The sequence below is a fragment of the Sus scrofa genome, chromosome 8 (genome assembly GCF_054392235.1).
Source record: "Sus scrofa isolate SSC_HxYL_T2T_F1_AM1 chromosome 8, Sscrofa_HxYL_maternal_Yorkshire_Landrace_v2.0, whole genome shotgun sequence".
Taxonomy (NCBI): Eukaryota; Metazoa; Chordata; class Mammalia; order Artiodactyla; family Suidae; genus Sus; species Sus scrofa.
In genome coordinates, this window is record NC_139390.1 from 73,991,589 (window position 1) to 74,050,738 (window position 59,150).

General features: G+C 40.6%; 1 protein-coding gene and 1 long non-coding RNA gene across 9 annotated transcripts; one reads left to right on the forward strand and one right to left on the reverse strand.

Annotated features, from left to right (window-relative positions):
• Positions 1 to 768: 768 nt before the first annotated feature.
• Positions 769 to 21,151, reverse strand: GRSF1 (G-rich RNA sequence binding factor 1). 8 transcript variants are annotated; one of them, XR_014812654.1, is made up of 11 exons: positions 20,728 to 21,151; positions 17,840 to 17,996; positions 15,322 to 15,477; positions 14,813 to 14,956; positions 14,037 to 14,172; positions 10,628 to 10,812; positions 9,211 to 9,332; positions 7,574 to 7,709; positions 6,937 to 7,012; positions 1,965 to 5,948; positions 769 to 1,525 (listed from the first exon to the last, which is right to left on the reverse strand). XR_014812654.1 is itself a non-coding variant. In XM_003129072.5 (10 exons), the coding sequence occupies exons 1-9, from the start codon at positions 21,079 to 21,081 to the stop codon at positions 6,963 to 6,965; spliced, it is 1,440 nt and encodes a 479-aa protein (XP_003129120.2). In that variant the 5' UTR covers positions 21,082 to 21,151; the 3' UTR covers positions 769 to 5,948; positions 6,937 to 6,962. The 8 variants fall into 8 exon arrangements, 2 of the variants coding, with proteins under 2 accessions (XP_003129120.2, XP_005656575.2); XR_014812653.1 differs by having other exon boundaries at positions 769 to 1,528; XR_014812652.1 differs by having other exon boundaries at positions 769 to 1,528; positions 1,957 to 5,948.
• Positions 21,152 to 23,014: 1,863 nt separating this feature from the next.
• On the forward strand, positions 23,015 to 26,533 carry LOC146400858 (uncharacterized). The gene is made up of 2 exons (XR_014812660.1): positions 23,015 to 23,181; positions 26,439 to 26,533. It is a non-coding gene; the product is annotated as an uncharacterized LOC146400858 (long non-coding RNA).
• Positions 26,534 to 59,150: the final 32,617 nt, after the last annotated feature.

Consider the following 59,150-nt stretch of genomic DNA (forward strand, 5'->3'; position numbering starts at 1 on the left):
GCCATGATATGCAAACAAGGTGACAAAGCAGGTGAGCTATTTAAAGCTAGCTTATCACAGGAGTTCCTGTTGTGGTGCAGCAGAAACAAATCATATTAGTATCCATGAGGATGCAGGTTCAATCCCTGGCCTTGCTCGGTGGGTTTAGGATCCTATGTTGCCATGAGCTGTGGTGGTTTGCAGACACCACTTGGATCTGGTGGTGTTCTGAGTGTGGTGCAGGCTGGCAGCTCTAGCTCCAATTTAACCCATAGCTTGGAACCCTCCATATGCTGCGGGTGCAGCCCTAAAAAGCAAAAAATAAAAAATAAAAAAATAAAGCTAGCTTATTGCAAGAAGGGCCCCTGCCAGTTAACTAAGAACTAGACCAAACACAATAGAAAATTGTGGTCAATTAACAACATTGGAAGGCCATCAGTGAAGTTAAGACTGAAACCCTCTCAAGGGTTTGATTTAAAAAAAAAAAAAAGACTGAAACCCTCTAAAGATTAAGCACATTTCTTCAACAAATAAGAAGGAAAAAGAAATGGAAGGGGAAACATAGATTAAAAGAAGAAACAACCACTTTAGTTTCACTGAATGTATTTGTACAGATAAATTACAGGCTGAAAATATCAAATGGTGAGGATGTGGACCAACTGGAACGCTAACCACCTTGGAAAAGGGTATGTCAGTTTCTGTAAAATTTAAAATATACTAACTCTGCCACTCAGGATTTTCTACCAAGTACTTGCCCAAAAGAAATTAAAAGTAGGTCCACAACAAGCCTTGCACAAGAGTCATAGCAACTTTATTCATAATAGCCAAAAACTGGAACAGCCCAGTGCCCATCAGTTGTTCACCCAACAAGTGAAAGAGTAAACTGTGGCCTACCGACACAATGGAGTACTACTCAGCAATGAAAAGGAACAAAGAGCTTAAACACGTAGATGAATCTCAATACATGCCGAGTACAAATTTATACAAGAACACATACTGATTCCATTTATACGAAGTTCTAGAATAGGCCAAGCTAACCTATGGTGAAAACAAAATCCTAACAAGAAGGGATGGGAGAGGTGCAAGAATTACTAAAGAAATCTTCTGATGTGTCAAATGTTCCATAGCTTGGGTTACACAGCTGGATATCAAAATTCATCAAGTGGTACACTTTACATTTGTTCACTTTCACTGTACATTTTACTTCAAGAACAAGGAGTCTGCTTAATAATACGGATGCTAAAAGCTTAAGAATCAAGTACAGATGTCTATGACTTTAACATAAAGAAATATAGACTGATGGCTGCACAGATACATGATGAAGAAAATATGGCAAAATGTTACTTGTAAAATCAATGTGGTAGATATAGGCATGTTTTTAATTCAATGTTTTCAAATACTTGAGTTTTTTTATTAAAATATTGCAGGGGAAAAAAGAGACATAATAACCATTGCAATGAGTGGACTGTTGTTCAGATCCTGCTTCAAGAATATAAACTTTGGGGGGTTTCCGGTGGCTCAGCAGGTTAAGCAGTGGGCATTGTCACTGCTGTGGCATGGGCTTAGTCCCTGGCCAGGAAACTTCCACATGACCCAGATGGCAAAAAAAACAAAAACAACAAAAAAACACTGACATTTCATATAGATATTTGGTAAGAAAGTATTTTTAAAGTCCTTTTTAAAAAAGATGTATACTGAAATACATCCAGATAAAATGATACTGTCTTGAATTTGCTTTAAAATTAATGAGGATAAATAGATGGAGATTGTAAGAAAAAAAATGGAGAGAGGATATGAAAACAAATTCATAGAAAATGAAATTCAAAAGCTCTTACTTAATGTGAAGAAATGCTACATTACAAGAGAATAACATACCACTGCGCATTTGGTTTTTGGCCATGCCCACAGCATGCAGAAGTTCTGGGCCAAGGATCAAACCCACACCACAGCAGTGACAATGATGGATCCTTACCCCACTATGCCACTAGGAAACTCCCGGTTTTTTTTAACCTTGGCAGATTGGCAAAGAAAAGATTGCTAAAAAACTGTGCTGGGAGGCTACAGGAAATAGGCATTTGCATTGCAGGTGCAAACTAAGAAAAAATAAATTATGGATATAAATTTAATTTTAGATATAAATTACAGCTGCACATACTTTGACCATGTATCCTACAGAGAAGTTTATGTATGTACAAAACGACAAATTTATAGAAGGTAATTCATTTCAGCATTACATAACAAAAGATTGGAAATAATGTACATGTTCATTAGTAATGACAGGTTAAATTATGTACATCCATACTGTAAAATTGTTTTAAAAATGTGAGAAAGGATTTTATATACTTATATTTAGGATGTACTAAATGGGAAAAAAGGTACAGAAGAGGATGCATAGTACACTACAATTTATATTTTTAAAATAAATGAAAATGCCCACTAATATTTGCTATCCCTACAGTAAAATCACTGGAAGTTTACATTAGAAACTGATGATAAGGTTGCTTAAGAAGGGGAAATGTGCTGAAGTATAGGATGATAAGAAGACTGTTCACTGTACACTCCTTCTTATCCCTTGAATTTTATTTCCTTCAAAAAATATAAACAAAAAATTATCCTATTTATTTTCATATCATCAAGGCTTAAGAACCAAATTAAACCCTCCTATATCCCCTTCCTAAAATTCAATAGAAAACAACTAAAAACCTGGGCAAAAGACCTGAAGAGACACCTCACCAAAGAAACTATGCAGATGCAAATAAACATACAAAAAGATATCAACATCTTATGTAATCATGGAACTGCAAATTAAAACTAGATTATCACCACACACCTATTGGAATAGCTAAAAGTAAAAAACACTGATGAGACCAAATGCTAGCAAGGATGAGTTAAGACAGGAACTCTCCTTCATTGCTGTTAGAAATGCAAAATGGTACAGCCACGTTGGAAGACAGTCTGGCACGTTCTTACAAAACTAAACATAGTCTCACCATATGATCCAGCAAGCACACTTCTTGGTTATTTACCCAAATGAGCTGAAATCTTATGTATACACAAAAACCTACACACAACATTTATAGCAGCTTTATTCTCTTCATACAAACTCCAGAGATTTATTTTCTAATCTGCTAAATCCAGGCAGGAAAAATGTCTCCATACAACATTTACAGCAATTTCTCCCCCCAAACCTCTAGAACTTAGGCACTTTACTCCTGAGATACACCTTTCTACTCTCTAATACAGGTCCTACCAATTGAATGTGAATGCTTTCACAGAATTTGGGGGACACTCTGAAAATAATGCAATGTTTTAAAGTATAAAATGAATAGGATGTCACTCAGAGAAAAATCGCCAAATGAGAATCTGCTAAAGGACTGCTAAGGGCAGAAGATGCCAAGAAGGCAAGTTAACTAATAATGAGCAGGGTTGCTGCCTCAAAAAACGTCACTGAGATGGAAGTGGTTTCCTCTGGCTTGTTTCTCCATACTTCAGGAGTTGTGAGAAGGATTTAGAGCCTCCTGCTCCATAGCAGACTCGGTCTCCCTTCCCACCTGGCAGAAGCCTCATTCATGCAAGAAGAGACGGACAAACAAAAATGGTTCTGCTTCCCTCTCTGGTATCAGTGAGAATAACAGATTAGGTCACGACCTTCAGCCAATTTTCTTAGTGTCTACATGCTCCTTAGGAATGTCCTCTCCTGCAATTCTTTCAAGCTAGCCAAAGCAGGATATGAGTGACTGTTCTTGATAGCTCTACCACAAAGGGGCTTATAAAGACATAAAGGACCCAAACAGAAGAGCAAAATTTCACTGTCATTATTTCTTTCAATAGCAAATGATGATGCACAACTCAGTTCTGTCAAATTGCGAGAGAGAGAAGTATTTCTTTTGATTGGATAGAAATAAAAGATTACTTTTAGTCTTTTATGTGCTTTTCTTTCCAGTTAGTACATTTGCCTTGTCGGCAATTATTCATTTACTAGCCTAAATTATGAGCAATATTCCAAATTAAAGGGGATATAGGAAAGTATATGAATTCATTAGATGCCTTTCCAAAAAGCCCACCTACTGTACTGAGAACTCAGCCATGGTGTGACAAAAAGATACTCTTCAAACTTACCCACCACACATCTTAATGCATTTGTTCTCATGCATTTCCAGATGTACAAGTGAAACTCATTAGCTTTAAAATAACTATTAAAAAAGTAATAATAATAAAATAGAGTTAACTGCAAATGAATTAATTCCTCACTAACCCCAATCCCAAAGGACCCTGCAGATTTTTTTCCACAGCAAATTAGAAACCTAGTGCTAAGGAGAGAGAAAGAAAAGATCGCATTCTAATAGCTCATACAGCTATAGACACCAGTTCTCAATGCTCAGTACACTCAACTACCTTTGAAAATACATTTTTATCTAGGGAGCAATATGGAAGATGACAAGCTGATTGATTAAATCATGTCCTTACAGGATGATAAAAACAAACTCAACTAAAAATTAACCATTTCTTCTTATACTATTATACCAGGACTTAATACAAAAAAACCACATTAGGTTGATTCAAAATAAATACTCTTAGGTAATCTTCAGCCCATCTTCATTTATTGACTACTTATGGTACGGTGATTTCGTATCTTAGTTGGTAATCAAAGATGGTTATGCATTAAGTGAGAGAAGACATAATCTCTCCTCCAGATATCACCTCTCAGATATCTGGGCTAATTCAATTTTAAGAACTAGAATTGCATCTCCTGGTAACCACATGACAATTGTCACCTTGAGAACAGGAAGAAGGCAAAGAAAGTATACAGGACTTTGATTCTTCTACACAGGTGCACATAAAATTAGTTTATTAAGGACTACATTTTGAAGCCAGCCATTTTGATCCAATGTTTAAATAACAAGCTGTTTAATATTAAAGCAGAAGGTACTGCCACAATGTGACAGAAATACAGCTTTTCCATAAACCCTTCACACGATTATACATTAAATGCTATTTTATTTAAGCAAGGCACCCCTACTTGTTCTAAAATATGGGATGTGCTACCCCACTGAAAAAGCAGATGAGGAGACTTAGATTCTTTCCTATCGAGAGCTGGTTTAAATTCAAGTGAAGCCATTAATATCCCTACTGGTCAAGGCTGTCACGACCTGTCACTTCACAGTTTGGAGACTAAGCACGCACCTTAAGGTTTACCTAAAAATCAGAAAAAGGTGATGGGGGAGGGTGTTCAGACAACTTTTAAGTTGAGACTATATATAATTCCCTCCTTAATTATACAGGCACTAATGTTAAATGCCTTTAGCACAAGGCTTAGAAAGGCAAAACATCTCTAAAGACATAAAACTGCCAAACTGTTGTCATTTGCACTCACTAACTTGTGGTATTTATTTTTGATTGTTTTTTTAAAATTCCTACCTCTATCTAAATAATGGAATACACCTAAAATTAAAACTACTCTACCAAACCATAATGGTTCAAAGGTCTGAAATCTTTCCTTGCTTTGGTGAGTATTTGGTTAAAATAAATCAGAATTTTTATTCCATGAGAGGTTTTACATCAGAGCTCTTAATTCACAGGCAAAACACAAAATCTCAAACAGATCATTTTTAAAATGGGAGAAAGATTTTAAAGGACAGTGCTGAATAAAAATATGCAGTCTTTACACTGGGTCACATATGCTCTATGAAAACAAACTGTTTAATCATATAAAATAAAGACTAGATTTTTTTTTAATCAGATCCTGGACAGTTTATAAACAAAAAAATTATATTTGTGGTTTATTTCATAATCCCAAACTGAATCTTTTCTTTTGCTTTCTAAACAGTCCACTATGGAATTTTTCTTATAAGCAATTAACTCAAAACCCCCAAATCGTTTCTCTAGCAGTTGCTGCTGAAAAACCAGAACTTTATAATAATATCCCATGTCCAAGATAGATGTGCAAATGAAATGCTTCTTGCTTCATCCTGAAAACAAAACAAAAAATGTCACAGATTTATTCAAAATGAAAAAATGTTGTACATGTTCCCATACCAGTTAAAATGACATATTCAATAATTTTCTTTCTGATTTAGTACAAGTTATCTGATGAACCAATCAAGTTAAGGTGAAGAAAATTAATTAATTAGGAGTTAGTGTTTGCAGCTTGGTATAAAGATAGCAGATTTTCAGAGTTGAGGACAGAATATATTTTACATAGATTTTAGCTAATGTAAATGTTTAACATCACAAGATTGTGGGACTTTATATCCCAATATAGCCCCTGACATCTACAGTTAGAAAATGCCCCATGTGTTTTCAAGAATCGTTATTAGTTAAGTGTCTCAAAGGAATGCACCACTCCATGTAGAAAAATTATTAAATACATTAAAAGATTTTATGGGGGAAAAAGACACCATATAGCATTGAGTCAGGGAAGGGTCATCAAGACCTATTTAGCTGCTTTGTCACAGCTAAGGTAACTCTGAACTCTATGTGCTTCCTAGGAAGTACATTTTCATGATATCACCTCAGGAAAAGAAGCAGTAGTGCTTTAAAATATATATATCCCTGATTTCAAATGCATCACTTCAAACATCTTAACAATACTAGCACCGAGGAGACGTGTGCAAACGTCACAGGAAGACAACCCAATACAAGGTGCAGCTTCCATGTGTTATGATACACAGCTACTAGAAGTGAAAAGTTCTTTTTGGGCACACAGCATGACAAATGCTGCAAATGATGCAAAAAGATTCTAATGGGAAAATACTCAAAGTCATTGTTCAAACATAATGAATTCTATTTCCCAGGAGAATTTCATTCCTTATTGTGATGCTTCAATCATCATGATTACTCTGATCTTTATTAAAGAGAATGGGTTCAACCATATTACAAATCAGTGAGTTAATGATTAATTTATCGACTCAATTATTAATTATTAATTTATTCCACAATTACTCCTCTTAAATTTACCTTATTATCTGGAATCCCTGTAAGTCTTATTTTCCTTTTGGACATGAATTCAGGAACAATTCAATATACCTATGGTCTGAGAATGACAAAAAAGGATGCATTTTAAAAAGTTAAAAAGGTAGGAGTTCCTGTTGTGGCTCAGCAGTTAGCAAACCACGCAGGTTCGATCACTGGCCTCACTCAGTGGGTTAAGGATCCAGCGTTGCTGTGGCTTTGGTGTAGGCCAGCAGCTACAGCTTCAATTGGACCCCTAGCCTGGGAACCTCCATATGCTGTGGGTGCAGCCCTAAAAAAAAACCAAAAAAAAAAGAAAAGAAATAATTTAAAAGGTAGAATATTGTAGCCATTTTTCTCATAGTTCAGACAGCAACTCGAACACTTTCCTCTATCTTTTCCCTAATTAAAAATTAAAACAAAACAAAACAAAACCCTCAAAACCCTACCTAAGGATAGAAATATGCAGAATAATAAACAAATAAATGCTTTTCATTATAATATAGTTTACATTTATTTAGTAGGATTAACAGAGTACAATTTCTCCAAGGAATAACTGTAGGCCAACTCTAAAATAGAGAAAGGCATCTGTAAACAAAGACAGACATCAAAACTGACCACGAAAACTATGGGCAGCACTTACGAACATGGGACCGATCCTTGAGCATAGCTGCCACAGCATCCTCATGGGTCTCGAAGTGCACATCAGCTTCTCCAGTGGCCTTCCCACTGGAGCTATATTCCATGGTGATTCTAACAGGCTTCAGTGGAGCAAAAAACTAAACAACAAAGAAAGCCAAAAGGAACACAATGGTACTAGGTTCAATTTCTAGAAGTCTAGTGGCTCCGCATTTTCCTTTCAGACATTGATTCATACCCCTGATAAACTTACTTTTAGGAAATCTCTTTAAGCGACAATATCATCACGCACCTACCATCTCTTCTGGCTTTTCTAATTTTCTTAGAACTCAAAGTTACATTTCAGATTTATTCACAGAGAACTTAAACTATAAAATACAATACTATACAAAGAGTTCTCAAACTTCTTATTCTTACCAATAAGGACCACTTTTACTCTTCTCCCCCCACATATCCTCCCGTTTCTAAAAACTGTTCATCGAACACACTTAATTTCTTAATAATAATTCCTTTTAAAACCTTTTTCAATTAGATATGTACTTGGGTAATGTTTCTTAGCAGCAGCAGCTAAACAGCTACCACACTACGTGGTTAATATTCCAAGCCAAAGCAACAGAAAGCAATTCTTTCATGAGCACTGTACAACCTTCATTTGGGTAAAGATATAATTCCTATTAGACTCTCTGAAATAATGAAGACAATTCTAAGGCCCCCATTAGTAACTAAAGACTCTAGGTCTAGATCTACCTTAAGCAAACGTCAAGTTCAGGAAGTCAATAAGGGCGTTGTTATTTTATCTTTTCATTTCACACAGTATCTAGCATAAAATCAAAATATTTTAAAAATTCATTTCTCAGAAATCAAGGAAACTAGATGGAAGAAGGTTATATGATCTAGTGAAAGCTCCAGGCATTTAGGAATACTAGACCCACATCTAGTATATAACTGCTCTATGACAAATGCTCTCTCAGTCTCATTTTCTTAAATTCAGAAATGAATGGGTGGGAGTTCCCGACTGGCTCAGTGGGTTAAGGAGCCAGCATTGTCACTTCAGTGGCTCTGGGTGCTGCTGTGGTTTGGGGTCAATGCCTGGCTCAGGAGCATCCACAGGCCGTGGGACCAGCCAAAAAAAAAATAGTTGAATTTAGAGAAAAACCAAGCTTTTTAAAATTAAACCTACACCATATTATTTTTCATCTAAAAAGTCCTCAAAAAAAAAAAAAAAAAAAAAAAAACAACACATGAGGACACAGGTTCGATCCCTGGCCTTGCTCAGTGGTTTGGGGATCTGGTGTTGCCTTGGGCGATGGTGTTGGTCACAGATGCAACTCAGATCTGACGTTGCTATGGCTGTGGTGCAGGCCATCAGCTACAGCTCCGACTGGACCCCGAGCCTGGGAACCTCCATATGCCACAGGCACAGCCCTAAAAAGCAAAAAAATAAATAAAATAAAATCCTCTTATCCATTATACACTGACCTTAAAATGTAATAAAACCCGTACTTCTCAGCCATCTTACCGTGCAGAGAGTCTACAAAAGTACTCTATTTTTCTTCTCTCCCTTCCCCAAACTAATAAAGTTCAAAACTTTAGAGCTTTTTGTTCAAAGCTACTGAAACTGGACATCTTACTGCCACACACATTTATAATGTCTTGGGCATTGGCTTGGAAAGGCAATCCTCTCATGTGGACAAAATGTAATGAAGATGTAGTTCCAAAATCAACAGCCTCTGGAAGCTTTTCTGACATCTCCTTAGGCAATTCTGAGAAGTAGAACAAAAAAGCACTGTCAAGAACATAAAAAGCTTCAAGAGTTATTAGCAAATTATAATTAGGTCTGACCGTTATGTCAAAATCCTCAATTAACAGCCAAATTGATCGGAAATTCCTGCCGCCTAACAAATACCACCTGAATACTCAAGGATTTAGTGTCTCAAATTACCAGATTATAAAAGAATGTATCTTTCTGTAACAACAGAGAGAAGGAAAAATGATTTTGAATGAAAAAATAAAGGAAAGAGAAACTTTCCAGGTTACAGTCACTAAAGAAAAAAGAAAGAAAGAAATTTGCTAACTGGTTAACTGTAGGGTACAAACTTAAAAAAGGGCTTTATCAAACTTCAGAGATTTCCAAATGTTGCTTTAGGATTAGGAATCCAAAGAGTAATTAATACAGAGGTTAAAAAAAGGAGTTTCCATCGTGGCTCAGTGGTTAACAAATCCGACTAGGAACCATGAGGTTGTGGGTTCGATTCCTGGCCTTGCTCAGTGGGTTAAGGATCCAGCGTTGCAGACATGGCTCAGATCCCATGCTGCTGTGGCCCTGATGTAGGCCAGTGGCTACAGCTCCAATTTGACCCCTAGCCTGGGAACCTCCATATGCCACAGGAGCGGCCCAAAAAATGGCAAGAAGACAGAAAAAAAAGCTGCTTTGGAGTTACCCCTGTGGCACAATAAGTTAGAAGATCCAGTGTGGTCACAGCTGAAGCATACATTGTGGCTGCAGCTTGGATTCAATCCCTTGGGCAGGGAACTCCCAAACACCATGGATGCGGCCACACACACAAAAAAAGAAAGAACAACTTCTTTTGTCAACATCCCTCTTCCCTACACATCTGAAATCCCACCTTAGGTTTAAATGTTGACATTTTACTTCTTTTTGGTATATATGTGCCACCCAGCTTTTGGACATAGAATCTACAAAAAATTATACTAAAAAGCCTATAAAATAAGTATAAATAATAATTGAGCCCTTCTGCATACACAGTCAACCCTCCGTATCTGTGAACGTGGAACTCATGGATATGGAGGGCTGACTGTGGAACATGGGTATTCATGGATTCTGGAATCCGTGGCAGGTTCTAGAACCAACGCCTTGAGGATACCGAGGGACGACTGTACTCATAGTACATATTACACTCAAAGACAGTAAATATTGAACTCAATCCCTTTGTCCTATAATCTAACAATTTCCTACAACATAGTCATAAAAAATGTTTTTAACAAGTATCGAAGCCAAGGCAGACTCAAGGAGTCTCAATAAGAGGCAAGTCCTTACCTATTTCCTTTTCACTTTCAAAAGCTGTCATGGGTCGGACATCCTCATTTACTTCATTTTCTTCAAAGGCCATTTCTGGCTCAGTTATGTACTTAGCAGTGGGAGAAGAGGCCATTTTCTTTCCCTTATGAGAACCAACATGTGTTCGAACTTCATTCCTTCTGCTTGGAAATATCTCTATATATCTATGTCAAAGCAAGAGTAAACAGGCACAAAGGGACGAAGTAACTTTATACTGAACTCTAAGAGTATATAATATAAATATAATATGCATATATAACATTTCCAACAGCTAACACACACAAGTGTCCAAAGATAACAGGTGGGGCAAAAAGTAAGAATGGATATAGCTACAAGCCCATGAAAAAGTACTCTCAACAGAACAGGGCACCTTTTTTTGTTTGTTTTGTTTCCCTTTTTTGGCCACACCCACAGCATGCATAAATTCCCAGGCCAGGGACTGAACCTGTGCCACACAGCAGTGATGCCAGATTCTAACCCCCTCACTACCAGGGAACTCCCACATCACTGATTAATTCCATCTCAAGATGACAGTTTTCTTCATATAAATTTTAACAATGTTTTCTATCCTATTTTGCTTCACAAGGATAAGTACGTGCAAAGATTAACTGTGTATATGAAAAGAATTAATTTAGTAAGAAAAGTTTTGGTTTTTACAAGTGACTAACAATCTCTTAGAGCCTTACAACTTAATTCTGTGAAAATTAATCATATCTGTTTAAGATATTAAAAGTCACAGCATATGAGGAGCCAACTTCCCCCAGGCCTTCACTAAGAGGCTAATGAGAACTCACTAACTAAATGTCAGTTCTGTCTTGCTACCTGTTTGGCTGTGGAACTATCTATTAAATCTAAGCTTCTGGAACCAGTTTTCATTTTCACTGCCCTTCCAAATTAGACCACTAAGCTTGAACTATAAAAACCACTTGCATTTACATACCATAAAGACTAGATGGGCAACATTTCTTAACTTATTGAAGAGATCTGTACACTGTCTTAATGTTCCCACATAAAAATATAATACTGATGTATTCCAAGTTATAAGAAAATTCTATGAAGAATACTGAAAGAAAATTAAGCTTTCTTTGTATAAGCATTGTATAAGCTTTCTTCTTTAAAAAGATTTTTAATAATGACCTTTGAACCAATTCTGTAAGTACATCCTCAAAGACAACGATTTTGAATGGCTTTAAAAAAAAATTTTTTTCTTTTTTAGGGCAGAACCCGAGAGATACCGAAGTTCCCAGCTGGGGGTCAAATCGGAGCTACAGCTGCCAGCCTGCGCTACAGCCACAGCCACAGCCATGCCAGACCAAAACCACGTTTCTGAACTACACCGCAGCTCACAGCAAACTGGATCTTTAACCCATTGAGTGAGGCCATGGTTCGAACCTTATGGTTATTAGTTGGGTTTGTTACCCGTGAGCCACAATGGGAACTCCTAAAAAATATATATTAAACTGCAAAGAAGTAAAAAGGCCAGAAAGCAGCAAAACAATGAATAAAAACTTGCTACTTTTGAGTATTACTCTAAAGTTAAAAGACAAATTAACCCAACCTGGAGTTCCAGTCGTGGCACACTGGTTAATGAATCCAACTAGGAACCATGAGGCTGGAGTTCCCGTCGTGGCGCAGTGGTTAACGAATCCAACTAGGAACCTTGAGGTTGTGGGTTCGATCCCTGCCCTTGCTCAGTAGGTTAAAGATCTGGCGTTGCCGTGAGCTGTGGTGTAGGTTGCAGATGCAGCTTGGATCCCGAGTTGCTGTGGCTCTGGCGTAGGCCGGCGGCTACAGCTCTGATTGGACCCCTAGCCTGGGAACCTCCATGTGCCGCGGGAAGCAGCCCTAGAAAAGACAACAACAACAACAAAAAAAAAATTAACCCAACCTATCACTACGTGTGTCCTAATGCGATGCGCTGGGCAGTGGACACTATCACCGACAGAGGATCCACATCAAAATGTTAACCCAAATCAATCCAAGACTTTAGCTTAACTTCCTATTTTCAAGAATAGAGACTACAAAGAACCATGAACCCATGATGATGCAAAAGGATAAATGTAAAACTTAAGGCACTGTACAGGACAACTGACTCCATTTCTTCAAAAGCCAATTGCAGTTTATTTTTCTTTTTATGGCCATACCTGCACTGGGTCAAATGGGGGCTGCAGCTGCAGCCTAGGCCACAGCAACACTGGATCCAAGCCACATGACCCATACTGCAGTGTCTTTATTTTTTTATTTTTATGTTTTCTCAAAAGGCAATTGCATTTTTTTTTTTTTTTTGTCTTTTTGCCTTTTCTAGAGCTGCTCCCATGGTATATGAAGGTTCCCAGGCTAGGGGTCGAATAGGAGCCATAGTCGCCGGCCTACACCAGAGCCACAGCAATGCAGGATCCAAGCCGCGTCTGCAACCTACATCACAGCTCACGGCAATGCTGAATCCTTAACCCACTGATGGAGGCCAGGGATTGAACCCACAAGCTCATGGTTTCTAGTAGGATTCGTTAACCACTGCGCCACAACGGAAACTCCCCAATTGCATTTTAAAAGGAGGAAAATATGTCACCGTAGTGGTTTGGGTCGCTGCCGCAGCATGAATTTGATCCCCGGCCCAGGAACTTTTGCATGCCATGGGTGTAGCAAAAAAATTTTTTTAGTAGGCGTTCCCATCATGGCTCAGTGGTTAATGAATCCGACTAGGAACCATGAGGTTGTGGGTTCGATCCCTGGCCTTGCTCAGTGGGTTAAGGCTCCAGCATTGCCGTGAGCTGTAGTGTAGGTGGCAGACGCGGCTCGGATCCCGCGTTGCTGTGGCTCTGGCGTAGGCCAGTGGCCACAGCTCCAATTCAACCCCTAGCCTCCATATGCTGCGGGAGCAAGCCCAAGAAATGGCAAAAAGAAAAAAAAAAAAATTTTTTTAAATAAAAATAATAAAGATAAAGGGGGGGATAAAAGAGGGAGGAGAAATTTTTAAAAATACAGGAAAAGGAGGTTTGCTCTAATTTAAGAGAAGTGGAGGCATAACAATCAAAAGGAGTATGTGCGCCATGTCTATCTTGTGATGTAAAAAAAAAAAGCTACTGGAAAAAAAAATTTCAAGTGTAAAATATGGTTATGGACTGACTGGCATTAGATAATAAATTATTGCTAATCTTGTTAAATGTGATAATACTGGGATCATGTAAAAGTTTTTTAAAGATGCATACTGAAAAAACGGATGCAGCAAATATAACACATGGTAATCTGTTCACCTAAGTGACAGCTATTTGACAGCTCACCACACTACGATCTCTACTTTTTCTGTGTTTAGATACTTTAGTCACGTTCCAGTGCATTCATCAAAGTGATCCAATGTCTGATCTTCCCTCTGATCTGCTTCACTCACCGGTTACCAATTTCTTCCCTGTGTTTCAACAGGGCTTGGTTGGCCATTTCTGGTTCTTCAAACTGCACGTAGGCTTCTCCTGTTTTTCTTCTCCCTCTGTAATCCATGACAAACGTAATGTCTACTATATGCAGCCCTAGGATGTCCGAAAATCGTTACAAATTAGTGCCGCTAATAAGAGCTTTTTTATTCCTAGAATGAACACATTCATTCACACATTAAGAATTTTTAAAATTTTATTAGTAAAATTGTGAAGCTCCTTTGCTAGTCCCAAAGCCGAGTACATGTATAATGGGAAGAAAATTATTATGCAGCCAAAATCTAACAACACCCACAGATTCCCAGAATGTTTAGGGTCCAAGCAATTCATCTAAAACACAGAATTCTTTTTTTTGTCATTAATTGTATGGTAGGGGAAAAAGAGACTTAAACTAACATCACTACCGGCACATATTTTAAAGCTAAGAATTAGATGATAATGCTTCTAAATCATATAAATCACTATTGTCTTAGATCCATAGAGTCACTTGTATAAGAAGACATTTTCTTCAACAGTAAAATAAACCCACATGAAATCATTTTGAAATCTGACCCCCCCCCTCAAAGATGAGCATGATAGGTCAAAACATTCATATAATCTATAAATACTGAAAATCTAAAGTGAAGAGTTCTCCCCTAAACAACCAAGGAAAAGGTTCACCTAAGATAAGAAGGTGACAATGGTGGGGGTGGGGTGTCAGACATGAGGCCCCAAACAAGATGTAACTGCCAAGTACCTGCGAAGAAGTCTACAATATCTTTTTCATTGCAACTATAAGGAAGTCCTCTCAAACGAACCACACCATCATTCACCATAGGTGTAGATTTGACATGCAGGTTCTTCATTAAGGCATCCACATCTTCATTATTTATCTCATATACTAAGAAAAAGACCACACAAGGCATTCAAAACTTACATAACAAAGGAAAAAGCCATTAAAAAAATAATCACACTGGGTGGATTAGAATCGAAAAAGTAGTATTTTTAATCCTTATATACTTATCTAGAGGAAATAATAATGATGATTATCAAATATTCAGGGGTAACATCACAATTTTTTTGGTCAACATCCTCATTTTATGGATAATAAACTGAGATTCTCTCTGTCTGCTTCGTTACGCACCCTGGAAAAGGGTGTATTCATAATAACTACCTTACAATTAATGTCTAACCTAGGAGCAAATTAAACTGCCTTGGAAAGCGTAATGTAATGATCCTTAAAAGCTAGAACATGACTTAACATACCTTCCACATACCGCTGTCCCATGTACATACGGTGTTTTTCTAAGGCTTTTTGCACGTCCTGCTCTGACTCCATTTCAATTAAGGCATCACCTCTTCGTTTCCCATCTCTATTTAAAAGGAAGTGGATTCCATTCTCACCATTTCGAATTCTGCAGTCTGAAAGTATGTGAGTAGAAGCAATCAAAACCAGAAACCAAAGTTTTAGCTCAATTATTCAAGTCACTAGAAGAGCAATCTCCCAACAACAAAACAAAGTAGGATCCAAAATGCCTGTCATTTTCCTTACAAGAACACCCATCTCTGAAGCCATCCAAATGCCAACAAGGTGGTAGTCTTTAAAATGTGGGAGTTCCCTGGTGGGTCAGAGGATTAAGGATCTGGTGTTGTCACTGTAGTGGCACAGTTTTGATGCCTGGCCTAGGAACTTTCACATGCCAAGGGTGTAGCCCAAAAAAAAAATTAAAATCAAATAAAATGTTCCATGTGGAAAAGATAAGCAGCAGCTCCCGTTGTGGCTCAGCAGTAATGAACCCAACTTGTTTCCTCATGGACACAGGTTCAATCTCTGGCCTTGCTCAGAGGATTAAGGATCCAACATTGCTGTGGCTGTGGCGTAGGCAGGAGCTATAGCTCTGATTCGACCCCTTGCCTGGGAATTTCCATATGCTGTGAGTGTGACCCTTAAAAAAAAAAAAAAGAAAAAAGAAAAGATATGCAAACTTGAGCACATAAGCTTATGACTTCTGATCATTAAGTGGCTTATGAGGCCAGGCTCTACACAAATGCAGTATGTCCTCCCAAACACGTCTACAATCAGTCTCAAATTAAAATATGGTTTAGGTTTACACACAAGTGTCTTCTTTGGTTATAATCATAAGCAAAATAACTCCAATACATCTTCTACAAGAATAATCCTGCAACAGAATTTTCTCCCTTTTCATTACCAAAGAAAGACATCCCCACACTGCACACCTCTTAGACGGGGAGCAAGCTCAAGATGTTAAGAGGCTTTATAAACTATTTGATCCACACAATGCACATTAAGGTACTTAATACAGTGTTAACATAGTTTCCTAACACTTAAGGCAGCATGTTCTAAAAGCCTCTTAAGGAACTTCTCATGTGTTAAGGAGCCCACACTGCTGCAGTTATAGCACAGGCTGCAACTGCGTTGAGGATTCTGGCCCAGGAAGTTCCACATGCTGTGGATACAGCCAAAACAAACAAACAAAGCCTCTTAGCAGAGAGGAAAATTAAAAGTTATAGGCAGATATGGAAACTTAAAACTAACCACAGATACACAAACCTTCCAAACATATTACGAAGAGAATGGTATCACTTGCTACTAGGTGATCTAGTATTCTAAAGGTATGCATTACATCAACAGCTATTCAGAAGTTCCACTGTGGCACAACATGACCAATGGTGTCTCTATAGCAGAGGGACGTCGGTTCAATCCCAGCCCAGCACAGCGGGTTAAGGATCTGGCACTGCTGTAGCTATGGTGTCAGTCACAGCTCTGGCTTGGATTTGATCCCTGGCCTGGAAACTCCATATGCCACAGAGCAGCCAAAAAGGGGGGAAAAGGAAAATAAAAATAAAAGCTACTCAAACCTATATCCTAACACATTTCTAAGAGGTTTCTCTTCAGAGAAAACCTGTTTTAAGCCATGTACCTTTAACATTAAAAGCCTGTTTTAAGCCATGTACCTTTAACATTAAACATAAAAAATTTTGGAGTTCCCGTCGTGGCGCAGTGGTTAACGAATCCGACTAGGAACCATGAGGTTGCGGGTTCGGTCCCTGCCCTTGCTCAGTGGGTTAATGATCCGGCGTTGCCGTGAGCTGTGGTGTAGGTTGCAGACACGGCTCGGATCCCACGTTGCTGTGGCTCTGGCGTAGGCCAGTAGCTACAGCTCCGATTAGACCCCTAGCCTGGGAACCTCCATATGCCGCGGGAGCGGCCCAAGAAATAGCAAAAAAGACAAAAAAAAAAAACAAAAAAAAACAAAAAAAAATAAACATAAAAAATTTTAACATTAAAAATTTCGCTATATTTGAGGTCTTTTTTTTTTTTTTTTTTTTTTTTTGCCTTTTTAGGGCCGCACCCTTGGCATATGGAGGTTCCCAGGCTAGGGATCAAATTGGAGCTGTAGCTGCCGGCCTACGCCAGGGCCACAGCAACTCGGGATCCGAGCCTCATCTGTGACCTACACCACAGCTCACGGCAATGCTGGATCCTTAACCCACTGAGCAAGGCCAGGAATCGAACCCGCAACCTCATGGTTCCTAGTCGGATTCGTTTCCGCTTCGCTACGACGGGAACTCCTATATTTGAGGTCTTTAAACCTGGTTTCCAAGACAATTGATATAACGGTGTCAATATGCTTAGGTAACCAGCTAGAATGAGACAATACCCTACTATCAAATAAGATGTCTATACCAACACTTAACTTGGACTGTTTGGGACTACTTTTTACTCAGATGAAATTACATATTTAAAACACATTAAATATACCTGAGAAAAAGCTAAGCACATCTTCCACTGTGCACGACCACGGCAATCCTTGAGCTCGAATGAGATAAACATCATCCACTTCCTCTCCTAACTTGGACGGAGGCAGTTCATACTCAGGGAGAGGTGGCAGGTCTTCCAGGTAGGTAGTTTTGGACTCCTTCCAAGAGAAATGAAGGTAGAAATATTTCTTGAACAACCTATATAGAAAGTGCTTATTTCTACAAACTAATGCTCTGGATGTTATTCGTTGCAGACAGTTAGCATTTCAGAAGCTATTACAATTGAAATTTTACAATTTCAGAAGTAAAATTCACAAATCTAACTCATCCTGTTTGGGCTTTAATTGTATATCCTCAAGTAAAAAGCAGGTATATCCTAAAGGTTTAGCAGTGCATACATTTTATTCCAGGTTTGTTTTCAAATTCATCAGTCCCAAATCACACCTAATAATAGTGTTTCACTTAAGGTAGAACAAGAGGGGGTCTCTTCAATTTTTTTTTTTTTTTTTTTTTTTTTTTGCTTTTTAGGGCTGCACCCATGGCATATGGAGGTTCCCAGGCTAGGGGTCAAATTGGAGCTACAGCTGCTAGCCTACGCCACAGCAACATGGGATCTGAGCCCTGCCTGTGACCTACACCACAGCTCATGCGGGATCCTTAACCCACTAAGCGAGGCCAAGGATCAAACCCACAACCTCAGGGTTCCTAGTCTGATTCGTTTTTACTGCACCACAATAGGAACTCCGGGGTCTTTTCAATATGACAAATATGTGAATACCTCCTAATCTCAGGAGGCCATAATGAGGCCCTCATCTCAAAAAAGCTCACCAGATAGACTAAGACAATCACATAAGGCAAAATACTTTTAAGTGCTATAAGATACAAGACATTATAGAAATTCAAAACAGAGCATTAACAGAAGAATCAAGACATGAGATGAGATGAGCCTTGGAGGAAGGCTAGAATTCTGACAGTGATATACAAAGGACAGGCTTCCCGTTTGAGAAGTGAGAGGAAGAGGCAGTATGAACAGAAGCCCATTTGCAAAACAGCAATAATTCCATTTGGCTACACTGTAGAGTACAATTAGGAGCCAAAGAAGATGAGCTGGCAAAAAAAAAAAAAAAAAGGTACCACATATCAGAAGGACTTGAGTGTTAAGCTCAATGTATGTCCTTAACCCAGCAGGCAAAGGGGAGTTAATAAAAGGCATTTAGGAGTGTGTAAATCAACAAGTCAGCAGGAGGCTTGGAAAGATGAATCTGTCAACTGGTAAATCAGACCAAGTGAATAAGGCAAAGAGCATAAAAAGCAATAGCAACAGTGTGAGCTAACAGGAGCTGGAACCAGATCCAAAGAACTCTATTTCACAAAACTACACAAAAACTGGAATGTACTAAGATTCCAACAAGCACCACAATCATGACCAGGGAAGACAACTCTGATTTGCACTCCACCAGGCTTCATCTACATTAATACTTACATCTAATTTTAAGGAGTCAATGATAAACATAAACCTTTAACAGGGTCTAATACATATTTGATAAGAATGCAACAAGCACTACAATTAATATGGGAAGACAATTTAGGCTTTAACTCAAGTGATTTGGATTCTACTGGGCTAAGGAGAGAGATACTTCACTCCTTTGTATGTTTCCATCATTTCTGTGAAGACACAATTTTATGGAAGCAATAATAAATGTAAACACAGTATAACATTAGTAGAGGCTCAGCAGATATCATTATACTAGTCAAGTTCACAGAAAAGAAAAATCCAGGAGAGAGAATAGCCAGCTCACAAAGGCTTATTAAAGATAGCATGTTTTTTGATAAAGCTAACATTCCCCATTTTCCCAGAATTCCATAAGCATCACAAGCTTCTACAGGAAAGGGCAGCAGAAAGTATTGGGCCAGGATTCAAATCAATTAGCTCAGCCACTGGCAGACAGCAGCCATGCAGATTAGCTTCCCAGTTTCCCTAAATTCAAGGATAAGTACAAAATGGATTAAGAGGAACATGACCCAAGGCATCAGGAACCTTGATAAAGTGTCCTGACATTTCCCAGATGCCACGTAACAAGCAGAAAGCTTCCTACGAGGCACCATAATATTTGCAATCTGAGTAGTTAAACACAACAATGACTTTAAAAAAATACTGTAGACTTACTCCCAGGTCCCCAAACCATGGCCTTTGCCCCAGACGCCGCCTCTCCTCGGTCCCCCTCCCCCATTTTCACAGCCGCCCAAACTGTCCTTCCCAGCGGCGGCGACCCGCGGTCCTAAAGGACCTTCTGTCAAGAGTAAGTGGAGGTGCAACGGTGACCTTCAGTAATTGGGGCAGCCCGCCTTTCCCCGGGGACACGAGCAAGAGGACAGCGCTGGGGACCTGGCTCCTTCCCCACAAACCCAGCCCACGCAAGTATGTGCGTGAACCTAAGCATCAGCGGGCCGAGAGGCTCGCCCAGGCCGCTAGGCCTGGTGCTCGGGCGGCACGCAAAGTCCCAGCCCTCCGCGGGGTCCAGCCTCCCAACTTCACAACCAGCGGGCACACAGCGACAGGGATGCGCGGTGGGGACGTCAGCAGCCTCACAAAACCTACCATGGGCCGGCGGGAAACAAGGCCTCAACATTCACCCCCAGCCACACTTACACTGCCCAACCGACCAGAGACTCGAGAAGAGAACAAAACAAGGAGAACACCCGAGGCCTGGGAGAGCGTCCCTTGTTCTGGGGCCCAATAGGAGGACTGGGCGGGCGGGGGCGGGAGGGGGGTGCGGCGCGTGCCGCGGATCCCCGGGCGCGCACGTGAGGCGCACGCGGGGGGCGCCGGGGCGCGTGCGCGTGGCCGGGGAAGGGTCCCGCGCGCGGCCTCGCTCGGCGTCCACGTACCTGGCAGTAACCCCGCGCCGGACCCGCGGCCGCCGTCAAAGACGGCGATAGCAGAGGGGCGCGCAGGGCCGGGTAGGAGGCGGCAGCCGTCGCGGCGGCGGAGGCGGCCGCGGGGGGAGGCCCCGCCAGCCTCCCGGCAGGGGCAGGCCCGATCTGGAGGCCCCGCGTGTGCGAGGCGGCGGCCGCCGCGGCACCGAGCAGCAGCAGCAGGCGGCGACGGCCCGAGACGCCCGACGGGAAGGAGCCGGCGGTCGAATAAAAGGGCAGGCAGGCGGCGCCGGTGCGCCGGCAGCTGCTGCAGTTGCAGCCGCAGCCCCGGAGCAGCGCCCCGAGCACCCAGCGCGTCCCGGCCATGGACTCTGGAGGCGGCGCAGGGCCTGAAGGCGGCTGCGGCTGCAGCGCGAGCGAAGGGGAAGCGGAATCCAGGGCCGGGGAGGGGTTGCCGGGCACATGCGCCGCGGGTACCGGGGGCAGCGGTGAGTCAGGAGGAGGCGGAGGAGAGCTCGCGGCTCCGCCCGGGCTCCGCCCTCGGGGCGGTGCTGCCCGCGAGCCGGGTGGGGCTGGGGCGCTGCCTCGACCGCCTGGCTGGTGTTTCCCCTGGTGGAAACAGTCCTGAAGGCGACGAACCTTCCCGCTCTGGGCGGCCTGAAACCTGGAACCCGGAGCTACCGACGCCCCGCAATTTACCCCCAGTCCTTTGACGTGGGAGGGGGGCGAAAGGGCTCTTTCTGGAAGGAACTGAGGTACGCCAATTGTAAAAAGAGGTTGGGCTGATAACATCGGCGAAGGTTGAATAACGCCCCCTGCCCCCCCCCCCCCCAGCTTGAGTGCGGTGCTGAAGGCCAACTTTATTTTGCTTTTTGTTTTTTGTTTTTGTCTTTTTGCCATTTCTTGGGCCGCTCCCGCGGCATATGGAGGTTCCCAGGCTAGGGGTCCAAACGGAGCTGTAGCCGCCAGCCTACACCAGAGCGGGATCCGAGCCGCGTCTGCAACCTACACCACAGCTGACGGCAACGCCAGATCCTTAACCCACTGAGCAAGGGCAGGGATCGAACCCGCAACCTCATGGTTCCTAGTCGGATCTGTTAACCACTGAGCCACGATGGAAACTCCCAACTTTGTTTTAAAATGAAATATATAGATACTCATTCTGTGCTAATAAGATCTAAAGGTAGCCTCCCGCTGTTGGGAAGTTCACTCTAGACCACTTCATGAAAAATCCGTATTAGTACCCGTTTTCACTACTGGAAAGAAATATGCGATTTTCACTTTGATGGGGAAAGGCAAAAATTGAAAATAGCATTGTGTTTGTTTTGTAGCAGCGGCGGTCGAGGCTGAGGTGGTCCCACCGACCTCCCTCCTGGGAAGCTGTACTCAGCGTCTCCCTGCCACGGCTTTGAACTGTGTTTTTGAGCAGCTCTGCTTTATCTCCTTGGCAACCTATGTTCTGGGATAACTGCTTCCTCATCTTATGCCATTTTGGCTCCAAAAGGTTTCTTAGGAACTCTCTGCTTTCAGATAGGGGGTGAAACCTGTGTAACAACGACTAAAGCCTCCCATGAGGATTTCGTGTATTCACAAGTGGACAGGCAGAGGTCTGTCCAAGGACTGGTTGTGCAGTTTCCCTCCTCATGTGTGGAGGACCTGGCTCAGGTTAGTAGGCAAAAGAGAGTTCAGAGACTGAAAAATAGAAAAAGCTAAAAAATTTAGATTTTCTGTTGTGGAAATTCTCAAAGAAAAGTATAATGAATGAACTTTAATGAATTTCAGAAATTATCAACATTTTTCATTCTGGTTTCATTTGTCCTCACCACCACCACCATCCCCCCATTTTTTTCCTTTACTGGAATATTTTAAAGGAAACCCCAAAGATCATGTCAATCACCTTTTCAGTATCCATCTTAAAGTGATAATGACTTTTAAAAAATGGGGGTTCTCATCGTGGCTCAGCAGAAACAAATCCAACTAGGAACCACGAGGTTGCAGCTTCGATCCCTGGCCTCGCTCAGTGGGTTAAGGATCTGGTGTTGCCGTGAGCTGTGGTGTAGGTCTCAGACGAGGCTCGGATCTGGTGTGGCTGTGGCTGTGGCGTAGGTCAGCAGCTGCAACTCCGATTTGACCCCTAGCCTGGGAACCTCCGTGTGCCTTGGGTATGGCCCTGAAAAAGACAAAAAAAAAAGACATTGAGATGAGTTGCACTAAAAAACAAAATTCAACCGAGTGAAATTTAAAGATTTTATTGGCTTTATTCAACAGTTTTTTAATTTGGCAGTGTCCCATCTAACAGATAAAAAGGCGCTCCCAGGAACTGTACAAAATGAAAGACTTTTATAGACAGAAGATGTGGACTAAGGAAGTCATACTAACAAAAAGTGGCTTGGTTTTGTCAAGGTTACTTTCCCTTAGGGGATGGTGGAGGTCTATCAGGAAGATTACCTCACTACTGCTGACCAGGTAATTCTTGATTGACTAGTTTAAGATTCCATTTCTGGGAAAGCCCAAAAGTGTAATTAGGTTTGGTGATGCAAGGCTTAGCATTAGTGACTCCATTTTGGACCTGTTTCCTTGTTTTCAACAATTGGTTTAAAGTATGTAAGATTATTGCATTTAAATTTGAGTTATGGCGTTCCCATCATGGCACAGTGGAAGCGAATCCGACTAGGAACCATGAGGTTATGAATTCGATCCCTGACCTTGCTCAGTGGGTTAAGGATCCAGCGTTTCGGTGAGCTGTGTGTAAGGTCACAGACGTGGCTCTGATCTGGCATTGCTGTGGCTCTGGCATAGGCTGGCAGCTACAGCTCCTATTCGATCCCTAGCCTGGGAACCTCCATATGCCTCAGGTGCTGCCCTAAAAAGGAAAAAAAAAAGAAAGAAAAAAATTGAGTTGTTTACTCTGGTCTAATACATTTAGGAAAGTTCATGTTCCCTAGAAAACCCTTACCTCATTTAAAAAAAAAAAAAAAAAGTGAAGAACAGGAAAAAAATGTGACTGGTTTGGCTCTATGGACCTGGAATATCAAAGAAAAGGGAACTTTCTCTGAAAGATTTAGGAATCCTAGAGATTGTTTTTTCTTAAATCTCCCATTCAAGAAGGAAAACAGTTTAGCCCTTTCTAATAGATTATTGCTACAAATCACAGTTTGTAGACATCTAAGGGATTCTGCCGATATTTACTCCTGCCTTCATCTTTAAAACCAAAGCCATCATCCATATTGTGCAAACCTGAATGGATTAGAAACCTAAATACATAGAATAAGATCTTGGAGATTATAATTAGGAGAAACACCTATCAAAATGAAAAGCTTTAAATTTTTTTTGGCCTTGCCCATGTCATGTAGAAGTTCCTGGGCCAGGGATTGAACCCATACCACAGCAGCCACCCGAGCCATTGCAATGACAATGCCAGATTTTCCCTTGTACCACAAGGGAACAGGAAGTTTTCATTTTTATTTAGAGGAAGTTGGGAGAATATGACAGAGAAAAGAAATGAACTTTGAACAATTATTAATTCATATAACAAACATTTAAGTGCTTTTTATGTTCCAGGCACTGTGCTATGCTCTGTGCATTCAGGGATATAATAATAGGTTTGTAGACTAAATAGTAAAATAATGTTTAGATTTATATGTGTCTAGGTTTTATAGAAAGAGAATAGCAAATTTTGTAAATTGAAGCCAATGGCTTATGGAACACCAAGTTTTAAAAGTTGTATGAATAAATATTATTTTAAACCCAAATAGCTATAATAAGCCATCTTTAGTGCTAAATTTTATTATGGACCCAAAAAATTACATTGAGTGACTTTTTGAGTAGGGTGATGACAATGGAGAGGAAGAGGGAATATATGAGAGATTTTCCTAGCAGCCAGAATGAACAGGATTTGAGGCAAGATTAGAAAGGGGGATAGTTTTTAGTGTTATTTTATTGTCATTTAGATATACCATAAGCAAATCAACCCCACTAGAAATATTCATTGGGAGTTGTCAGTATAAATGAAGCTGCTGGTTTGAATGAGATTGCTAGAACCAAATTTAAATGAGAAGAGAAGGCCTAGAAAAAAGGCTTGAGGTCCTACAACACTGAATGGCCTGCAGAAGAAAATGAACTTGCAAGGAGAGAAAAGAGCAGTAAGAAAGTTAAGAGCAAATTAAGGAGAGCCAACAATGTTTCTGGAAGGAAGTAGGGAGCCTCAAACAGTATAAAGCCCTTACTAAAGTCAGTATTTGCTCATCAAGCAAGATGAGAACAAGAAAATATGTCTTAGATTTATCGATGCGGGAAGGCTTCAGTATTCTTTTTTTTTTTTTTTTTTTTTGGTCTTTTTGCCTTTTCTAGGCCCGCTCCCACGGCATATGGAGGTTCCCAGGCTAGGGGTCTAATCGGAGCTGTAGCCACCGGCCTGCTCCAGAGCCACAGCAATGCGGGATCCTTAACCCACTGATGGAGGCCAAAGATTGAACCCGAAAGCTCATGGTTCCTAGTCGGATTCGTTAACCACTGCGCCACGACGGGAACTCCAAGGCTTCAGTATTCTTAGCCACGATTGTTTGGGGTAGTGATAGCAGACACCCGAATGAAGCAGAGGTGAAGAAATGGAGATGGAAGTACAAAAGAAGTTTGATTTTGTAGGTGAAAAAAGGATAAGGTAGTAAAAGAAGTATAGGTCAGAAGTGAATGTTGTTTTGCAGGGTTTGCATTAGATTAGGTGAGAGTAGAACACGTTGAAATGATGTTGGGAAGAATTCAGGTGATAAAGACTTAATTGAATAAAGCTGAAGAAAAATAGGCACAATTGATGTGTGGGTTCCTAGAAGGGTGAAAGCGAGAGGCATGGAAGCTCAGAGGCAGAGATTAGCTTGGGATAGGAGAGAGCTCCTCCACCTTTCTTATGATAAATGAATCACAAAGCATCTTGTTCTGGTCTGATCGTATAGCACCTATAGTACTTAATACAAAGTAGCACTGACAGAATGTCAGCCTGCTTCTCTGACCAGAATTTCTGAGGCAGAACTATCTAAACTGGTGGAATGAAACTGAATTTGACAGAAAAGAGAAGGAAGGACCCCCTCCCATTGCTGGGAAAGGATGTTCAAAAGAAGCCCTCTTAGCTCTAAAGAGCACATTATTAAGAGCTGGGAGAGGAGCTGGCAGGGGACCATTGTTCTGATTACCAATAAATGAAGGAACTCATTTTATTGTCTGTGCCCCTCAATTCTTAGAGCTTGAACATACTTTTCTTCTGATATGCAATGAGGTCGAGTTAATGTCAAAGGATCCCACCCCACAGCTGCCTTTGCATTTGAAAGAAACAAAAAATCATGAACCTTGGATGTCAATAAGCCTAGGGTGGCAAAAGGAAAAGGATTTGAAGTCAAGTACCATAAAGAAGTGGTGCCCATTTGTGTAACCTGTGATTAAGGTGCTATTCATCATCAAGATTAAAGGAAGAAGTTTATTACATTGAGTAGATACAAGAGAACTTCAGGAACTGGAGCTACCAGTTATTTTCAAGGAAAAACAAAGAGGTGAATTTTATCACCATGATCTCTGCTTCATTCTTTTATCTAACAAGAAAAATTGATCCATTGGAGGCACAGCTCAAAGATTGGTTTTTGCTGCAGTGAGGCATTTCTTAGGTTAGCTTTGTCTTAGTCTGTATTCACTATTAAGTCCGTGCTAACCAATTTTTATGTCTCTCCTACATACAGGTTGCGTTTGGATAACACTTCTGTGATGGAATAAAAATAATAATCGCAATATTTATGTTGACACAGAACAGACCAATAAACCTCTAAATACTGCAGCTTCTTCATTTATTAATATTAGCTTGTTAAAATAGGCCTCTGGGAAAGAGTGGCTTATTTATTGTTTAATTAAAATATACTGTCAAGGAGTTCCCATTGTGGCTCAGTGGTTAACGAATCTGACTAGGAACCATGAGGTTGCGGGTTCGGTCTCTGCCCTTGCTCAGTGGGTTAACAATCCGGCATTGCCGTGAGCTGTGGTGTAGGTCGCAGACGCGGCTCGGATCCCGAGTTGCTGTGGCTCTAGCGTAGGCCGGCAGCTACAGCTCCGATTGGACCCCTAGCCTGGGAACCTCCATATGCTGTGGGTGCAGCCCTAGAAAAGACAAAAAAAAAAGAGCAAAAAAAAAAAAAAAAAAAAAATATATATATATATATAGTCAAGAAATAGTAATTTTTTGTTTTTTTTCTTTTTTTCTTTTTTTTGCTTTTTAGGGCTGTGCCTGCGGCATACAGAAGTTCTCAGGCTAGGGGTCAAATAGGAGTTGCAGCTGCAACCTACACCACAGCCACAGCAATGCTGGATCCTTAACCCACTGAGCAAGGCCAGGGATCGAACTAGTATCCTCATGGATACTAGTCGGGTTCATAACCCACTGAGCCACAACGGGAACTCCATGAAATAGTAATTTAATTAAAAATGAAAGGATCATTTTATATGAGTAGTCCATTTTTTTCTCCATGGCAAATATTTTTAAATGAACAAGATTGGAGGGAGTTCCCATCGTGGCGCAGTAGTTAACGAATCCGACTAGGAACCATGAGGTTGAGGGTTCGGTCCCTGCCCTTGCTCAGTGGGTTAGCAATCCGGCATTGCCGTGAGCTGTGGTGTAGGTCGCAGACGCAGCTCGGATCCCGCGTTGCTGTGGCTCTAGCGTAGGCCGGCAGCTACAGCTCTGATTGGACCCCTAGCCTGGGAACCTCCATATGCCGTGGGAGTGGCCCAAGAAATAGCATAAAGACAAAAAAAAAAAAAAAAAAAAGATTGGAAACATGGACTATATGCCTGAGGGAATTCTCAGAATACGTGTCAACACAATTATCACAAGGAACTGATTTACTCCAAATATATGAGGCAGCCCCAAAACTAAATTCTCTATGGATGCTGAGTTGGTACTAGAGTATAAAGCTCATATTGAGGATATCCGAAAAGTGGAATGGTGGCCTATGACATCCTCTGACCATACTTACAAAGATCAGGTATTAGTGCATTTGACTAGTCAGCTACTCAGAAGTAGTCACATCAACAAGCTTTTCCTTGGAGGGCAAAAGCTAGGTACAAACAGAACCAAGGCTCTGAGCATCAACTGACTCAAGGTACCAAAAACCCCTAGAGGAGTTCCTGTCCTGGCTCAGTGGTTAACGAATCCAACGAGGAATCATGAGGTTGCGGGTTCGATCCCTGGCCTTGCTCATGGCGGGCATTGCCATGAGCTGTGGTGTAGGTTGCAGACTGGGCCCAGATCCCACGTTGCTGTGGCTCTGGCGTAGGCCAGTGGCTGCAGCTCTGATTCAACCCCTAACCTGGGAACCTCCATATGCCGTAGGAGCGGCCCTCAAAAAAGGCAAAAAAACCAAACCCAAAAAAAAAAAAAAAAAAAAACCCTAGAATCTTTTGTTAATAGGCCTTATTCTGAATAATCATTTCTTTAAAAGAGGCAATACCTGAACTTAGTGTTTAATAAATGTCAAGTGCTATAACTGGGGTTTTGACTGGTTTTCCACCTGCTATGAAAGGATGTTCTGAAGACGGTCTGTTTCTAAACTGAGAGCAAAAGGAAAAGGAAGCAGAGTAGACAAATGAGATCCTGTGTCACAAGAACCAAAGGACACTGGGGAAAGAAGACTTGAAAGAAAAGTAGACCTGCTGTGATATTTGGGAGAATAATTTTTTTTCCTCTTTAACAATAGCTGGCTTAGGAAAAACATAAGACTTCAGAGTCAGTCTGATAAACTCCTAGCTATGTCACTGTTGAGCTATGTGACTTTGGCCATTACTTAATCTCTCGGGAGCTGTGTTTTCCTAAATTAAAAAACAGAGGTAATATTAACTACCACATAGAATTGTGAGTTACCGGGCACATAGAAAGAAACTAGCAAGTGGCAATTTTACTGTTTTCTTAGACTTCGTTTAAAGGAAATGGTTACTATTGTATTTTATTTAATTCTGTTTCTTCCCTCTGATTCCATCTCAGTATTTATTTTTTTAGGTGTAATATAATTGGCATATAGCCACATTAGTATTTATTTGTTAATAACGTATCCAAGGCTTTAAGGCAGCTTGGTCCCCCACAAAATAATTTTTTCTTCAGAATAAACTCGATGGAATTAGAAAACACCAAGCTGAAGTCTCAGCTCTAAGAGACCTGTTCAAGCAAATCCCAGGGTCTAGGGCAGATATATCCCCACTGGTCAGAAGGACAGCAGGGGGCTGAGACTCATCACTGTAAAGAGATCTTGGCGGTCCCTGCTTCTTATATATGCGCTTTAGTCTGTTTTCCCCACTGCATTTAAAACCAGGGCCTAAACATATTTGGCTGGGTCCCTTTGCTGTGCAGCAGAAACCAAAGGAACATTGTAAATACATTAATAAAATTTTTAAAAAGTAAAACAAGGGTCTGTATCACAACATTGGCACAACAATGTAGAGCAACTATACATCAATTAAAAAAAGAAAAAAACCAAGATCCTGTATCTATCTACCTATGTGCCCACACAACTATTCATACTACATATATATATGTACTATATATACTATATATGTATGTATATATGTGTACATATATAACATACAGATGTATACAGAGTTCTACACAATTTTTTGTTCATAATCACTATTCAATAACGTTTATTGAGTTAAAATCAGTAGACTATTTTTATATGTACGTCTGAGTTAAGGAATATAATGCTGGTTTTATAAGTAATATTTCTATTTGACCAAGAAGTAACAAAAATGAAAAAGCCAGTGGTAAATTGGATATTGAGTAAGACATTTTCCCAGTAAATATAGGAACATATATTTTCTAATCTTCATTTGTATTTTTAATTTGGTGGGAGGGGCCATGTCCAAGGCATGTGGAAGTTCCTGGGCCAGGGATCAAACCTTCACCACAGCAGGGATCCAAGTCACTAGAGTGACAGTACCATATCCTTAACCTGCTGTGCCACAAAGACCTCCATATGTATTCTTTTTTTTTTTTGTCTTTTTGCCATTTCTTGGGCTGATCCCGCAGCATATGGAGGTTCCCAGGTTAGGGGTCCAATCGGAGCTGTAGCCTTCGGCCTAAGCCAGAGCCACAGCAACGTGGGATCCAAGCCATGTCTGCAACCTACACTTCAGCTCATGGTAACTCTGGATCCCTAACCCACTAAGAAAAGCCAGGGATGGAACCCGAAACCTCATGGTTCCTAGTCAGATTCGTTAACCACTGAGCCATGATAGGAACTCTGCTCCATATGTATTCTTTATTTGATTGCATTCGTAGGGTCTGTTTACAACAAACACTTACTAAAGGTTGCTATAAGTACACATGTGGTACCTAATTTATGTTGAGATCACCTAAGTAAAAATAACCATTATTATTTGGAGGGTAGCATCAGAAATGACTTACCTTGTATATAGTTTTACTGTGATCATTTGTTATATTTCATTTACACAATATTAATTATTATACCTACTAATGTAATTACAAATTAATCCTCAAGATTTCAAGGGGAAAAAACAGTCAACTTATCCATGAGGCCTGCTCTCTAGGTTTTTTTCTTCAGGTGAGAATGTGGCTAGTTAAAGTCTAAGCCATCATAAGAACTATCCCTGAAAAAACTCAACAAAGTAATTACATTTCCTCCTCCCCCGAATTCTATTCCTATTCCATTCTATTTTATTTATTTATTTATTTTTTATTTTTTTTTTTTTTTTTGTCTTTTGTTGTTGTTGTTGTTGCTATTTCTTGGGCCGCTCCCGCGGCATATGGAGGTTCCCAGGCTAGGGGTTGAATCAGAGCTGTAGCCACCGGCCTACGCCAGAGCCACAGCAACGCAGGATCCGAGCCGCGTCTGCAAGCTACACCACAGCTCAGGGCAACGCCGGATCGTTAACCCACTGAGCAAGGGCAGGGACCGAACCCGCAACCTCATGGTTCCTAGTCGGATTCGTTAACCACTGCGCCACAACGGGAACTCCATCCTATTCCATTCTTACAACTTCGTGGACATCTTTCTGAGTTTCCAGGTCTCTTCTCTATTCAGAACTTGTATGCTGGACAGTATTTCAACAGCATCCCCTACAGTTTTTGTTTGTTTGTTATTTTTTATTTTTATTTTTATTTTATTTGTTTTGCTTTTTAAGGCCGCATTCGTGTCATATGGAGGTTCCCAGGCTAGGGATCGAATTGGAGCTACACCTGACAGCCTACACCACAGCCACAGCAACGCAGGAGCCACGTCTGTGACCTACACAGCTCATGGCAATGCCATATCCTTAACCCACTGAGCAAGGCCAGAGAGCGATAAGATGATGGAATTAGGAGTGATTTTTTTTCTGAGAGTCATTGATTTTAGAAATACTTATTAAGACTTTTTTTGTACTGGATACAGAGAAATATATAATGAAAGTGGTTCCTATTTTCAAGGCTTTCACAATCTAGTAAGGAAGATTGATAAGAAAATCATCAGTTGCAACACACTGCATTTACTGCAAAAATGAGGTATATCAGGATACCATTGGACTTCAAAAGAGGGACATTTTCACACTTTTATGGATCAAAGTCCATTTCAAGGGAGTTGACACCAAAGTTGGATCTTGAAGGAACCAATAAAGATTAGCAAAATGAAAGGAACCTGTTCTAGGCAGAGAGGGCATTTTTTACACAACCCCAGAAGCATATGATGTAGAAAAATTTAAGGAATTGCAAATGGCTTGTGGCAAGAATACTAACATAGTGGGAATGTTGAAAAGATTCACATAGGTCAGATCATTAAAAAGCCTTATAAAATGCATTGTAAGGAGCTTGAACTTTATCTGGGAGATATGAGGGTCCCCACTGAAATCAGGATCTGGCAATAATTTGGAAGATGAATTGTAGAAGGACAAGAGACCAGACGTAATTAGGAGGCTAATGCAATAATTCACAGGAGAAATAAATGCTTAGATCATGAGAGCACCTTCAAGAGCTGTTTGGACTCTACGGCAATCTTGCTATCCTGAGAGCATCCTCTATAAGGCTTAGGGCAGCCCTGAGCAGAGGCTGCCAGAGAAAAGTCAAGCTGAAGAAGCTAACAGACATATAGCAGAACTAGAGTCTTTATTCCCACTTGTCACCAACTGGGGAAATATCAGACCAAAAGAGTCATTCTTCCTAATGTCAGAGGATTGTAAAGTCTTTGGGAATAAAAAAAAATAAGATACAGTTATTGAGAGATTCTAACCCAGTGTTTGAACTCCCTTACAACATCCCTGCCAAGTGGGGATCTAGCCCATATTAAATAAATAACGCCAGGGAGAACAATCCACTATTCCCTAAGAAAGGTCACAAATATTTACTCTCATTTTAAAAAGAAAAAACAGGAAGATTTGTAGGGGCTTGTTCCCAGGATGCTAGGTGCTATCCAGATTTTCCATTGCCTTCGCTTGCACTCTCTTCCTGAATTTCATCTCTGTGTAATGATGCATAATTTATATATAGGGCTGAATTTATGGGAAGGTAATGCAAGGAAGCTATTCCCTAAGTAACGTCATTTTGGGGGCCAGGAAGCAAAGCTTCCCCTTCCTCAACCACCCCCGCCCTAAGCTATCATAGAGTTCCAAGTCCCGCCATTAGCATTTCTGAAGAAATGGCACACTAAGCTAAGTCACACTAGGATGTTAGTGACATATCAGGTAGATTTCATCCTGACATTGGCAACCCTGAAAAGTACAGAACCACTAGCAAAGGAAAGAGCACTAAAAGTGGAGAAGAGAAAAACAACTCTATGACAAGAGAGCCTGAGGTTCCCAGGGGTCCATAGACAGAGATACTTGCTTAATTGCATAAGAAAAACCTGGAATGTGTTCAAAATTTTGTTTCTAGGACTCCTCGTACTATTTGTCACATGGATGTGGCGTGGATTTCTGGGCAATTCTGATATGCAGCTAAATTTAAGAACTACTAACTGTGAAGCCACATTTATAAACTCAAACTGTGTGACCGTCGCCTCATAAACACGCAAAGTCAATGTTCCTCTTCTGCTGAGGGCCATCTTGGTTTGTTCATACAAAACTCTTGTTCTAAAGTTTCTAAGGGAAAGGTCATGAGACTCAATGGCACATTTGGTGCCTGACTTTTTTTTAAAGTTTCTATGGCTACTTCAACAACAGTAGGTTTTTCAATGAGCGGAACTATGGCAATGAGTACAGAATGATACATAAGATTTTGCCTTTAAAACTTCTGTCTTTTGTAGTATCTGTCTCAACGGTTTTATGAAATTGTGTCAAACATTAGCTCATTAGCTCACAATAGCTTTCGAAGTGGCAAGTTTTAGCTCTGTTTTTTTTCTTAAAATGACAAGGAGGTAAAAATGCATTGTTATAATAGTGCAGGAACAAAAAATGTTCTGACAGTTATAGCTGAAGCACTCAGATCAAATATATATAGGAAGGATAATTAGCATTTGTTTAGCACTTTACAATTTACAAAATTCATTCACATATTTGATTCTCCTAAGAGTTATCTAACATAGGTAAGGATAGGGGTTGGGATACCAATTTTATAGGTGAAGATTTCCCAAGACTCAAAGTTTGAGGAATTTTCCCAAGGTTTAGAAGAGTATCCTAAGTTTTATTTATTTATTTATTTTTGTCTTTTTGCCTTTTCTAGGGCCACTCACACAGCATATGGAGGTTCCCAGGCTAGGGGTCTAATCAGAGCTGTAGCCACCGGCCTACACCAGAGCCACAGCAATGCGGGATCCGAGCGAAGTGTCTGAGACCTACACCACAGCTCATGGCTACGCTGGATCCATATCCCACTGAGCTAAGGTCAGGGATTGAACCCGCAACCTCATGGTTCTTAATCGGATTCATTAACTACTGAGCCACGACAGGAACTCCCCTAAGTTTAAAAAAAAAAAAAAAAATCCTGCTATGAGGCAGAATTTCATACATTGTTTTCTGTTTTCTAAATAATTCTAGTCTTCAGTATGTTAATTCAGAAATTTTAATAATTTATACAAAGACAATTACTCCTGGACACATGTAGTAAATAAAAATAGAACTCTCTTTTACTAAGTACTGACTCTGAGCTGAATATTGCATCAGGTGTATGATTTATCTCTAACTCTCATAGCAATATGCAAGATGTTAAGATGCTATCTTATTGGAGTTCCTGTTGTGGCACAGCAGAAATGAATCCAACCAGGAACCATGAGGTTTCGGGTTCGATCTCTGGCCTCGCTTAGTGGGGTTAAAGATCCAGCATTGCTGTGGCTGTGGTGTAGGCCATCAGCTATGGCTCCAATTAGACCGCTAGACTGGGAACCTCCATATGCCGAGGAAGTGGTCATTTAAAAAAAAAAAAAAAAGCTATCTTATTTTGCATAAAAGGAAACAGACTCAGAGAGGTTAAGTGAGGTGCCCAGTGCTTAATAACTAACAAGTTGCAAAGCCAGCAAACGCCCATCTTTCTGATTTCAAACTTCTTTTTCTTATACCTTTCTTAAATGATTATAAGGAAGTTTATTTACAGTCACGAATTTTTAGTCACTTTAGAAATACTCATTTAGGAGTTCCTGTTATGGCTCAGTGGGTTAAGAATCCAACTACTATCCATGAGGATGCAGGTTCAATCCCTGGCTTCGCTCAGTGGGTTGAGGATCTGGTGTTGCCACAAACTGCAGCATAGGTCACAAATGATTGGAGCTGGCGTTGCTGTGGCTGTGGTATAGGCTGGCAGCTGCAGCTCCAATTGGACCCCTAGCCTGGGAACTTCCATGTGCCACAGGTTCAGCCCTAAAAAAAAAAAAGAGAAAAAAGAAAAAAGAAATACTCATTTATATACATGCATTCATTTGTACGGCCATACATACTGCAAAAAATTTTTTTCCCAGATAACATATTTCTAGGACCTGGATATTAGCTGGGTACTAGATATAAAAAGGAGAATAAATATCCCTGTCTAGAGTTTGCTGGCTAGCCTGGGAACTGTCAGTGAACAAATAACTAGGATGTAAAGTATGAATATTGCTTAGGAATAGCCACAAATTTCTTTAGCAACTAATAGGAAGCCATCGCTGCCTTAGCCATGCTTTTGTGTGCTAATTTTGAATATATAAACTATAAAATCAAAACTTTGGTGTAAGACACTTAGTTGGTTTATTTAATATTATGTGCTTAAAGGTAAACTTTTTTTTTTGGTCCTTTTAGGGTTGCACCCACGGCATATGGAGGTTCCCAGGCTAGGAGTCAAATCAGAGCTTCAGCTGCTGGCCCACATCACAGCCACAGCAACACCAGATTGAGCCACGTCTTCGACCTACACCACAGCTCACAGCAACACCAGATCCTTAACCTACTGAGTGAGGCCAGGGATTGAACCTGCGACCTCATGGATACTAGTCAGATTCGTTAACTGCTGAGCCATAAGGGGAACCCTCTTAAAGGTAACTTTTAAACATAGACTTTTAAAGGAGTTCCTGCTGTGGCGCAGTGGGTTAAGAATCCAACTGCAAGTGGCTCAGGTCTCTGTGGAGTCACAGGTTTGATCCCTAGTCTGGTGCAGTGGGTTAAAGGATCTGGTGTTGCCGCAGGTTTGGCACAGGTCACAGCTGCAGCTTGGATTCAACTCCTAGCCTAGCAACTTCCATATGCTGTAGATGTGGCCATAAAATTAACAAAATATAGAGACTTTTAAAAAATTATTTTCCTACAGAGAGAGAGAGAATGGGGACTGTGAAAGGCGATGGGTATGTTAATAAACTTAATTGTGGTGCATATTTCACAACATACACCTATATCAAATCAAGTTATATACCTGAAATATATATACTTTATAATTGCCAATAGTGCCTCAATAAAAATGAAAGGAAAAAAATAAAAAATATTATTTTCCTTATGAATTGGTAATTCCAGAGTAGACTCAAATAATAGATAAAAACTATAAAGCATTTCGGAGGTTTGTGTAATCACTGATGTGGCTTGAGCAGTTTTCTCAGTTTAATACTTACAACTGTTACAGACCTCCTTTTCACCCCTGGTCACGTGACTGTAGCTGATATTTATAACCAATATTGATTTCATAGTTCATTTGCCCTGGTTCCTTGCCTGGTATGGTGACCCAAACCTTCACTTCTAAACTGTCTGGGTCATTAGCAGTTCTCCCTACATTGGGTTGTTGTAGTTTTTCCCTTGACTTGAATTACAGGACATGGGAGTGGCAGAGCTACTTTGGAGGGTGTCCCACAATTTAGACATACTCTCCCTTATCCCCACTGTGCAGTAGTAACCCCTTTCCATCAACACATAAATGCAGTAATCACCGGCTTTGCCTGCTCGTTCATTAATATGAGAAGCCCAGCACAGCCAGGGGGCAGTCTTCACTTCCAGCTTAATATTGCTTCCTCTAGTGGGAGCTTTCCTCCCAGACCACTGCACTTACAGAACCTAAAGTCACAGGAATAGGAAGCAAAAGTTTGCTAGTGGATCACTATGGAGAATAGTGAAAAAAAGCCATCCCTCAATTCACTCTCGTAATTTCCAGACCAGGAATCCTGGTTATGAAGAAAGAACACCATCTATATTATTATCTGATTTAGAGCATATACTGCCTTCTGGAGGATGTTGCCTCAGCTGCACAAGCTATGTCACATGCCACGTAGCTGGTGCCATAAATGATTTTTCAGAAGCCATCCCACCATTATATCAGCCAGTGACTTTAGGAAGAGAGGGGCAAGGTAAGACTGGCAAATTCTGGGGTCATAGTCTCATTGCCACAATTCATTTTCATACAAAAATTCCTTCGTCAGAAGTGCTGTATGTAAGTACCATGACAGTGGGTCAGCTACTCTGTAAGATCATGGATGGTGGTTTGGGCATCAACTTTACGTGTAGAGAAGGCAAGTCTACATGCAGAGCGTCTATACCACTGAGAACAAAGTCCTGCTCTTCCCATGATAGAAGTGATCCACCAAATGATCCTGCTCCCTTTCGAGTGACAGATCCCCCCTCAGGGAATGCTTCTATATAAAGGGCTCAATTTTTATTTGCTCTAGCAACCACACCACATCTGGACAGCAACTACAGTGAGAATCATTATCTGATTAGGTTTCTAATAATCCTCTGTCATTCTCCAAAACTCATTTGTCTTCTACAGGCTCTCCCAACCCTTATTTTACTGCCCAACAGATAACGCTTTATAGGTGGAATTTTTTCTTCTTAATGTTAGTATAGGCATCTTTTTAGATGTGAACACTTTCAGAATATTATCAAAACTAGAAAGAAAGTAGGAAAATTGGAAAGCATTTTCTTTCCTTTTTTTTTTTTTTTTGGCCACGCCTGTGGCATATGGAAGTTCTCAGGCCAAAGATCAAACCCACACCACAGCAGTGACAACGCTAGATACTTAACCCGATGTGCCACCAGGGAACTCCCAGAGAGCATTTTTCTTTAAAGCACTTCTTTGGGAACCTTGGGAAAGGAAACTTTGGGGAACCAAAGAAAAAACCAGCACTCTGTCTGTATATTTATAATAACAGTTACCATTATTACTGTGCACTTACCCTCACAACAAACCACGAGGTAAATATTAGTCCTGCTCGTTAAATTGGAAAACTGAGATACAAGGAAATTAAGTGATATGGCCCAGCCCCACGGTCGGTAGCATAGAGCAAAGTCTTAAGCCAGATTTCTCATTCTAAAATTAGTTCTTTTTACACCATTGCACAGTCTAACAAACGGCATTATGTTCTTTATTCTCTTCCCAGAATATAAATTGCTCTAGTATTGCATGGTGTAATTTTATTCTTAAAAGGGATACACATAGAAGGATAATGAAAATAGTTAAAATAGGTCTTCAAGAACTTTTAAACTTTCTGATTTAATATGCATTTGGAATTTCATAAATACTTTTGCAGTATTTACCTCTTCATATTTTCTGTTCTTCAATGTAATCAAGGAGAAAAATGATAATAATTATTACAAAGTTTAATCAATGCCTATGAGCATCATATCTGTGAAAAAGGCTTGAAAATTCATAGTTCCCTATTTGGATGTTGGCAATTATCATTTATTCACTTGCTCCTCCTTCTTTGTCATCTGACTGCTATGTCAGTATTTTTATTTATTTATTTATTTATTTATTTATTTAGGCTTTTCTAGGGCCACTCCCGCAGCATATGGAGTTCCAAGGCTAGGGGTCTAATTGGAGCTGTAGCCACTGGCCTACACCACAGCCACAGCAACTCGGGATCCAAACCGTGTCTGTGACCTACACCACAGCTCACGGCAACGCCGGATCGTTAACCCACTGAGCAAGGCCAGGGACCGAACCCGCAACCTCATGGTTCCTAGTCAGATTCGTTAACCACTGTGACACGACGGGAACTCCTATGTCAGCATTTTTAGAAATGCAAAATTTTCTGTTTGATTTTTGGCTTCATTTGCCCAGACCTGAATAAAATGCAGAGTTTGAGTTGCAGTAATGTTGATGTAATCTATCAGTACAATATGAGATTTCATGAAGTAAGCTGATATTAACTGATAACAATGCCATTTCATTAAAGAAATTAAAGTGCTGCTTCATTCATGTAGCTAAATAGGAACTTAAAGACAGTTTCATATTTAATACTAGCTCTAGACCAGATTTTTCACTGGATTACTAAGCCATTATAGAAAAGTAAACTTGCTTTTTGTTTGTTTCTGTTTTTGTTTTTGCCTGTGCCCACAGCATGCAGAGGTTCCTAGGCCAGGGATTGAACCTGAGCCTCCCCAGTGACAATGCCAAATCCTTAACTGGCTGAGCCACCAGAGAATTCCCTAGGAAAGTAAACTTGAGACCAGTTTTCAGGGGTGTTAATCCTAAGTAGATAGAACTCAGTTAATTATTGCTTGACAGTCACTGATCATTTTTTTTTTTTTTTTTTTTTGTCTTTTGTCTTTTTTTTGTCTTTGTTGTTGTTGTTGCTCTCTCTTGGGCCGCTTCCGCGGCATATGGAGGTTCCCAGGCTAGGGGTTGAATCAGAGCTGTAGCCACCGGCCTACGCCAGAGCCACAGCAACGCAGGATCCGAGCCGCGTCTGCAAGCTACACCACAGCTCAGGGCAACGCCGGATCCTTAACCCGCTGAGCAAGGGCAGGGACCGAACCCGCAACCTCATGGTTCCTAGTCGGATTCGTTAACCACTGCGCCACGACGGGAACTCCCCAATTTTTTTAAAAAGTAAAACTCACATACAGAATAGATTTAACTACAAAATAAACTCTTTGGCAAGTAAATAGAATTCTATTAGTATATTGAAAAGTAATTGATCTGCTTTTCTCTGTTCATGTCCCGTTTGATAAGATGACTGCTTTTATCAGAATTGAGAAATAAATCAGTTTTGTTTTGTTTTGCTTTGTTATTTACATTCAAGAAAGAATATGGGAAGGTGGGAGGAAGAGTGAAATGGATGAAGTAGTTCAGTAAGAGGTACAAATTTCCACTTAGACCATAAATGTCACAGCACAGGGAGTAGAGTCAACATTATAGCAATAATTTTGTGTGGTGACAGACAACAACCAGACTTATTGTGATCATTGTGTATAAAAATATCAAGTCATTCTGTTGTAACCTGAAACTAATACAGCATTGTAAGTCAACTATACTTCAGGGTTTTTTTTAAAGAAAATATAACATATTGGGTAATTTTTAAAACTAGCAGCCATAAAGTATACATTTTGTTCAAAGCAAGTATAATGATTCGTGTTTGCTGAGCTAGGTCATGACAGTAAACTGCTCTCAGTAGAAATGAGCCTCTTCTAAGAGACAATATTTATTCAGATAATTAGGGCAATAATGATGAAGAAATCTTTGATTAATTTCCCTTAGCGGTTAAGTATTTGAAATAGCTGCTTTGCTCTTGAAATGAAATTTTAAATTCTTATCCTCCTGGCAGGCTGTCACCTTAGAGACACAGGAGATGATCTGGGTAGATCCACAGGTGCACGAGCAGGGCACCCGTTATTTCATAAGTTGAGCATAGAGCCATAGCTTCTAATGCCACCTGACAAAAGGGGCTAGTGTAGTGTATTCCAAGATTTTCAAAACCAGGGCTTTTCTTTCAAATTAATCTCACACAAAACAAAACAAGTACTATAAAAAAAGGTAAATAAGGAGTTTACCTTTGTGGTTCCATCAGTGTCTGGGGTTAGGGACTGAGGCAGTTCCAGTGGGTTCTTTCACCAGCAGCTTCTGTTGATCTCCACAACAGTGCTTCTGAAAATCAGTTCTCCAGACCCCACCTATAAGAACCAAACCTACCAGTTCAGCACTACTGTTTTTCCCCTGGCCAAAGGCCAAGAGATACTGTATCATGCAATGGAGTATCGGGGCTAATGAATAATAGAAATTATCTGAAAAAATTTCCCACTCCATTTCCACTGTCTATTGAGAAAATCTGGTTCACTTGAAACAGTAGTGTTTGAATGCCAACCAGATATCCTTCGTTATCTGTGCTTATGTCTTAGGCAAAAAATGAACAATGCAGCTATTTATCCACAGGAGTACAAAGCAAATGCTTCCTCTTCATAGCAAAGTGAATTAAAAATTGCTCTCAACCCTGAAGGAATGGCCTAAATTAACAATAGAAACAATTAAATTATACTTTGTGACTCTAAAGGGGGGGTTCCCGTCATGGCTCAGAGGTAATGAACCCGACTAGTATCCATGAGGACACAGGTTTAATCACTGGCCTCGCTCAGTGGGTTAAGCATCGAGCGTTGCCATGGGCTGAGGTGTAGGTTGCAGACGCAGCTCGGCTCTGGTGTTTCTGTGGCTGTGGTGTAGGCCAGCGGCTACAGCTCTGATTTGGACCCCTAGCCTGGGAACTTCCATATGCTATGGGTACAGCCCTAAAAAGAAAAAAAAGAAAGAAAAGAAAAAATAAGAAGGGAGGTCATGAAATAGTAGTAAAGCTTATCTTATTTTAATAAAACCTAAAATTATAGCTTGTTTTTAAATTACAAATTTGATTGGTAATCATCTGCTTAAAAATTCCCTGTAGTTCTCCACTGCTCATCAGGTCAAGCTCAGCTCATTATCCAGGCTACAAAATTGGTCTTGGTCTGCTTCCAACCGAATCTGAATTAGCCTCAATTCCTACTGATCTGTTCGATGCACTTAGGCTCCAGGTGTACAGAGCTTTAAAGTGTTCTCTAAGCAGAATTTTCTTGTTATAATGTTCTTTTTTCTTTTCTTTTCTTTTTTTTTTTGGTATTGTAAGAAAGAAAACATGATCCATCAGAAAATACTGAAAAGAAAAAATTAAAATAATTTCCATAATCTCACCATAGTAAACAAAGTGTTATCGTACTTTGAAAATGGAAAAATAAAGGCATGTGGGCAGCCTCTAGAAGCTAGAAAACACAAGGAAATGACCTCTCTCCTAAAGACTCCAGATGGAACACAGCCCTAATAACTTGATTTTAGCCCAGTGAGACCCATTTTGGATTTCTGACCTCCAGATTGTAAAATACTAAATTTGTCTTCTTTCAGGCTGCCAAAGCTTGTGGCAATTTGTTACAGCAGTAATAGGAACTTAATATAATAGCTAATGGAATTTAAGGCACACTAGAAAAGCATGCCTATTTTAAAATGTATTTTGGCACTAAAATCCAATGATAATATCTGGACACCATGTGTTTTGAGGGAGTGTAGGAAGTTTCACATTGCTATTAAAAATTATACAGATAATATTTTATAATGACCTTGGGTTACTATAAGTTAAAAATAAAAGTTGATTATATAATGAAGCCACATACCGAGAGACGTGATGTCATGGGTAGGAACCATGCTAATTTTATTCACTACTGACCATCTTATACCTAGAAAGTGCTGGGCACATGGTAATGTGCATGAAATAAACTGAAGGAGTGATACTAGATTCTTAAACATTTTTCTGAAAGACACTACATGAATACCTGTGCATGGGTAATACAGCACCCGTTATTATGCTGTTTTAGTTAGTAAATATACAAAAGTGAGCTCTTGTCTACTGTTGGTGATGTAGGCAAATTTGAGCTCTCTGGCCTCTGTGTGTGTGTGTGTTACACACATATGCAAGAAAAAATGACAAAAAAAGTTGTAGTAAAGAAAAATATACCTTAATGAAAAAATAAATTAACAAAGGACAATTACTAACAAGTGTTCTCAAGATTAGTAGCTTTTCTGAAATTGTGAGCACTGCTCCTTTGGCAAGGTGAATCCACTTATCATTGCAGCCACTTAACTCTGTTGAAGCAGTTTAGAGTATAGACACTCTGGTGGGTTCGCTGAGCCAGTCAGTGTCTCTCTCCTTCAGGTGGATGAGCTCAAGTGCTACAAAACAGACTGTGGCTTCCAGATGATTTTCACTCCATCTGGAAGTGACAATTGACTTCTTAGAGAACCTTGGGCTCAGGTCAGTTGCATAAATTAACTCAAAGCAATTTGAGAAGAGGCTCTTTTCTGAGACTTTGACTAAACAGTATGATGGAGAATCAAGAAGTGAACAACAAAGTTTTTCTTGTAGAAGATGTTCTAGAAACTGTTGACTTAAAAAAATTGGCATGACCTGAAAGTTGAGAGTTAAGTTTTATTTGGAGTGAAATTAGGACTTGAGCCCTGGAGACAGCAGCTCAGGTAGCCCTGAGAAACTGCTCGGTGGAGGCAAGGGGGGAAGTTAGGATATAGGAGATTTTGCAACAAATAGAAACAAAAGATTTACAGAAAACCAGTTTCTGTAGGAAGATGTGAAGGTCTGGGCTTCCAGGAATCACTCCTTTGAGCGGCCCCTCAGCTGTGGTCCAGTCTTTGTTTCTTTCCTGAGTTCCCTCAGGGCTGACCACCCACCCTTGGAAATGGCTGTTCTTGCAGATGACAGCGACATCTTTTGTTTTGTCCACTAACTACAGCCCAGGAGTTGTGTTTCAGACAGCTCTGAAATACCACCCCCAAGTGAAAAGGGGGAATATCAAGATATAAGTGATAAAGGGGAAGGGGAGGTGCCTGCAGCCAGGCACGCATTTTACAAAGTCTGCTGCTGGTCTCAAGAAGGTCACTACTAGCCACAGAGTCAGTCATCATGAAGGATTTTAGTGTTTTTCTAGATATGAAGAGATGCAAGAATTGGGCTCACAAAATCTTCCCCTAAAAATATCTGTCTGAAGACCCGCTCTTCCAGTTTTGCTAGAGCACTTTTACTTCATGTACAGGCTGATGGTAAGTGCCAAATTCCAGTTCCCAAAACCATGGACATCCATTCATTTCTGATAGGTTCCCAGGAGGATGGAGACAGACCCCCCCGAACCCCCAAATGTGGCTGTTCACCTTGGAGACTTGCTGTGGACACCCTTTCCCAGAATGTGGATGCTCTGGTTGGGCAGCTGGAAACACTGGCCTGCAGAAAACAACTGCTTGAATAGATTAACCTCCTACAAGGATTGACTGCCCTCTATCATGAGACTCAACCCCCTACTCCTCCCTTGACCTTCCCCTCCTCCTTCTTTGTTGTTCCTGTCACAAGTTCCCTCCATGATCTCCAGCCACAGATTCCCACCACAGGTCTTTATAAGCCAAGCCCCTCCTCACGGTCCCGGCTGGCATCACCTTGTGCTCAGCCTGTCCCCCTCTGATGCCTTAATAAATCTCTCCTGCTTTACCAGCGTGGCCTTGCATGTTCCTCCCTTGGCAGACCTAATGATTTCCTCCTCCTAATTTTTTTAAATATTTCTGGCTGCACCCATGGCCTGGATTGGTAGAACTGCAGCTTCCTTGGTCTCTGTTCTGCCATAGCAGAGTACTGAAACAGTGGGCATTTTACAAATTTATTAAAGTGAAGGTACATTTTCATGAGGTGTGAGGGAGCGTGGGTAGCATTGTTTTCTCTCCTCACTCTGTGAACCTGAATGGGGACGTGATTTCTCCTGCCCACAAGCCCCCTAGTGTGTGTAAGGGCTCAGTGCCGTGTGATCTCTGGATGGGGCATATTTGATGTTCTGATTGGTTTCAGGAAGGGGGACAGGTTGTATAGAGGCGGGTGAGGAATGGGCTACACTCCTTCCCTACCAGGCTGTACAAGGTGGGGGAAGGGGCGTTACAATAAGACATGGCCAGAGGCTTTTGGGTTTAAAATCCTTGAAGGGACTTGAAGCCTATACCAGGATCAAACCCAGGTCACAGCAGTGACCCAGGCCACAGCAGTGACCCAAGCCGCTGCAGTGACAACACCAGGTCCTTAACCCACTGAGCCACAAGAGAACTCCTAATTTTAGACACAATACCAATACGTTTATTCACCTAGTTTCCAGCACAGATAAGAAACAGTGAGTTAGCAGCAACAGCAAGATGGCGATGCATGAAAATGGCAAGAAAAGAAGCTCTACAAAGCCATAAGTATGGCCATTAAGAGCAGTGGGGGGCGGGGGGGGGGTTGTAGTAAAATTACCAGAGTAGCATAATGATTTGGGGCACTCATTCCATTTCAATAGTTCAAGTTCAGCTTTACAATTTACTATCTGGTGATTTCATTTTCTCCATCCACGTAATCACGATAATAATAGTAGAGTGGTGGAAAGAATTGCATTAGATATAGGGAGTGTAAAAACAAACAAACAGGGAGTTCCCATCATGGCGCAGTGGAAACGAATCCTCAGTATCCCTGAGGATGTGGGTTCGATCCCTGGCCTCACTCAGTGGGTTAAGGATCTGGCTTTGCTGTGAGCTGTGGTGTGTGTCGCAGATGGGGCTTGGATCCCATGTTGCTGTGGCTGTGGTGTAGGTTGGCAGCTGTAACTCCTATTAGACCCTAGACTGGGAACCTCCATATGCTGTGGATACACCCCCGCACCCCCCCCAAAAAAAACCTCAGCCTTTGGACATAGTAGGTATTAGGTAACTGTTACTTTTCTTTTGTTAATATTATATAATTATTACCACTTATATATCCTGTCACATAATCTTAGGAAAGTGACTCAATCTCTCTGAAACGCATTACCTGGATTGCCACACATGATTTTAACAAAAATCAACTAAGAAAATATATGTGGAAGCTAGTTTTTTTGGTTGTTGTTTTTTCTTTTTTTGGCCACCCCGAGGCATATGGAGTTGCCAGGCCAGGGATCAGATCCAAGCCACAGTCATGACCTAAGCTGCAGCTGAGGAACACAGGACCCTTAACCCTCTGTGCTGTGCTGGGTATGGAATCTGCCATCCCAGAGCTCCTAAGATGCTGGCGATGCCATTACACCACAGTGGGAACTCCTTATTTTTTTCAATTTTTTACTTTATTTTATTTATTTTTGTGGGTCATACCCACAGCATATGGAAATTCCTAGGTCAGGGATTGAACACTGCCACAGCAGTGACAATGCTAGATCTTTAACCCTCTGACCCATTAGGGAATTCCTTAGAATATATATATATATATATATGTATATATATATATATATATATGTATATATTTGCTGTTTAGGGCCACACCCTCAGCATATGGAGGTTCCCAGGCTAGGGGTCTAATCAGAGCTATAGCTGCTGGCCTACACCACAGCCACAGCAACACCAGATCCAAGCCGCATCTGTGACCTACACTACAGTTCACGGCAGCGCAGGACCCTTAATCCACTGAGCGAGGCCAGGGATCAAACCCTCATGGTTCCTACTCAGATCCATTAACCACTGAGCCACTACGGGAACTCCCCTAAATATATTTGTAAAGGAACAAAATCATCCTCTAATCTGGCATTGCCATGAGCTGTGATGTAGGTTGCAGACACGGCTTGGATCCTGCTTGCTGTGGCTGTGGTGTAGGCCAGCGGCTACAGCTCTGATTTGACTCCTAGACTGGGAACCTCCATATGCCTTGGGTGCAGCCCTAAAAAAAGCAAAAAAAAAAAGAAAGAAAAAAATCCTCTACCCTTTTGTAACCCAAAGGACTATAATGAAATGGACAGAAAAAGGGTGATGGTGGTCATAAAAATCTTGAGTCATCAGAAATGCATTTAACTAATTTCATTCATGTAATCAACTCATATTTGTCCTGTGGCTTATCAGGATAAGGACCTGACCCTAGTCTCTGAGAGGATGCGGGTTCATCCCCTGGCCTTGGTGCAGCCTAGGTCACAGATGCGGCTCAGATCTGGTGTCACCGTGGCTGTGGCAAACAGACAAACAAAACCACCAGGGCACAGGGAGGGCCTTGGGGGAAGAGAAGCATGCCCCTGACAGGGAGGAAGGAGAGCAGAAGTTTGGATGATACCCTGTCAGCTCATGGGTATGTACGCAGAGGGAGGTGTTGGGTGGCAGCCTGGAAGAGAAGGCAGGAGAAGAAAAAAGAGGTCAAACAAAAATAAAGATGAATTTCATGTACTTACCTCCTTCTAAAAATGTTTGAAAATTTTAGCTATTATAGGACTCTTAAAACATAGTAATAATCAACTTGAAAATAAAAATGGGTAATTTCTGGAGTTCCCACTGCAGCTCAGTGGGTTAAGGATCCCGTGTCACAAATGCGCTTGGATCCAGCATAGCTGTGGCTGTGGCATAGGACAGCAGCTGCAGCTCTGATGTGACCCCTATCTCAGGAACTTCTATATGCTGCAGGTGTGGCTGTAAAATGGAAAAAAAAAAAAAGGTAATTTCTGATATTTAGAATTAAATTTCAAATAATGCTGTCCTAGAGCAGTATTTATTTCCTAAACTTCAGTTTTTCCCATTACACATTTATATGTTTGTCATATCTAAATACATTTTTTATCTAATATTTTTCTCTAAATCAGTGGTTCTCGACCAAGGATGACTTTGCTCCTAGAACATTTAGCAGTGTCTGAAGACATTTTTATCTGTCATAATTGGGTGCTACTGGCACCTAGTGGATAGAGGCCAGGGGTACTGCTAAAACATCCTACACTACACAGCACAGCCTCCCACAAAGAATCACCTGGCCTACAATGTCAGCAGTACCAAAGATGATAAATCCTGATTTAAATTAGCTCATTTTCTTTTTTTTGTACTTAAAAAAACTCTGTTTAAAAAAAAAGAAGAAAAATTCTATTTAAGTATAGTTGATTTACAATGCTGTGTTAGTTTCAGGTGTACAACAAAGTGATTCGGTCATACATATCTTTTCCTTTTCATTCTTTTCCCTTACAGGTTGTTAGAACATATTGCGTATAGCTCCCTATGCTGTACAGTTGGTCCTTGTTGGTTATCTCTTTTATGTATGGTAGTATATGTATGTTAATCCCAAACTCCTAGTTTATCCCTCCACTCCCCTCTGCCCTTTGGTAACCATCAATTTGTTTTCAAAGTCTATGAGTCTGTTTCTGCTTTTTTTTTTTTTTTCCACTTTAAAATGTTTTACTGAAGTATTGTTACTTACAATGTTGTGTTAATTTCTGCTGTACATCAAAGTGATTCAGTTATACACATATCCATTTCCACATAGGTTATCACAGAATGTTGAGTAGAATTCCCTGTGCTACACAGCAGGTCCCTGTTGACCATCCATTCCACATACAATAGTGTGCAGATTCCAGTCCCAAACTCCCCATCTGTCCCTCTCCCACCTTTCGACTTCGGTAACCATAAATTTGTTTTTGAAGTCTGTAAGTCTGATTCTCTTTTGTAAATAAGTTCATTTGTATCTTTTTTTATTTTTATTTTATTATTATTATTATTATTATTATTATTTCGTCTTTTTGCCATTTCTTGGGCTGGTTCTGCGGCATATGGAGGTTCCCAGGCTAGGGGTCGAATTGGAGCTGTAGCCGCTGGCCTACACTACAGCCACAGCAACTCGGGATCCAAGCCGTGTCTGTGACCTACACCACAGCTCACGGCAATCCTTAACCCACTGAGCAAGGCCAGGGATCGAACCCACAACCTCATGGTTCCTAGTCGGATTTGTTAACCACTGCGCCACGACGGAAACTCCTTTTGTCTTTTCTTTCTTTTTTTTTTTTTTGTTTATTTTTTTATATTCCACATGTAATGACTTCATGTGGTGTTTGTCTTTTTCTGACTTCACTTATTATGATAATCTCTAGGTCATCCATGTTGCTAAAAATGGCAATATTTCATTATTTTTATGGTTGAGAATTATTCCATTATATATATGTACCACATCTTCTTTATCCAATCCTCTGTTAATGGACATTTGGCTTGCTTCCATGTCTTGGCTAATGTACATGGTGCTGCAGTGAACACTGGGGTGAATTTAGCTTTTTGAATTATGGTTTTTGCCAGATATATGCTCAGGAGTGGGACTGCTGAATCATATGGTAATTCTATTTTTAGATTTTTTAGGAACTTCCATACTGTTTCCCATACTAGTTGCACCAATTTACAGTCCCACCAACAGCGTAGGAGTGTTTCATCTCCCCACCCACTCCATCAGCTCATTTTCTTTTTTCTTTCTTTTTCTTTTCCCTTCCTTCCTTCCTTCCTGCCTGCCTTCCTCCCTCCCTCCCTCTTACTTTCTTTCTTTCTTTCTTTCTTTCCTTCTTTCTTTCTTTCTTAGGACCGCACTTGCGGCATATGGAAATTCCCAGACTAGGGGTCTAATTGGGGCTTTAGCCACTGGCCTATGCCTCAGCCACAGCAATGCAGGATCTGAGCTGAGTCTGTGACCTACAGCTCATGGCAACACAAAATCCTTAACCCACTGAGTGAGGCTAGGGACCAAACCTGCTTCCTCATGGGCACTAGTCAGATTCTGTTCCTCTCATTTTTTAAAAATTTCATAATAACTAACATTTATTGAGCAAGAGTACATATGTTTTAGTTAGTTAGCAGTATAGTTGATTTACAATGCTGTGTTAGTTTCAGGTGTACAGTAAAGTGATCCAGCTTTATATATATATATATATATATATGTATTTAAAAAATATATACATATATTATATTTTTTATATATATACACATACATATATATGTACATATTGTTTTTCAGATTCTTTTCCCTTACAGGTTACTACAAAATATTGACTATAGTTCCCTTTACTATCTATTAAGATATTTTAACTTTTGTTCTAAGTGCCTGACATGAAATATTTCATTGAATCCACACACATCAACCTTATGTGGTAGATAATACCATTAAACCTATTTTACAAGTTAGGAAACAAGGGTTAATTAACTTGTCCAAGGTCAAACAGCTAAAAAGTAGCTGGATCGGGATTATATGATGCTAGAGATCCTGAGCTTAACCTATAGGCCCTATTTTATATCACTGCTATTAATGAAGAACTGTACCACATGCCTTAGCAGAAGAACATATAACTCCAGTTACAACAAAATATTATTAAGCCCTAGCTAGATATTGTTGCCTGCTAAAGTCTCTAGTTTTAAAGCTTAGAACTCTCTCTTAAAAAGGGAAACTAAGACTTAGGTGTTAAAGACATGCTAGCATTCTTGATAATAAAATCAGAATAAATGCAAATGAATTTAAAGGGGACAACATTCCTATTATGTAATTCAATATTATGTAATGCTGTGTTTTGTACACCACTTAAAATCTCAACTCTTTTTTTTTTTTTATCTTTTTAGGGCGACACCTATGGCATATGGAGGTTCCCAGGCTTGGGGTCGTATCTGAGCTGTAGCCACCTGCCTACGCCACAGCCACAGCAACTCCAGATCCAAGCCTCGTCTGTGACCTACACCACAGCTCACAGCAATGCCAGATCCTTAACCCACTGAGCAAGGCCAGGGATTGAACCTGCAACCTCAAGGTTCCTAGTTGGATTCATTTCTGCTGCGCCATTATGGGAACTCCAAAATCTCAACTCTTCAAATATGCAAAGCTATAGGATGTTTTGATTCCCTATGAATTAGATAGACTTAGATTCAAATTCTAGATCTACTACTTGTTACTGTTATTACATATATTAGATATGATTTAATATCCTCATCCAGAAAACTAGGACAATATTTTATTTATTTTATTTTACTATTTTATTTTATTTTTATTCACTTTATTTTTTAGGGCTTCACTCAAAGCATATGGAAGTTCCCAGGCTAGGGGTTGAATCAGAGCTACACTTGCCAGCCTACACCACAGCCACAGCAACGTGGGATCTGAGCCTTGCCTGTGATCTACACCACAGCTCACAGCAATGTCAGATACTTAACCCACTGAGTGAGGCCAGGGATTGAACCCTCAACCTCATGGATACTAGTCAGGTTCGTTACTGCTGAGCCACAATGGGAACTCCTGAACTGGGACAGTAACATCTGCCTCATTAGGTTGTGGTGAGAGTTAATTGAGATATAAAGAGTCTTGCAAGATTACTAGCAGAAATTTTTGCAATATAAAATAAATATTAGTTCCTCTTATTTCCTGAAGATTCTGTGGACTTTTTCCAGCCCTGGCTTAGATCCTCATGTGCTTCCATGATTATACAAGCTCTCTTAAGAGCCATGGCAGGACAGGCAGCCAATGTTGGCTCCAGAGTAGCACAGGGAACAAAGAACTGCTTTATCCAGAGTAACCACTGAAGCCTCCTGGGAGGAACTGACCCTTTGAGTCTCGCTGTGTAGATACCTCCTTCCTCTCCCCCTGCCCCCGCTCCTGTGAGGGTTGTTGATGCTCTAGGGAAGAATTATGGAATCTGCAAGCATGACAGCCCTGAGACAGTGACTCTGATAGATGACACAGGTCCCTGAAGGTTGCCAGAGGGAGGAAAGAGGAAAGAGAGAAAGGGGAGTCTTTGTTCCTTAGGAACAGAGCAGGGGGTCCATCCTAATTTCTAAAAACACACATACTTGCTCCAATTTTGATCCTGCCATTTGGCCACACAGCCATTAAGTTTATGGCTAAAGGCTCTACCTCAAATCTTCACTGTGCCTCCTGTAGGATTGGGCTTTTTATTCTGTGATATCAATTGAAGCAGAGTTCAAATAAGCCTTGAAACTATTGTCTACTTTTTTTCCCCCTGGGTTGTACCTGCAGCATATGGAAGTTCCCAGGCTAGGGGTCAAAAAAGAGCTGCACCTGCCGGCCTCTACCACAGCCATAGCAATGCCAGATCTGAGCCTCATCTGCAACGTACACTCAAGCTTGTGTCAACACCGGATCCTTAACCCACTGATTGGGGCCAGGGATTGAACTTGCATCCTCATGGATAGTAGTTGGGTTCTTAACCCACTGAGCCACAACGAGAACTCCATTGTCTGCTTTTGTCTTTATTTATTTTTGTCTTTGTGTCTTTTTAGGGCCGCACTCGAGGCATATGGAGGTTCCCAGGCTAGGGGTCCAATCAGAGCTGTTGCTGCCAGCCTATGCCAGAGCCACAGCAACGCCAGATCCGAGCCACGTCTGCGACCTACACCACAGCTCACTGCAACGCCAGATCTTTAACCCACTGAGTGAGGAGAGGGATCGAACTCGAAACCTCATGGTTCCTAGTTGGATTCGTTTCCACTGCGCCATGGCAGGAACTCCCTGCTTTTGTCTTTAGAATTTTGTGTCTAGAATTGCTTCCCTACTTGATTCCTGATACTTTTATTTTTTCAAAATATTCCTTTAATAAGGATTGAGATTTCATGCCACAATCAGGGATAATTAAAATGAAAATACAACTAGAAAGTTTATACACTGAGAAATTCAGAATATCTCCTCCCCACTGGAATGTAAATTTCTTGGAGTAGGGACTTAGTTTTGTCCACTATTACATCCCCAGTGCTTACGTAAATAACTAGTGTATAGTTAGTGCTTAATAAATAGTTGTTAAATGATTGAGGCTTCATACTAAGGTGTAAATGGTTGCCACAGTCAACACAAGTTCTTTTTTTTTTTTTCATGTCTTTGGGCTCTACATGTGCTGTATCCCTTTTCTGCAGTGTCTTTTGCCTGCCTCTCACTCCTCCATCACCTCGTCCTTACCTGGAGAAAGTATACTAACCTCTTAAGACTTGCTTTTCAAGTAAAACCCTCCTTGACCCTATCTTCCTTCTCAAATTAATGCTTTCACTAACTGGGCTCCTGTAGCCCTTTGTATATAATCCTGATTTTGTGCTGTAATTATTTGTTTTTAAGTCAGTCTCTGCCAATAGATATGATCCCCTGTGGCTTAAAATGTGGTACATTTCTTTTATACCCTCCCCCTTAGCATGTGTAACTGGTGTATGGTAGATCTTCAATAAATATTATTATTATTATTTTGCTTTTTAGGGCCAAACCAGGGGCATATGGAATTTCCCAGGCTAGGGGTCGTATCAGAGCTGCACCTGCTGGCCTATACCACAGCCACAGCAACGTGGATCCGAGCCACATCTGTGACCTATACCACAGCTCGTGGCAATGCCAGATCCTTAACCCACTGAGTGAGGCCAGGGGTCGAAACTGCAACCTCATGGGTACTAGTCGGACTCATTTCTGCTGCGCCACAACAGGAACTCCCAATAAATATTGACTGACTGTATCTTGTAAGTGGTCCTTTATCTTCCAGGGCTCCTTGAAGATCTCTGACCCCATATAAAGAGTGCATTTCAAGATCACTTCCTTTACAAGCTCTTATTTTGGACAGGAAATCTTGCTTCCTACAAACAGTTTTATTTTACTAAATCCCTTTGCCTGTACTCACATGGCATGATTGGTGTGGAAACAGAGTAGAGTCTATAAATAAGGGATCTGGATATACCTGGTCAGATTTCAAGGTGGAACTGATTATCTTGGTCTTCTCTGTAGATGCTTCCTGGTTGCCCTGATGCCATACAGACCCTAAGGACAGTGATATTCTAGGAGGGTTGGGATATTTCTCCTAAGGAAAAACAAATGGTTTGACTATCTGGGACCAGATCTCTGATGGTGCAGGACAGGGCAATTATATCGTGTAAAGCAGTAGCTCATAGCTCCAGCTGTAAGAGGATTGTGGCCTCCTCAGGTTGCTGTGGTTGTGACTATGACAACCATGGAAAACATGAGGGAGATGCCAAGAAGAGGGCGTGGTACTGGCCATGGGCAAGAGAGAACAAATGGCCATGACTAGGGATTGCCCTAGGGTCCCTGGAGTCCAGGCTTGTCTAGGCAGGGATTTCATTATTTATATTGATGCCAACTCCGAACTGCTCACAAGGTGATGCCTTTCATTCAGCCACTTGGCTTTAAGCTGGGAAGGGAATGGAGATGGGGGAGGAACACCAGGACCTAGGGCACAATCTGAAGGACTGCAGTGCTTTGAGAACAGCACAATTTAATTAAGCCGACTGTGAATTTGTGTGGGCGAAAGTAACAGCTGCTGATTCTTAGGATATTTTTAAGTTGTAGCCAGTTGGGATACTCTCTATGTCTATATATGGTCCTTCATGCTAAAGGACCTCATGGGTGGGCTAAAAACATAGGCTCCTTGAAACTGCATCGTCATCTCTTGGTCTTTGACAACATGTCAGCAGCCTGCTCTCTGGGAAACTTCAGCAAGGTTAAAAGTTAAGTTTCTCAATGGACTTACTCAGTGGGGACTCCCCCATCCTCCACTACATTGCTGTTAGGCCTTGTCAGATTAAAGAAGAGACTTATTTGTTTAGTCCCCATGTACTTTTCAAGCTGCTTAGTTACCAAATCTTGTGCACAACATACACACCAGGCAAACAAACTTTTAAGAGCACAGCAGATTGAAGAAGCAAGCAAGCCTAGTGGACTGAGACTCCTGAGTTCTTATGCTACATGAAGCAAACCAAAACACAGCTGGTGAGGTTAATTTTAGGCTTTCTGACCTTGGCAATGTCCTATCAGTTGGGGAAAAGCAGCTTTGGATGGGTTCAAAAGGAGGCTTCTTCCTCCTCCCCAAGCAGCTCTCTGGTAAAGTGGCCACGGGGTTTAGTTTAGTGGAAAAAAACCATGCTAAACTTGACAGATCAAGAGAGTCAACATTTATTGAGCAAGTCGAAGGTCCATGCAAGAAATTTTTTAGGATGTTTGTCCTATGGAATAATATTTTTTTTTCTTTTTTCTTTTTTTTTTGATATGCAAGAAATAGATTAAAATAGGACACTTATGAGAGATGCAAGCAGGCAGGCAAGGAGGCTTTGCCTGATTTTCAATGTTATACTCAAAGTATCACCTTCTGAAAAGTTCTACGAGATTGGCTTTTCAAAAACAAAAATAAAATTTCCATACTCTGGTGCTTTTAGACACCAAAATGTTTTGGGAATGATGATTGGGGAAGTAGAAGTTTTGTTAAATTATGTTGTTTATAAATATATCAAGAATTTGTGAGTTCCCTTCGTGGCTCAGTGGTTAATGAACCCAACTAGGATCCATGAGGATTCGGGTTTGATTCCTGGCCTTGCTCAATAGGTTCAGGATCCGGCGTTGCTGTGAGCTGTGTGGCAGGTCACAGATGCGGCTCGGATCCTGATTGCTGTGGCTATGGCTTAGGCCAGCAGCTGTAGCTCTGATTCAACACCTAGCCTGGGAACTTCCATATGCCTCGGGTGCAGCCCTAAAAAGCGGAAAAAAAAAAAAAAAAAGAATTTAAATGCAAGGAATAAATATATACTAATCACTTCTGAATGCGTAGGATCCAATTCTCTGACCACTGAAATAGGTGAGGCCTCTGTAATACACTCGCATACAACATGGACTTTTCCTTCCTGACACACAATCTCTAATTTTGCTTTTATTTGTTTAACCGCCTGTATTTCCCAGTGTTCTGTAAGATTCATGATGGCAGTGACTACATCCTTGTTTTTTGCTCACAGAGGCCCATAAGAGACAATTAATATTTGAACTGATAAATGAATAATTTGCCCCTAATCATTCCCTTAAACCTAACATTCTATTGCACAAAATTCACCTTCAAAGGAATGAACAGCTGGAAGGGGAAGATACTGAGTTAGGTTTGAGATCAATGGAAGATTCTTCTTCTACTATAACACATTATAATGTGTTTTGACGCTTTATGGTTTTAAGTGATATATGAAGGCACTGAGACACCAAGTTTTAGAAACCAAGCTTTAATATTTTCATTCTTTTCCATTACATTAAAATAATATGTCCTTGAGAAGCATTTATAACCATTCATTGGTTTGTCTCTAATGAAGATATAGAACTAAAATCTAAAGAGCATTGATAAGGATCAGGTTGAATTGTTAGCTATGTTAAATAGGACTGTGTAGCATGCCAAAATTCATTTAGAATATATTCATTCTAATGAGACTACCCTGGGAAGGGGGAAAAAGAAATGGACTTTACTGAATTCGGATTATACTTACTAGCTATGTGATTTTTTTTTTCTTTTTATAGCCCCACCTGTGGCCTATGGAAGTTCCCTGGGCCAGGGGTTGAATCAGAGCTGCAGCTGCAGTCTATGCTACAGCCATGGCAATGGCCACATTGGATCCTCAACCTACTGAATGAGGCCAGGGATTGAACCTGAATCCTCACAGAGGTAACACTGGGTCCTTAACCAGCTGAGCCGCAACAGGAACTCCAAGTTATGTGATCCTGAGCAAGTTACATAAATAACCTCTCAGCATTAGTTTCCTTATCCATAAAAGAGAGAAAACTAACACCTAATATCAATCTCATGGACAAGTGTAAGGAATAAATGAAATAGAGATAAAATATACAAAAAGCTTATCAGAGTGTCTGGCCCATCAGAAATATTCAATAAATGGTAGCTATAAAAACAAAAACCAGAGTTTCCGCGGTGGTGCGATGGGATCGGTGTCCTTTCTGCAGTGCCAGGACTGAGGTTCAATCCCCAGCCCAGCAGAGTGCAGCTGTGGCGTTAGATCTCAACTGTGGCTCCTATCTGATTTGTAGGAACTCGATATGCAGGGCAGCCAGGAAAAAAAAAAGGAAAAAAAAAAAGAAAAACGAAAACCGTATTATGTAACAAACTAATTAGATAGAATGATTATTACATCAATCTAGATATTATGTAACCAAAACACTATTGCACAACAGAATGTATTTTATCAGGTTACTAAGGATTCGTTGCCCAGATATACTTTATATAGGATTTGTTGTTCGGTATCTCTTCTTTCAGGGTCAGATCGCATTTCCAAACCAGAAGAGAACAGTTACTCAAGAAATGCCGAGGCTCAGATTTAGGTACAGGGTTGGAATTTAGCATTTCTTCTCTCTGGCGGCAGGAATGTTTGCTTTTAGTTTTACAGGTAAAAGAACATCTTTATATATATATATAGGCAGAAAACGGTGGCTAATGGAAGGACAGGGAATGAACTTTCTAGTCCAAAACCTCATTTTCTACGTTGACACTTTTTCTAGGCCTTTTCAAAATGAGACCACCATTGGTTCATTTTCTTTTTATTACAGAAAATTTCAGAACTAAACAAGAATAGACAGCACAGCATAAGGATGCTCATGTAACTCATCACCTGGCTTCGACAATTGTTAACTCATGATCGCTTCATCTATATTCCTACTGCCTTCCTCCTCCCACACTATTCTGAAGCAAATCCCAGGCATGTTCCTATTTCATCTGTAAATATTTTAGTACGTATCTCTAAGTTCTAAGAACTGTTAAAAAAAATAGTCACAATATCATCATCACAATTAATGGTCAGTCCTTAGTACCATCAAATATCCAGGGGTTAGATTTTTGGGTTGCCTCTAAAAGGCATTCAACTTTTGCTATTGTTCTTTGTCGGCTTGTTTGAATTGAGATGCAAATGACTTTATACAGTACAGTTTGTTCATATCTCTCTTATGTGTCTTTCAACCTTTAAGTTTCTCTTTCAGTTCTATTTTTTCCTTGCAATTCACTCGTTGAAGATATTAGGTCCCACATATTTTCCCCGCAGTTTGGATTTGTTGACTGCATTCACGTGGTGTCATTTAACTGGTTCATTACCATATTTTTGTGTTCCGTGTATTTCCTCTAATTTGATAAATTTGTTCTTCACATGTGATAACATATTCTTCCACCATGATGCAAAAAAGTGTGGTTGTCTCTCTTGTGATACTAGCAGCCACCAGTGATCAATGTCTAGATCCATTAATCCATTAGGGGATGCAAAACTGGTGATATTCTAATATTTCAGTCATTCCTATTTCTTTTTTTAAACTGAAATTCATCTATAAGGAAAAACTTCCCCTCATGTACTACTTGGGAACTTGGCTTTAATTGGTGTTATTTTCTTGGGGAAGGGTAACACGTTAATTAACACACTGGCATGATTAATTTATCCTATAAAAAGGTATAATAAATCATTTTCTTTTAGGTTGTAGAAACCCTCACTTTGAGATAAAAGGAGAATATAATTACAACTAAGGGAGAAGTAAATGATGATCCAAAAACTGAGATTTCTGGGAAGAGAAGAAAGAAGAAACAGAGATGGTTAAAGGTAACACTTTGCTACATCAATTCTTCCCCGGCATTTAAATTACTATCAAGGAGTTCCCTTGCAGCCTAGCGGTAACAAAGCTGACTAGGATCCATAAGGACACGGGTTCGATCCCTGGCCTCGCCCAGTGGGTTAAGGATCCAGCATTGCTGTGAGCTGTTGTATTAGGTCAAAGATGAGGCTTGGATCCTGCGTTGCTGTGGCTGTGGTGTAGACTGACAGCTAGCTCCGATTTGACCCCTAGCCTGGGAACTTCCATATGCCTCGGGTGTAGCCTTAAAAAGCCAAAAAAAAAGAAAATTCCTATCTGGAAGCCCACCTATGGCTTTGAATACTGTTTACTTACGGAGGAATCCTGCATTCATACCCCCTTTCGGATCGCTCCCGGAGTTTCGCACAGTAGTCAAAACTCTACCTGACATGGCTATCTTGATGTCTAAAAAACATTTCAGAGTTAACATCTAGAATGGAACTTTTAGCTCCACCTCAGAATTGTGACTCAGATCTTCCCTATGTCAGTAAACAGCAGCACCATTCACCCGTTACTAATGCCAAAAAAATAGTCTTTGACATCTTCTTCTAATTCCTATAATCAATCAATCAATCATCAAGTGCTGCTCTTGAGATTATGAATTTCTCCTTTCTATTATTAGAGACTCTACCCTAAACTAAGTCACAACTTGTGGAGATACAAGTGGGCTATGACAGGAATCTTGTGGCTTTCCCTACTGACATGTTGGCCCCCTCTAGTCCATTCTCCACAAAAAGGGAGAGTAATCTTTCTAAAATGTTAACTGAGGATCAAAAAAGAATTGATAATTATGATAGTTATTAAAAATAACTGGGAGTTCCTGTTGTGGCGCAGTGGTTAACGAATCCGACTAGGAACCATGAGGTTGCAGGTTCGATCCCTGGCCTTGCTCAGTGGGTTAAGGACCCAGCGTTGCTGTGAGCTGTGGTGAGGTTGCAGACGCGGCTCGGATCCCGCGTTGCTGTGGCTCTGGCATAGGCCGGTGGCTACAGCTCCGATTGGACCCCTAGCCTGGGAACCTCCATATGCAGCGGAAGCGGCCCTAGAAAAGGCAAAAAGACCAAAAAAAAACAAAATAAAACAAACAAAAAAAAACCCGTGACAATTGTGTGATAGATTCCTTATGCTAATTTCTTTCCCTTTGCCTATGTTTGACATTTTCCAAATTAAAAAAAAAAATGTTATTCAGATTCTTTATCTTCTTACTTCTCCGCTGACTCCTCGGTGTTCTTAGAATAAAATCCAAACATCCTGCCTAGGCCTGTGAGCCCAGCCGGCCCTCTGTGTATATGTCCAGCCTTATCTGATATCGCTCTTCTTGTCCACTCTGCCCAGGCCGAAACCTGTCAGTTCTGAGAACTCTTTAAGCTCTTTCCGATCTTAGAGCATTCGTACTTGTTATTTCCTCTACCAGAAAATGATTATTCCCTAGCTCTTTGCAAAGGTGGCTCCTTCTCTTCCTTCAGGCCTCAGCAATACTCTCACCTCCTTAGAGAGGCCTTTCTTAACAGCTCAATCTAAATCAGATCCTCTTCCTTCACCATCGACTCTCCATCACACTATTGTTTATATCTCACCACAATGTATAATTATCTTGTTGGTTTATATTTACACAAATATACTCACTTGTTTATTACGACGAGAAAGTAACTTGAATGACTAAAGACATTTGCGGGTACATACCCAACTCACCTTCTATTCTACACATTTTATAATTCTAATTCTTTGAAAAACTGATGGACAGGATATATGATTTAATAGTCTTGCCTCATAAACAAATATTTATAAAGAAAATAAGATTTTGATCAGGAGAGCAACTTCTTGAAACTGAAATTTTAGGAAGAGAGCACTATGAAACATGGATTGGTGAAGGAGAAATTGGAAGTAGAAATCTCTATTTGAATATATCCGGTCTTTGATTCTAAATTGCCCAATATTTTTAAGTGCTGATTAACTTTATTTATTTATTTATTTATTTTCTTTTTTTTTTTTTTTCCTCCTCAGGGCTGTACCCGAGGCATATGGTGGTTCCCAGGCCAGGGGGCCAATCGGAGCTACAGCTGCTAGCCT

Bases quoted from the DNA above. Each gene is read 5' to 3' on its own strand.
- GRSF1 (XM_003129072.5), bottom strand. From the start codon at position 21,081: ATGGCCGGGACGCGCTGGGTGCTCGGGGCGCTGCTCCGGGGCTGCGGC. The intron at 17,997-20,727 runs GTACGTGGACGC...TTCTCTTGGAAG, and splicing joins CGGCGCGGGGTTACTGCCAG to GAGTCCAAAACTACCTACCT. The intron at 14,957-15,321 runs GTATGTTAAGTC...TCTTTTTCTTAG, and splicing joins GGGACAGCGGTATGTGGAAG to TATATGAGATAAATAATGAA.